Raw genomic sequence first — 69732 nt, 5'->3', positions numbered from 1 at the left:
CAAATCTAAAAACTTTAAAAATTTATTAAAAAAAAAAACTATAAGGTATAGAGCAAAAAAATTTTACAAGTGCTTTCAGGATGATAAAAGAAGTAATTGTACCAAGTTTCATCAAAATCTGACATGGTTGGTGTCAAGGCCTGGGTGACTTGACATGGAATGACCCAACAGCATACAGCCAAAACAGAAATAAACCCCAGGACAGAGAGTGCAGCTGTTTATACAAACATCCAATATTCCAGAACACGTATTAACACAAACATCAAGTATTCCAGAATACACGAACATTACAAACATAAGATATTTCGAAAACCTTCCAGAATTGTTAAATAATAAGTAACACATAATTGTTGATGGTCAGGTTTAAATTAGTGAATCTAACGACTACATTACATGGCATGCACCACAGCTTGTGGCGTTTGGTGCAGATGTCTGGTATCAGTCCCAATCCTAAGATTATAAAGCAGTCACACACAAAGGTGCTGACTGCCTTCAAGGAATCCGTTAGTGGAACACAACAATGTGGATGAAATCTCCGTTATTGCTGCATTACATAAGATCCAGCACTGCCGGAAACCATAGAAGCCTTTAAGAAGGGGGAACTGACAAAAGGAGGATTCCAATTAATTAATGGATCACTGTGTAAGAGGAACTGTGATCCAGTATGCTGGTAATGGTGGTTCATTATATCAGATCATCTACGGCCAGCTATCCTGAGTTGGAGGAATCTTCTTAAAGAGGGCTGCTGAAGTGTGGGAAGAAGAGACAACGCACCAGCAGTGGAAAGAAGGAATATTATGCCCCATATACAAGAGGAGAGATCACTTAGAATGTGATAAATGTAGGGGGACCACATTACTGCCTGGGATATAAAGTATTTTCCAATACACTAGTTGACCATCTCTTCCCAATAATTCAGAGAGAGGTGGCAGCATATCAGTGTGGATTTATTCCAGGAAATTCAGCTGTAAATCAGATATATAGTCCAAAGCAAATCCTTGAAAATATGATCAAATTCAGGATTGGCACACATCATCTCTTTATAAACATTAAAGCTGCACATGATAATATAGATAGAGAGCTAATATATCATACCGTGGCTGAATCGGAAATCCCTGAAAGGACTAGTGAGGGTGGCAATGGGTGAGACACCAAACAGTGACATCGACCTCAGAGTGCTTTTATAAGACGTTGGCTGATGTGCTATTGATATACATTAATGTTGAACAGAGATATTGGGATACAGCATTGCCTGTCATGACATTTGTATACAACACAGTGAAGCAAAATACTTTGGGCTTCACACGTTCTTTGTACTCTACTGCTACGAGACCAAAACAACAATGGATACTCTGTTTCCTTTTCAACTGAATGATAATCAGGATGACTAAGTGAAACACCTCATCACCATGTTTGAGGAACAAAGGCAGCTGGTTTGCTTAAGGGCCCTAGACACCCAGGAGAAAGTCTGAGATCACTCTTAAAACCAAGCAGCAGCCAGTGAGGCATGACCCAGGAGATTAGGTATGGATTTTTACACTGGTGCTGAAAGTAGGACTATCAGAAAAATCACTAAAGTGCTACTTTGGGCCACATTGTATCCTTCATCACTTTTCACACATCACATATCAAGTCAGATATTATGGACCTTCACCAAGAAGACAAAAGTGCAGAGATAGCATCTATGTCCTCTGTACAAAGCCCGCAAGGAAACTGAAAACCCACTCAATGATCACAAAACTTCTATGCAAGGGGCTGCCTTTGATGCTCATTATAGTGAAGTAGATGTAACAACACAACCACAATTGGAGGATCTGCCAGTGCCACCATATAGAAGACCACTGAGTTTAGATTTAGTGTGCTATAGTCAGCTCCAACGTGAAGTTCTTCCCTGGAAAGGGAGAAATACAGCGAGCTGTGGTGAATGCAGTGTAGTGTAGTCTAGTGTAGTGCTTAACTCACTGGCGGGCATGCTGCGAGTCATCAGTTCAAACCTGACTACCAGCAATTATTTGTTATTTAGTATTTATTAATTCTGGGACTTTCTTAAAATTCTTGTTTGTATATCCTGGAATATTTGATGTTTGTATAAATAGCTGCACTCTCCATCCAAGAGATCAGATCTTTGTGACAGTATATCACTCTCAGAAATAAATGTGCCAAGTGTTGTACATTGACAAATAGATGACCCTGCCTTCACATTAGGACATACTGTGGTTTCGACGTGACATTGTTGAGGACACTGCTTAAATCAAAACAACACATTACCATGGCTCCAGAGGTGTTGATAAAGACCTTATGAAATGGCTGAAAATAATTTCGCTGGGTCTCCAAATACAACAACTGGAATAGTGTGATGTGAATCTTGCTACCTATACTGGGATGCTGACTTGAGGACAGTACACAAAGCAGGTGCTGCAACTCGTGGTAAAACTGTGATCACTATCCAACCTTGGAGGCATGCTGTCCATCTTTTTGTAATTTTGACTGTTAAGAGCCGATACTCTAACAAAGGATATTACTGTATACCGCTACTGCAGAATAATACTGCAGCAATAAAACATAAATGAGATAAAAAACGAAAATAAAACTTAAATAGCAAAGGAAATGTGCCATATACAGCAACAAAACACAGTGCTCATACAAGCGTCTGCCAACAGCAAAATGTACCAAAGGCTTTAGGAAGACCATGCAATGTTCCATAACAAGAAATTGCCTGCTGCCAGATTCTTGCATGCTAAGCAGGCCCAGATCTAGGAGGGGTTGGGGGGCAAATTCATACTCTTGACGGAAAAAAACCTTGTTTCACAAAGCGACTAGCATCCAGCGCACGTTAGCCTAACGATTATTCATATGGCTTTGAAACGCATCCCTGTCGGTTTTTGAACATTTTTGAACACATTCTAAGTTATACAGGCCCCAGCTAGCAGCCGCTTTGTGTTCTATTCTGGAAGAAGGGCGGAAAAATGTCTGTCAGTTAACAGGGAAAAAGTATGTTTTCACTTGGGAGAAAGTGTATTTTTAACAGAGAAATCCGGGAATTTTTTTACTTGTCCACGTATACAACCTGCAAAACACATTTTAGAATAAGATCCACTTCCCTGTAGTCTAGCTTCCTTCTTAATTTGAAAAAGAAAATTCTGAGAATATATATTGGAACTCGGCATTGTATGGTATTGAATCATGGATAGTGGGAAAACCAGGACAGGAGAGAATCGAAGTGTTTGAGATGTTGCGCTTCTGAAGAATGTAAAAATTGGATGGAATGATTCAATAAGAAATGAGAACCTTCTTCGCAGAATCGGCAAAGAAAGGAACAGATACTCACAAAAAGAAGGAGCAGGATGATCGGACATGTGTTAAGACATAATCTCCCTGGTACTGGAGGGAACTGTAGGGGAAGACAGAGATTGGATTAAATCCAGCAAAAAATGAGGATGTAGTGTGCAAGTGCTACTCAGAAATGAAACAATTGGCACAGGAAAGGAATTCGTGGTGGGGCGCATCTAACTAGTCAAAAGACTGATCACTCAAAAAAAGAGCTGCAATCTTACTTCTTTGGTGACTTTAGCAGTAGCTCCCACAGTGGAGACAATGATCCTTAATTAATGCCTTAATGAAAGCATAATAATAATCAAAGTTTTGAAAATAAGTGCACATATGCATTCCATCACTTACACTTTTTTTTTTAGATAAAAGTTAAGCTAAGAACTTGCACAGTTAAGCAAAAACATTATGACCACTGCCCACCATGATGTTGGATGTCGCCTGGTGGCATTGCGGGCATGTGATGCAGTCACAAAAGTTTCTAATCAGAGCAGGCACAGATGGAGGGTCACACCAGCAAAGATAAGGGCTGCAAATGGGCAAATCCATTGAAATAAGCAACTTTGACAAAGGGCAAATTATTGTTATGTAGAGCCCATGAACGAGTATCTCAGAAACAGTGAAGCTTGTCAAATGTTCACGTGCTGCTGTTGTGAGCATCTGTGGAAAGAGATGGGACAGTGAAACCGCCACTTGACGCAAAATGGTTGGACGTCCATGACTTCTCAGACTGTGGTGTTTGTAGGCTATTCTGCTCTGTAAAGTAGGATAGATGGTGACCTGTGCCGAAAGAGCACAATGCTGGTGCATGCACAAGTGTTTCAGAGTACACCATTCATCGTACATTATTGAACAGTAACTCTACAGCAGACAATCCCTACATGTTTACATGTTGAGCAATGACATTGTCAGTTATGATTGCTGTGGGCACAGGATCATCAGGATTCAACAGTCAGTCAATGGAAACTTGTCATCTTTTCAGGTGAATCACATTTTTGCTACACTAGGTCAGTTTTTGTCTCCACAAACGCTGTCATCATGGTGAATGTAGACTCGAAATGTGCAGCGCACCTCGGTCGCAGGCTGGTGGAAGCATTATTATGCTGTGGGAAGCATTCTCCTGTGCTTGCATGGGACCTGTGGTAGTAAGTAATTGAAGACACACTGACAGCTGTGAACCACCTGTGTCCCTTCATGCTTGATGTCTTCCCTGACAGTGATAATTTTCCATGTCTCAGAGCCAGAACCATGCTACAGTGGTTTGAGGTGCATTGTAGTGAACTCACATTGATGTCTCAGCAACTAAATTTGCTTGATGTAAATCCTATGGAACCCATCTGGGTCACTATCAGGTGCCGTAACTGTGTATGCTTATCAGCAGGCCATTATTTATGTGAATTACGTGACCTGTGCATGGACACTTGGTGCTGCAAGCATTAAGCAGGTGGTCATAATGTTTTGTTTCAACAGTGTGTGTGTAAGCACATCAGACAAAATATTAGTCATCCCCTTAATAGAGCACACTAGTGGCTTGGCAACACTTTAGATGGTGAATAACTACTACCAGACTGTCCTGTGACACTCCACTTCTGACATACATTATGGCACCAGAGTGGTGTGAATGTGCCTGTTGGTTGTAGGGAATCAGCACAATAAAATGGATTGATGTGGCAGAATAATGTGAGGGAGCTGTAGTGTTTGGACATACCTATGACCACTCCATGAGTGAAGTTGCCTGATTTTCTGGTGTAACAATACAGATCGTCATGTAGCACAATGTAAAACAGTGATGTAGGTTGAGGCAATGAATTAAAATTTGTGCCAGCTCTCGGATTTGAACCTGGGTCACATGCTTACCACGCACTATCGGTTGTGCTACACTAGTACTACTGCTACCATAGCTGTATGGTGTATCTTAGTATGTCTGCTCCATGAACTGGAATCTTTATTGGGGAGGGAGATGTACACAGCTGTATGGACTATCCTAGTACATCTTGCTCCTTGAAATGTAATCTTTATCAGGGAGGGAGATTTACTGGGATAGTCCATACAGCTGTGGTAGCTGTATTGTCAGTGTGGCACAATGGTAATGCATCTTCCCAGTGAGCAAGAGAACTGGGTTTGAATCCCAGTACGGGTACAAAATTTAATTCATTGCCTCAGCCTTCATCATTGTCGTGGATAAATGTGTGACCCAATATGTCTCAGGAACATCAACTGTGTATTATTAATATATCACCTACGTCTTAGGTACAGGCAGGATTAAAGCCATTTCGGTCATTGCTAAGGTGCTATTCCAATATCAGAGAGCCTCAGAAATACTGAGGTGAGTTTAGATGGGAAACAGCAATGGGCTGAGACATGTATTGGAATATGCCTCATGAAGGGAGGCTTATGTGGCTGTTGGAATGGCACATGAGATAGAGAATCTGCCTAGTAAGTGTGAGACCCAGGTTTGAGTCCTGGCATTGGTACAAATTTTAATTCATTGCTTCAGCCTACATCATTAAAATAGAGGAAGGTGAGACTCATTGTGTCTCAGGAACATCAATCGTATATGTTAAAAACAGTTCTTGTGATTCTGAAAGATAAAGACCAGAAATGAGTGACATCCCATGTCAGTGACAGTTTCAACCTTGACAGGAATTGCTGCACCATTTCAACCAGTCTCCAGGTGAACTGCACACAGTAGACGTTTTGAGTCTGATACTTTGCTAGAGGTCAGTACTGACAGTAGCACAGAATGTCGTGTTTCTTCAGTGGGACATTAGCTTATTGGAGGCATTTATTGTACTCCAGTGTGTCAAGAGTTTTGTCTCTTTTCAAGTTTCCAAATGCATAAAGTTCAACAGCAGCTTAATTAAGTGGTTAATGGGCAGTGTGTGAAAGATATAGTTCAGATCAGAGCTGATTATGTGATGTTCAGGGATGCTCATCATACCATAACCTAAGTTCCCTCATACAGATTACTGTGAACATGATGTAGGATGCTTGTTTCATCATTCATGGTTTCTAAGTATTGCTGTTTCTTCAAGCATTGCCTTTCTTCACCTTTGATGATGAGTATGCTGTGGATACTCTTGTTGTCCAAGATAACAGCAGGCTTGTGTGTGGCTTTCTTGGTTTGACAAACACTCGGGCACCTTATCACATTGCAACTGATCCACTATATTTCCCAATGTTATTCCGATATAAAGTATCTAGAACTAAATGTAACAGTAGGTAAAACATGTCAATCAATAACCCCACAATACGGTAGGTGTATACGATATAATCAACAGTGATTGACTGTAGCTAGATATGACACACCGGAGGAAACTAAGATGCTCTCTTCTTCAACAAATTCAACCCATTATTAAGACCAGATAACTTCGTGCTACACAATATTATGGGTAATTTTGTTCACTGAATAAGTTCTATCGTGCGAACATAGGTGTAAAATAGTCACCATATTCATTTGTAATGATTGAGACAAGTACTTCCCTTCTTCTTTTTCTTCTTGTTTCTTTTTTATAATAAGTATCATCATCATCATCATCTCTTCATCACAGCATAGAGGCAACAAACGATTTGGTTTAAAAACTGCTCAAAGATGTTATCCCAAGTGCAGAAAAGGCTGATTGATGCTGAAAAATTTTCAGTGCTGTTGCAAGTAACTTCCTTTGTAAAGTCTTTGAATTTACAAGGCTTCATTCAGAGACAGTTCAGGTGACGAACTGGCAGTGCAGTACAGTGTGATGCCAAAAGTTCTGTTCTGTGTGTGTGTGTGTGTGTGTGTGTGTGTGTGTGTGTGTGTGTGTGTGTGTTGTGTTGTGTTAAAGAGAGAGAGTTACAACAATTTAGCATACACATTATTTGGCCATGGTCTCACTTCTCATTTTGTTCATAATCAGGAGTTTTAGAACTGAGTTCATAATTAATTAAGATTCCAGGATCTGTACCCAATTAATGACCTCAGCTGAAGTTAGAGACCTTGTATATTCACCAAAACTTCAGATTTGGAGCCTAGGAGAATGATACCAACAAACAGTGACTTCTTCAGAGCATAGTTAATGGACACTGGTAGTATCTTTAGATGAAAAGGACTATAATTTAGCAAAGAATGGTGATTGGTCACATCATAACTAGTAGTTCCTTCTGTCAGTGATAGTGTTGTTTTTCATGACTTCAAGAAACTATAGTACGAACATTTTTAGAGTGCAGGTAATTAATAGTGAAGATCTACATCAATACTTGCAGTCCACCTTATGGCATGTGGCGTAGGTACTCTGTACCACTACTATTCTTTTCCTTTCCTGTTCCATTTGCAAATAGAACAATGAAAAAACATCTGTTTATATGCCTCTGTATGAGCCCTAATTTCTCATATAGTACCTTTGTGGTCCATACATGCAATGTATGTCGAAGGTGACAGAATCATTCTGCAGTCAGCTTCAAATAGTGGTTCTCTAAATTTTCTCAATATTGTTCCTTGGAAAGAATGTCACCTTCTCTTAAGTATTCCCATTTGAGTTCATGTGTTCACTCCATTTGATGTCATGAAAGAGATTATGGAAACTATATAAATAGGCAGTGAACTGGCTCTCCTGGAAAAGGACTGAAACACTGTAACCCTTGTTTTGGACTTAGCATTTGTGGAAGAAATTGAAATGATCTGTGGAAGGGATTGAAATGAGGGAAATGGTGACCCAGCAATGAACCCATAAAATCAACTAGAAACTGAGAATGTATGAAGGACCAAATTGTTTGATGGGAAATAATGGTGGCTCTCTTACACACAAAGGGTGAAGTACAGTTAAAGTATCATTTGAAAGGAAGATAGATTGGCTGGCAGAGAAACCAAGAAAGGATGTAAATCAGGAGGTGAAACCCTTGCTGCAGAAATAATATTAGATCCAAAAGAAAATCTTTTAAGAACTGAAGGAATTACTGAATACTTAAGACAAAATTGCTGGGAAAATGTATAAATTAAAATGACAATCAGAAACAAAAACCAAGTTCCCACTAGATAGTGAGTGACTTTTTCGCTGAAAGTGGACAGCGTGCTGCATAAGTACTGTGCCTTGAAAGAGAAATTGGGGAACACACAGAAACCCACTAGTGCATACGGACAAATTAGACAGGCCCTTTAGAAATTAAACTGATGGAACAATTTCCTTAGTATGACGTATGACAGAGTAGTGTAGACAGAATATGCTGTTAGAATTGCAAGATGTTTGGAAAGATTTGCTAACAAAATTGTAAGGTGTCATTGATAAATAAAAGGAAATTATAACACCACCTGTCACTGTGTGACATTCATTAACAATTCAATTTCATATTGTCTTCCCACATTCTTGAGTGAAAAAAATTAAGACAGACTTAATACCTGTAGAAAGAAGTGAACATGTGGGCATCAAAACTGCAGAAGATTGTAATAACTGCAGTGAATTAGTTTACATTTTCTTGTGTCACTGCCGTTTACAAACAAAACAATGGGTTGTGAAATCAGTGTTATTAAATCGAGTAAAATATTCATGTAGCAAATGTGTAAGATGAAATTAAACTGAAAGTGAATGTGTGGATTACCTAGTGGAGGGCATAGAGTTAGTAGAGATGTTTATTTCATGATTGCCTTTAAAAGTAAATGAAAAACTAGGAGTTCTTCTATGTGGAGATTTTGAAAATATCTTTGTACTGCCCCTGATAGAACTGAATCAGTTGATCATGAGAGAAGGAACTTTTGAGTAAAAAGAATGAGGATGAAGAAGAAGACATTTGGAGCCATAGACTAGAGAAAGGTAGAGTGTCATTTCTAGCATGATCCACTTCTGGGACAGAATATGGGTGATGGCAGAATAACCAGTGAGGAAAAAGGAGATGGATGCCATCGTCATAAATTGAATCGGTATTAAGATTTGAGCTTGAGAGACCGACAGGCCTGTCCATTAGATCATCAAATTTGGAATGTGAGGGGGAGCATATGAAAGGCATAGAAGTATATTTAAAATAATGGACGTTTAGAATAAGACCTGACTTAGTAGGGGCTGTAAAGAAGGGTCAAACTGGACTGGATGATTTTTAAACGAATGTAGTCTCAACAAAATATTAGATCTTTTCTACAAATAAGAGGTAGTGACTTAGGAGCTACTGATGCCTCTCATGGAACATGGAGTGGTGAGAATGAAGATTGGTGACAGCAGCAATGTGTCTCAATTCATAGCATCCACTTGCTAACTGAAATAGCTGTCTATAGTAAAAATAAGTCAATAAAGAAACAAATATTGGATTTTCATTCCAGCAAGGGCATGTGGACAAAGTTTCTTTGTGGTTGTCTTTATGTGAATTTTCTGTGGGCTTGAGAGAGAAGGCTTTGTTCTTCTACGTAAGTGGTATTAATGTGAACTAATGGGGATCATGAACCCTTGTGCATCATACAATATCTTCTGCAAGTACTTAGTTTTCCATTGGTGTTGGCAGAACATAATAATGGTATTAGAAAGGAAAAACCCTGATGTTCTGCAAAATTGTATTTATTTGGTCACAAACTGGTTTTTGACTTCTCAGGCCATCTTCGGGAGACAACTGCATGTCACAAACACAGATAATTATGATGTGCGACTTACACAAATGTGACGAAGTGTTTACATAGGCTACATAAGAAAAATATTACATTAATTAGAGTAACTAAAAAGGGGAAACAAAGTTTTTATGAGGAGATACATATAACAAATGATGAGAAATAAAATGAATTTACTATATGTAATGAAAACTTAATTTCAGAAGGGAGAAAATGGAAACTGAGTCTTATCATGTACTACTAGTCTGGCATTTTGTGTCGTGTGTTTGTTGACTTCCATTATTTCCAGTAGGGTCATATTTCTACTGTTTTTGATAGAATGTAAAGGTTCACGTTCTACAGCATATGGATGGTAGTCTGCTAAAAGATGATCATCAAAGGTTGAATCTTTCTTCTTTAATCGCCAGCTTCACTCATGTTCACGTAGCCAAATTGCCACAGCTCTGCCTGACTGGCCAATATACAATTTTTTACACTGCCTGCAAATAATTTGATGTGTACCACTTTGTGACAAGGGTTGCATTTTGTCTTTACTATTCATTAAAAATTTTGATGTGTTATGGATCTCATTTCAGGGCATGATTTTAGGAAGACTTACGCTGAAATGGATCGATTCTCTCTGAGATTTTGCCCACCACACCCAGAATAGCTTTCCATTGCCTTCCCGATCTCTGCAATATCGTTGTCAGATCCTAAGCTCCTTCCGCACCCGTGTCCCTTCCCTATTACTCCTACCACTTGACCATCTCCACTGCAGGACTTGACGTGTGTATTCTTCTACCGCCACATTTACCAGCCCTTTAACTGACAATATATATACCAACACACATCATATACCCACATCTTTTATATAAACATTGTTCAGCCTTTTACATCGCCCTGGCTACCACCAAGTTACCAGTGAGGATGAATGCGCATAGACAGAGAGTGTATACCACAGCCCACAATATCCTGTTGCAGAGCATGCTCTACAACATGACAATCCTGACCTTGATGCGTGTTTCACCACACATCCCATCTGGATTCTTTCTCCAGGTACTACAAGGTGTACAACTTTGCTTCCGCTGTTTTTTCCCCAACACTTGAGGCTTTAATGAAACAAACTGTTACACGTGTATCATTCAAAGTATTTTCCATTGCTGGCCACTAATTTCTCCCATCTTTTGGGTAGTGTATGAATACCGCACTGAAAAGAATTACTTGTCTTTTGAAGCGATCCACAAATCGATCCAATTTGTGACTTCTTCATGAGATCGGAAGTGTTGGTCAGCCAGGCCATGCGCCATTGATGTAAACAGGTGATCGTCAGAGGGAGCAATGTCTGGAGAATACGGCAGGTAGGGGAGGTCTCCCCATTTTAAAATTTCCAAGTATATTTTGACCTCTTTTGCAACGTTTGGTTGAGCATTGTGCTGCAAAATCACTTTACCGTGCCTCTCACTGTATTTTAGCCGTTTGTCTTTTGATGCTCTGCTCAAATGCATTAATTGCATTCCATAATGAGTGCCTGTGATTATTTCACTTGGTTTTAACACCTCATAGTACATGACGTCGCACTGGTCCTACCAAATGCAGAGCATTAATTCGGAGCCGTGAATATTTGATTTGGTCATCAACATGGAAGCATGGCCGGGGTATCCCCATGATTTTCTGCATTTAGGATTATCATAATGAACCCATTTTTCATCCCTGGTCATAATGCGATGCAGAAATCCCTTCCGCTTTTGCCTCTGAAGCAACTGTTCACAAACACACATACGCTGTTCAACGTCTCTTGGTTTCAGCTCACACAGGATCCAAGTTCCTTCTTTCTGAATCATGCCCATAGCCTTGAGACATTTTGAAATGGCTTGCTGTGTCACTCCCACTAACCGTGCCAATTCTTCTTGAGTCTGACGTAAGTCTTCACTCAGTGATGTCTCCAATTCTGCATCTTGGAAAACATCTCTCTTCCACCACTATGCTGGTCTACAATGTTAAAACCATCGTTCTTCAAGTGTTGAAACCATTCATGACATGTTCTTTCACTAGTAGCTCCTTACCATACATACTTGAGATCATTCTATGAGACTCAGCCGCTGTTTTCTTCATATTGAAACTAAACTGTAACACCTCCCGCAAATGATGAGAATTAGGCTCATAAACTGACATTTTCTATCAAGAACAACTTTATGATGCAGACACAAATTGACCAATGTTTGAATGAGGTTATGTTGTCTAGGGTCCAGGTTATGTTGTCTAGGGTCCAATCTAACTGCCTGATGTCTGTGATCTGTTTCTTTCGACCGCTACTTACCGTTGTCGCCACCTATTGGCAAAGTTGTACACCTTGTAGTTTTTCAGAACTCTGAAAATGGGGACTAGCGCCACAATATATCCTTATTTCTCACCACCCACCTCACCTTAATTTATGTTAATTTCTTCTGTTTCAACATTTCTTCACAGCAACTACTCATTTCTTCACTCTTTTTTAGTTTTCTACATCTTTCATTTTCTGACCTGTCTATTTTTTGCCGACCCTTCCCACCTCTGTTATGTACAATGTACTTAGCTTTTCACTGTTATTAACTCATGCACGATGAATTAGCAGTAATCTATTTCTTGCAAATTACCCTGTCTTCTTGCATATTACCCTGTCTTCCACCTTTAAGCTCTTAGGTTTTCAAATCTTGTCCAGTGCAGTCCCCAACAATCAGTCTTTCCTTCCCATCCCATCCAGTAAGTCTCCCCTGACCCAGGGTTCTGGTGGCTTTTCCAAACTCTGCCCCTTTTCCTAAACCTCTCTAGTTGATTTCCCTTCACCCCTCTTCCTTCCCCTTCAACTATATTGCCAGAAGGAGGAGCCACTGGCTTCAGAAGCTTGCATAAGTAAAGCCTATTTTTATATATATATCTCTGTGTCTGTGTGTGTGTGTTTTCTCCTACTGCCACTTGGTGACTATGGTAAAGGTTTTTGAAAATGGGCAAATGACGTTTCTAGATGAATGTCTAAAGAATTTAAGTTAAAATTGGTGTCATTTGCTGTGGTTAGTTATTTAGGTAATTGTGATCTAAGGTGTAAAAACAGCTAAAATGCCCCCCCCCCCCCCCTCCCGCATAAATGTGGTAGCTTTGAGCCCTTGAATCTTGGTAACAGAAAATGATATTAAAAAAAAAAAAATCGAAATGCCCCAATAATATCATCTTAAGAACATACGGAAAAAAATTTTGATGATGTGCCATGAACAGAAATTATAGAAGTGGCTGTCCCAACAACAGGTACATTTCATACCCAAAATGCATTGGTTTTCTCAAGAACTGCCAATGAACAAATTGTGCTTTTGTAAGTCACATAAGAGCCACCTTAGACTACATTTAATGGTAAAGAACTAACTCATTGATCAATTTCCTTGGGCTGGAGGAAGATTTTAGTGTTCAAATTTTGATCATGTACCGTAGTATAGCTGCAGTGTTCCTGTTCTTCAGATGGGTATACAAATGGTCACTGCACCAAGGGATCTAAAATACTGAACCCCTTATCTCTGTGATCAGTAGAACCTGAGATATGAGCCCCTAAAAAATTGCATTTTTGCACGTGGCTTTTTTGGAACATTGATACCATGCACAAACTTATATGTTTCAGCATTTTATCTCTTGTAGTTGGTAATTTTTTTACTGTAATGGATTGAGCTTCAAAAAGTACATAAGAAACAAACTGGAGTGGAGAGCAGTATTTTGACACCCAGATATCATTTTATTTCTGTTGATCTGCTAGGTACCAGAATAGTGGACTACAGATGCAGTTTCCTTCTTTGGTACAGTCATCTGCTTACAGAGAAGATGCAGGTGTAAATGCAAGAACTTTGCTGTTTGAAGATCCAGCAGCCTACCAGTATGGACGACATCAATTAAGGTAATGCAAATAAAATGCTTGGGTATGTGAATTAAGTATTCTAATGTATTTATATTTTGCTTCTTTTTTCCTAGATTACATTTCACATATTCTTAACATTTTTAGTGCCAAATACAATGCTATTCTGACAATTTTCAGAAAAGAACATCATACTCAAATTATGATACCATACTCACTTTGTCACTCTCCTGCCACAATATAAAGTCAGTGGTTGATGTGTCTTTGTGTTGAGAACATGAAGGAAGGATCGATAATCATCCTTGTGTGCTTCTTTCTGAAAAAAAAAAAAAAAATCAGCTGTTATAACTTACAGACATCCCCATTGTCTTGTCTCTGAACCTCGACGTATTCACATTCATCAGAAAATAACACTCTTGAACGAGACTTGTGATTTAGAAATTGTGGCAACAAAACAGAGCATGCTGCAGCTCACTCCTCCACATCATTGTCAGACATTTGGTTCACGAACATGGGTCTAAATGCTATCATTTTTAAGTTTATTTTATAATATGGTCATGGTTTGTTGACTATGATACTTGAAGTCCAGCTGCTTTCTTGCAAATAGATTTCATTGGATAGTGCTCAATTGATTGACCTAGGACAGCACACATTTCCTTCTATCCACTACGTGGTGTGTCCTTGACACTGTTGGAAACAGTGGGCAATCTTAATCATTGGTTGCCCTATCCATAAGAGTTTGTGTAGCCCAACACACTCCACTAATCACTGCTGATATTTTAGCATTCATCACTATTCATCAGGGAGTATTCACCCAACTTACAGTGATGATTCAAAATGGGCGAGAGATGTGTAGGGGCAAACTGTCCTGACGACAGAATAATCGGCAGTGATCAACGCCATAAGGAAGTAGAAAAAACCACTGTGGAAGAATTTAACTCCAGAGGTTTAAATTGTCAGTAGTATTAATATCAGGTTTATCTGTAAAAAGTCTCAAAAGAAAAGAAGTACTGAATTATCCCTGATTATTGTGATAGAGACCTTGGAACACAATCGTTTTTTGGGATGAAGTTGAAATTGTCACTAGCACACCTCATCCGACAACTGAAATGACAAAATACATAACCAAAACAATATCGCACTGATAAAAATGATTTTTGTCAGCTTTAAAACAGGGGTTTCAATAAAACAACTATTTCTCAGATACCCTTTACTGGCAGCTATAATGCTTGTATGACAATTGAACTGGTAGTGAATTTTTAAAGATGTAGAGCATGAAAAAATGCTTTTAGAACTGTGAACTTGCAAACAACTGAATGTGTGAACTTGCAAAAAAGGAGTAGTGTAACTCTTGAACTTTGTTATCAACTCAAAAATTGTAGACATTTGAGTCTCTTATTTGATGTTCTGCCATTAGATATTGAAATATGTTTGTGGACATTTTAGAGCAAGTAGTACTGGTAGTAGAAGGTTAACCATGTGGAGGAACAGATATAAAGTTTTGTACCCTGTACTTTCATACATTGTGTGGTGTTTAGATTTTAAACAAATGAAGAACTATTTAATATCAACTTGCGTGTGTTCTGAGTGTTGTCTCATGATGAAAATGAATGATCTTAAATGCAACAAAATTTTTGTTGGTGGTGGTGTTGACATTTTTACGTTGGTAAGACTTCTTATAAATACATAGAGCTGGAGGAAAGTGGTGAGAAAAATAGTGAAAACCTATATCTCTGTAACATCATGTTCAATAACATACAAACTGATGGTAGTAATGATTTTTAAGTTGTGAGAAAGAGCAACTGACCCTCCACTGTTTTCATTTGATTGAACTTTAGTTAGGAACAGTGCAAGGCAAGAGAAAAAAGAAGAGAGAAAATCTCAGAGGTAAAGATTTAATTATCCATCTATGTTTGTATGCTGTTGGTTCACATTTCCTGCTTTCTATATAACTGTTGTCAAGGAGGTGTTTTGTAAGGCAGCAGTTGAAGTATATTTGCATTGTCGTCATGAAAGGGTTAGGCTTTATGCTGTTAACAGCCAAGAAGCTGCAAAGTTGGATGTTGCAGTAGAATACCTACATCTACATCCATTCTCTGCAAACCACCCTGAGGTGCATGGCAGAGGGTACATATGAAGTCACTGTAGCAGTTATTATGGTTTCTTCCAGTTCCTTTCACATATGGAGTGCAGGAAGAATGATTGTTTGAATGCCTCTGTCCGTGAGTAATTATCCTAATCTTATCGTCACAAATTGTTGTATATTCCTAGAATCATCATTTAAAGCCAGTTCTTGAAACTTTGTTTATAGACTTTCTGGCAATAGTTTATGTCAATCTTCAAGAATCTCCCAGTTCAGTTCCTTCAGTATCTCTGTGACACTTTCCCATGGATCAAATAACCTGTGACCACTCATGCTACCCTTCTCCGTATATGTTCAATATCCGCTGTGAGTCCTATTTGGTATGGATCCCACACACTTGAGCAATATTCTAGAACAGGTCACACCAGTGACTTGTATGCAGACTGATTGCACTTCCTCAGTAATCTACCACTAAACCAAAGTCTGCCCCCTGCTTTATGCACAACTGAGCCTATGTGATCAGTCTATTTGACATCGCTACAAAGTGTTCCGCTCAGGTATTTGTATGAGTTGGTTGATTCCAACAGTGACTCATTGATATTGTAGTGCACAATTTCACATCTGTGAACATTTAAACCAAGTTGCCAATCTTTGCACCAGTTTGAAATCTTATTGAGATTTGACTCAGTATTAATGCAGCTTCTTTCAGATAGTACTTCATTATAGATAATTGGGTCATCTTGTCTGCAAGGCCATTAATATGCAACACGAACAGCAAGGATCCCACCATACTTCCCTGGGGCACATCTGAAGTTACTTTGATATCTGACTCTCCATCCAAGATAACATGTTGCATCCTCCTGGCCAGTAAGTCAATGGAGTCAAAAATTTCCTTGGTGGCAATAAGCATATGTGAGGTACTGAGTCAAATGCTTTTTGGAAATAAAAAAATACTGCCTTGATCCAAAGCTTTCAGTATGTGATGAGAAAAGTGTGAGTTGAGTTTCACATGTTCAATGTTTTGGGACACCATGCTGATTGACATTGAGAAGGTCATTCTGTTTGAGATACCTCATTATGTTTGAGCTCAGAATATGTTCTAAGATTTTACAACAAATCGATGTCAAGGATATTGGACAGTAGTTTAGTGGACCACTTCCTACTACCCTTCTTGTAGATGGGTGTGACCTGTCCTTTTTTCCAATAACTGGGCACGGTTTTTTGTTTGAGAATCTGTGATAGATTATACTTAGACAAGGGGCTAACTCTGCCACAAATTCAGTATAGAATCTGACAGGGATTCCATTGTGCCTTGGAGCTTTGTTCAATTTTAACATTTTCAGCTGTATTTCAAGACCATTGACACTAATACTGATTTCATTCATTTTTTCAATGGTTCAAGGATTAAATTGGAGCAATTCTTCTGGTTTTCCTTTCTAAAGAAACATTTGAAAATGGAGTTTAGCATTTCAGCTTTTGCTTTTCCAACCTCAGTTTCAGTCCCTGCCTCATTCGCTAGGGACTGGACACTAACTTTGATGCACTGACAGCCTTTACATTTGACCAGAATTTCTTTGGGTTTTGTGCAATATCATTTGACAGTATTCTGCTGTGGTAGTCATTGAAGGCATAAGGGCTGAGGACAGAAAGTGAGAATGTCATGACAAAAAAATTGATGTATTTCCTGTGTTAGTATAACAACTGCTGTAAGGAATCTTTTTTTCGGAATAGGTGAGGCAAATATGTCAAATTGCTTCTACAACAAAGAAAAACAGTTAAGAGTCTCTACTAACGAAGGTAAAAATTCTGAATGGCTGCATGGACTCTTGTTTTCAACAGAGAAAAGAAAGAAAAAGCTTTAGTTTTGGTGTTAGTAAAGACTACAAAGCATTATTGAGCAATTTTACTGGTTCAGCTTGTGTAAAATTCTAACAACAATATATCTTCCAAGATTATGTTGGGCATTTCTCTCTCTCTCTCTCTCTCTCTCTCTCTCTCTCTCTCTCTCTCTCTCTCTCTCTCTCTCTCTCTCTCTTTTCTCTCTCTTATAATTGGCATTTTCCCACCTTGCCCAGTAACAGATTCAGCAGTTTCATCCCCACCTGCACCTAATTAGTCAAATATAAACAAAATATTGTGGTTTCAGAATATATGATATGATAATTTAACATGTGAGAAGTACCGACTAATTTGGATTTCAGTTAAGTTGTCATTCTAAAGAATGCCTTAATCACTCTTCTACTGTACATTTTTAGTTTCAGTTTTTACATTTTCTGTTAATGATTGGATAACAGTGAACCTTTTTTCTGGTAAATTTACCTTACAGCTCTGATGAAGACCCTGTGTCTGAAGCTCATTTCCAAACACAAATGCCTTTAATGGGACAGCATAGCCTTTATGGAAGACTACCATCATATGGACAACATACATTACGTAACCCATACAGGTAAAGTGAAATTTATGTTTCAGCTGCATAGAATAAGGAATGTGATCTTCCTATTGCAAAATAATGTATGATAAAAGATATATTGACAATGGCTTTGTTGCACACTCACTTTGTACTAAGTAGTAATCTAAGATTGAAAGGCAGTACTGTCCTTGCAATAAATTTAAGGAAGGAAGATCAGTATACTGAAGGAAAAAGGTGAAAGTAAAAACAAAGTTTCAGCCTTTTGCTGTTGAAATGCAACTAAGTACAGAATACCGTATTTACTCGAATCTAAGCCGCATCTGAAAAATGAGACTAAATCAAGGGAAAAAAAATTTCCCGAATCTAAGCCGCACCTGAAATTTGAGACTCGAAATGCAAGGTGAGCTTTAGGCCACACCTCCAAACCGAAACTAAAGTTAGTCCATTATAATATGAGACATAATTTAGGTCGAATGAATGACAGTACAGCTACAGTAGTTTGGTTCGAGTCGTAAGCTTAGCAGTTACGCTTTACCAGGTAGCCATTGCTATGCGCCTGGTGCTCCATCCGTATTTATACGGGTACCCTTCCTTTTTCACGTGCTTATTTTTCTTTGATCTGATAAGTGCCATTCTCTTTCTTATAGGTGTTTACGTCACCCTAAGCTGAAAATGCATTACTGTATTGTGCCATGCATTGTTTGTCACTTTCTGATAATTAGTATTTACAGCCTGTCGCCGCTTGCCGCATGGCTTGCTTTTATGCGCTCTACTCCTGCTTCCAGATGATCAGCAAGAACCAAATAATAGACTGCGTATGATAAAAGATGTTCTGAACCAGAGTTTAGCGAAAAAATTTTATCCGTTTGAAAATCTTTGCAGACGACTCTTTTAGTAAATTACACTCTGCACAGAAAATAGAGTCATCTTAGATTTAAAAATCTAGTCAATTGCCGTGCTTCATTTCTGACTGTATCACTATTAGGCATAAGAATAATACGAATATAAACATGACATGATATGTGTATTCTTCCGCGTTTGCTGTTGTCTCACTCGAGTTTCGTAGTTTATTAGGCAGACAGGATTTAAATGAGATAGCTGCAAACACGAAAGAATACATGACAAAATGTTTATATTCGTATTATTCTTATGGTGAAGAGAATACTGCATGTGATTCACGATTCATACAAGTTCCTATTAGCAACCATCTCCTCTCAGAGGTAGGAAAAAATTCAGAAAAGTGTTTCCCATATTGACCAACATCCCAAAGAGTCTTGCCAGTCAGATTTTCATAGTACATTGAAATGCTGCTACATTCGAAGATGAATAATATGAAATTCGTATTTCCTTCATTGGATAATGTACGAATATGCAGTGGTCGAAACTCAGGGCGGAGAAAAAAGCTCGTCTTCCCCTTTTTTGTTTTTACTGATGCAGAGGTTTTGCCGCCAGTATTTATCTTTGTGCCTGCAAAGCGTGCCTGTGTAGCGCTACATATATTCGACGGCAGAAGTTAGTTGTGGCGGCACCTTCCAACAGTTTTCAGAACTTCCGCTTACTTTGCACTCGATTCTAAGCTGCAGGCGGTTTTGTGGATTACAAAAACCGGAAAAAAAAGTGCGGCTTAGATTCGAGTAAATACGGTACTAGATAACTCTGCGAGTGTATATTTCATATGCCTGTGTTCCAGGCCAGTGAATCCCAGACAGATATGTTTGTGTAAATTCATAGTCATCATGACTTTATACAGAGAATGGAGAGAGTAATACTACAGTAAACAACTAATTGGTTACATTCTTGGAATGTTTGTCTCCCAGTAAGATAGTCTCTGTAGGCTGCTTCTGCAAAGTACTAACAACAAATTACGATTAGTGCTGATCTACTTACAGTTGGGAATTAGTTCTAGATTATTTTATATGTGCATATGTATACTGCCTGACAGGAAAAGTGATGCACCCAGCAGACATGGTTGGTTGTCAAGGTAACTTTCTACACATAGACACCACTGGTGGGTATGCAGTCTATGCTTCCCAACTACTACAGCTGCACTCCAAATGTAACCACGTGTGTTGTGCTGTCAACAATAGCATATACATGGAATGGTAATGAGCAGCATTAGGTGTTGTGTGATCACTGTGAAGGATGCAGAGATGCCACGTACTTGTGTGAGACAGTGTTGTCACCACCTGACACAGTTTTTAACGGGCTTCACTGTGGGTCACCATTTGGCCAGCTGGTGAAACGTACTGCAGTGCCCAGATTTGTGGACATTTAGATGTGACATTTGCCTGATTTTGGACTGCATGCATGGGCAGATGAGTGCAGACATACTCGTTGTCTAGGTTCTAGTTGACCACTATGACTGACTGCTACAAGGAAGGATCACTGTATTATGGAACAAGCACATCATAAACCCCTTGCATCTATGCCGGCTATTCAAGTGCAAGTAATAGACTGCCTGTAACATTCTATGTCAACCCACACCATTGGTTAGAGACTAGCAGCAGCTGGAGTAGGGAATCACCATTCCATGTATATGCCACTGTTGACACCACAACACAAATGGTTGCATTTGGAGTGCTGCCATAGATGGGAAGCATAGACTGCTGATAAATGTCATCGCATTGGAGAGACACAGCAGTGTTACTCCTGGCAACAGATGCCACTTGTGACACATCAGGAGAGTATCAAGTTACATAGTTAGCTTTTTCTATGTGCTTTTACAGTTTAATTTGCAAATCAGTAGTGGTAGGATGTACAGGGTGTATACAGACACAGGTTCACCAGTTATCAGGAGTACCAGTGTTTGGCATGTAATGGAGCCTCTTAGGAAAATAGCGTCCAGGGCTGGAAATAAATCCAATTTGTGCTCGTTACGTCTGCCAGGGTACCTCATCCAAGATGTGAAGGAGGCCCTGCCTGCAACTGTCAAGAGTGTAGTCGTTTGCAGGCTGTGGTTCGTGTTGGTGCAAATGACACCCATCACTTTGTTTCAGACTTCCTCAGTTCATAACGCTGGCTGGTGAAAGTGAAGTGTGCAAGCCTCAGTGCAGGATGCAATTGAAGCTCATGATTGTACCCATTATAGATCAGAGTCGTTTGGTTTGGAGTCAAGTGGACTCTCAACCAGAGGGTGTGACGTTTCTGTAACAGTTGTGGCTGCAGATTTCTAGATGTGCATCATTGGTTGGGGAATTGTAGGATTCCCCTCGGCAGGTCAAGGGTGCACTACACACAGGAAGCAGCTTATCGCGTGTCAGAGAGCATGTGGAGTGTACAAGGAATTTTTTTTTTTAGGTGATAATTTGAGGTTCTTTAATGAACACCCATCGGTCAGTACGCACAGAGAAAATCAGATCATGTGTAAAGTACAAGATCTTTGGCTGTCAAAGTTTTAACAGTAAATTGGTGGTGCATTCATAATTCTGTATACACTAGCCTGCAGGAAATAAATGTTCATTGCAGCTGACAAAAATATTGTCTCTAATGAGGTTGAAATTCAGTTAACTGAGAAGTTACCTCAACACAAATACTGGCCAATGTGAACTCAAATTAATCTTTGGATGTTTTTACTGGTCATCTGATTCTGCTGCAACAGTTGTAGAACCATTCAAACAAAGTTTCAGCTCAGTAGCACAGAAATACTCCATTATGTAACATTAGTTCGAGATGACTTTAACGTACTCAGTATAGACTGGGATATATGGATTCATTTCAGGTGGTATGGACACGTAATCTTGTGAAGTAATTTTGAACACATTTTCCAAACTGCCTTTAGCAGCTGTTTCAACAACCCACACACAGTGGAAATATTTTAGACCTTGTACATGTAAACAGGCACTGACCTTATCATCAGTGTCTGTGACCAGTGACTAGTGATCAGGTCGTCATAGTGACAATGGTTGCTAAAGTCAATAAATTCATCAAGAAGGTTAGGATAGTATTTATGCTGGGAAGAGCAGACAAGCAGTTGTTAGCATCCTATTAGACCACCTACAGCATTCGCCTCCCACATAGCTTGTACTTATTACCCACCACGAAGTCCAAAGTGACTGAAAAAAAAGTGCAGGCAATTCCTGTATATAAGAGGGGCAAAAGGATGGATCTGTAACATTACAGATCTGTATCCTAAACATTGGTATGCTGCAGAATACTTGAAAATATTCTATGTTCGAATGTAATAATTTTCATGAGACAGGAAACCTTCTGTCAACAAACCAGTGCAGATGTAGAAAGCGTTGCTTGTGCGAAACTCAGCTTGCACTTTTCCACACTACATACTAAGAACCATGGATGAAGGGCAACAGACGAGATTCCATATTACTAGATTTCCAGAAAGCATTTGGCACAGTAGCCACTGCAGACTGTTAATGACGGTCCAAGCATACAGAGTATGCTGCCCAGATATGTGAGTGGCTCCAAGACTTCATAACTAACAGAACCCAGCATGTTGTCCTCAATGGCGAATGTTCATTGAAGACAAGGGTATCATCAGGAGTGATCCTTGGAAGCGTAGTACGAATGCTGGTTCTCTGTATACAGAACTTCATTTCAGTGTAATGAATGGCAGCTTGCTCTATATGCAGAAAAATTTAAGTTAATGCAGGTGAGTAGAAAAAACAATACTTTACTGTTCAAATACAGTATTAGTGGTGTGTTGCTTGCTTGACACAGTCACTTTGTTTTAATATCTGGGTGTAATATTGCAAAGTAATATGAAATTGACCAATCGTGTAAGAATGGTAGTAGAGAAAATTAATGACTGACTTTGTTGTATTGGGAGAGTTTTAGAGAAATGTAGCTTATCTTCAATGGAGACTGCATGTATAACACTTGTATGACCCATTCTTGAGTGGTGCTCCATATGAGTGTTATGGAGATAGTTCATGAATTCAAATGGAAATCCCTGGAGGAAAGGCAATGTTCTTTTCGTGAAACAATGTTGAGAAATTTTAAAGGAAAGGCATTTGCAGCTGACTGCAGAACAGTTCTTCTGCCATCAGTGAACATTTCATGTAATGACCTTGAAGACAGGTTAAGAGAAATTAAGGCTTATACATAGGCATATAGACAGTTGTTTTTGACATGACTAGTAGTGGTGTATGATATATTTTGCTGTACACCATATGGTGGCTTGCGAAGCATGTATACAGATATATGTGTCAAGCTTTCACTGTACTCCATATGGTAGCTTGTGGAGTACGTATGTAGAAGTGTGTGTCACGGTGTGGGGAGCCTTCGGCTATGACTTGAGATCACAGCTGGTAGTGATTGAGGAGTGATGGAACAACAATACATGGATACTGCGTCCGAATGTGCTACCCCTTATGCAACAGTATCGTGGTGTCATGATCATTCACACAAGGCACTGTCTATATGAATTGTCTGCATATGATGTGGTACCCCTATGGCCAGCAAGACCGCCCAATCTGTCTGTAATGTAACATGCATGGAACCAGCTTGGACATCACTCTTGTGCCAGTATCCAGGATATCAAGGACCAGTTACAACAGTTGTGGGCCAGCTTGGCTCAAGAGAAGATAGAACAGCTTTATTATACCCATCCAACAGAACAGCTTTATTATACCCATCCAACCGATTTGTGCACGCATCCAGACCAAAGGGGTGCATTGTCAAACTAATAAGTTAGCTCATCTTGCCAAATTTGTAAATATGTCCCAATTTTGTAATCTCTTAAGTAACATCTCATACCCTCTCAACCTGTAAAGTTTCGTGTTGTTTTCTTCTCCAATAGTTCAAATAAAAGCATTGTCCTGTAACTGTACTTCGATTGTCAAAATAAGAGCCTTTAATGCTGACAGTGCTGTTACCACCTTCCAACTGTGAAGTGCTGATGGCTGCTGTTGGTACTAGAGCTGTGTGACTGATAATAATAGTCATCTCTAGAGCTACAGTATCTTTTAAATGTTGTCACAGAGAAATATACAAAATAACGTCTTGTGACTGGTTGTAGTAGACTTGCGAAACAACTGCAACAAGTCCTCTTTAACTTTGAGGACTGTTTGTTTCACCATATGGATAATAGTATAAAGTTCTTTTAAAATATGTACACTACACTTAGGCCTCCTATTTGTAAATAATTTGATTGCTGGATTCCTTACTTCTGAGCTGGCAGTAATTTGAAGACTTCAAGCTGCCAGTGGTTTGTATCTGATGACTGAAGTGAATAACGAAGGTATTTCTGGTCTGTTGGAGCAACTGCCTGCAACTCAGAGAAGACATTATGATCAGATTTTTAAATATAAGTGATATGTATGTCTCAAAATTGCTGTCATAGATGTGTGGTACTAAGTACAAAGTATGTGCATAGTGGATGGACTGTGTGAGGAGTATCTATATACATCCGTTTCTTGAACTGTAGCCCCACAACATTGTGTCATGCCTTAATGATAGTATTTGAAAAACGAATGTAGTTATTGGTAACGTAAGCAAACAGTATTTCAGTCTTAGGAAATAGTGATGATTGCAATGATGTTTTAAGAATAATTTCATGACTGAAACACAATTGAAGCCTTTTATTTTTGCCTCTCATAAAATTGTATTTTACCCCTCAGGAGGTAATTACCTCCAAGCAGGGGACCAGCGATTATAAGGCTGCGCCCAATGCATAGTCCCATCTCCAGTTCTTTACAAAGGTAGTAACAGTTTTCCAGTAGTGAAAAAGAGATATATGGCAGAGTTTCAATTAGAGATGGTAATGTCACAAGTCATTTGTCTCATAGGCAGGCTGTATGTTAAGAACATTATTATTTGAAATATGCTACAGAATAACCCTTTGCCAAGAAGAACTGATGTATCGATTTTTTTAAGGGAGACTCTATTTGTAGAAGAACATTTGACAGTTATGCAATTGTTCTTTCTCTTCATCTTCGTCTTCTCACAGCCTGTTCTGACTTCACTGAAACCATTTGTTTGTCATCTTTGCTACATTTCTCTTTCTTATTTGTTGGTAATTGACTGCTTGTTTAACTAATCGACTGCTTGTTTAATTAACCCGTCTTCCCCCATTCAGTTGATATGTTGTTTCCATGTTATGCATCCTTGCTCTATTACCAATTATTCTGTAGTCACTGACTGAGAGAGGCATTGTACTCGCAGCCGAGAGTCATGACACAGAAGGGGCGTGATAATAGCTTGCAGTGGTCTCTTATCCATTTCAATAGTGACGATGCCTGTGCCATCTGAGAGGAGCATCTGTATGGAGCTGGTGGTTGGCAGGCTCAATTGATGTGGAGGTATTGGTGGAAGTGTGCATAATGTCTGGTGCCAACATTAGGACTATGAATCGACATGCCCAGTGTGATGTCTGTGATGAATGACTCCACACTAAAGAAAGTGGAAAGTTTCAAGTACTGGGGAGTGTAATAGAATATAGTGGGAGGAATGATAAGGAGATTGATGAAAAGGGAAAACAAAGACATGAACTACTGCAGAGTATAAGAGCCTGGTTTCGATTAATTGTGTACCACCAAAAAGCAAACAAATGTTACACGAAGTATATTCTGTTCCAGCAATCTCACAAGCATCAGAATGTGGGTAAAGGATATAAGGTAGATGAGCAGGATACAGCCCAGCAAGCTGAAATTTCAAAGAAGCATACAGTATAGGAATACTTTAGAATGGATAGAGTAAGGTAAGAGATAGCGAGAGAAATGATGAAGGGGAAGCTTATGCAAGAAATCATAGATAAAACCCCATTTATTTGGTATGGACATGTTGAAAGAACAAGAGTTGGTAGGCTACCGAGACGGGCTAATGAAATGACAGTAGAAGGTAAAAGATGTAGAGAAAAAACGAGAGGTGGATAGGTCATTGAAGTGAAGGGATGTGTGAAGAAGAGAGGAGAAAACTGGCAAGGTGCTGGGAGATATGTGTTGGCAGGAAATTAAAAGAAGAGCACTATTCACAGCAGACCAAGTCAGTGGCTGGAAAGAGTAGAAGAAGATGACGATAACAGTTATGTAAGGAATGTTACTGAACACCAGCACAATTAATGAAATCACTTAAAGAGAGGAAATGGCAAGCTTAAAATGTATGAGATAATAATCACTTAAAAATACATATTAAGTTTAACATGAAAAATTGGTTAACAAGGCAATGTTTATCCACGCCCCCCCCCCCCCCCCCCTGCCCCCCAAAAAAATTGAACATTAAAAGTGAATGTTGTATATCTAAAAACAAAGATGATGTGACTTACCACACGAAAGCACTAGCAGGTTGATAGACACACAAACAAACACAATCATACACACAAAATTCTAGCTTTCGCTACCAACGGTTGCTTCATCAGGAAAGAGCTTGTGTCTGTATATGTGTGGATGGATATGTGTTTGTGTGCGAGTGTATACCCGTCCTTTTTTCCCCCTAAGGTAAGTCTTTCCGCTCCCGGGATTGGAATGACTCCTTACCCTCTCACCTAAAACCCACTTCCTTTCGTCTTTCCCTCTCCTTCCCTCTTTCCTGATGAGGCAACAGTTTGTTGCGAAAGCTTGAATTTTGTGTGTATGTTTGTGTTTGTTTGTGTGTCTGTCGACCTGCCAGCACTTTCATTTGGTAAGTCACATCATCTTTGTTTTTAGATATATATTTCCTACGTGGAATGTTTCCCTCTATTTTTTTATATATATATATATATATATATATATATATATATATATATATATATATATATATATATATATATATATATATATATATATATAAAATGGAAGGAAACATTCCACGTGGGAAAAATTATATATATAAAGATGTATTAAAAACAAAGATTCCATGACTTAACAAACGGGAAAGCACTGGTAGATAGGCACAATAAACAAACACTCAAACACACACACAAAATTTCAAGCTTTCGCAACCCACGGTTGCTTCGTCAGGAAAGAGGGAAGGAGAGGGAAATATGAAAGGAACTGGGTTATTAGGGAGGGGGTAAGGAGTCATTCCAATCCTGGGAGCGGAAAGACTTACCTTAAGGGGGAAAAAAGGTCAGGTATACACTCGCACACGCACACATATCCATCCACACATATACAGACACAAGCAGACATATTTAAAGGCCCACTTCCTTTCATCTTTCCCTCTCCTTCCCTCTTTCCTGACGAAGCAACCGTGGGTTGCGAAAGCTTGAAATTTTGTGTGTGTGTGTGTCTGAGTGTTTGTTTATTGTGCCTATCTACCAGCGCTTTCCCGTTAGGTGAGTCATGGAATCTTTGTTTTTTAATATATTTTTCCCATGTGGAATGTTTCTTTCTATTTTATTTATATATAAAGATGCTGTGACTTAACAAACGAGAAAGCGCTGGTAGATAGACACAACAAAAAACACACAAACACTCACACAATTTTCAAGCTTTCACAACCCAAGGTTGCTTCGTCAGGAAAGAGGGAAGGAGAGGGAAAGATGAAAGGATGTGGGTTTTAAGGGAGAGGGTAAGGAGTCATTCCAATCCCGGGACCAGAAAGACTTACCTTAGGGTAAGTCTTTCTGGTGTATGTGCAGATGGATATGAGGGTGTGTGCGAGTGTATACCTGTCCTTTTTTCCCCCTAAGGTAAGTCTTTCCGCTCCCGGGATTGGAATGACTCCTTACCCTCTCCCTTAAAATCCACATCCTTTCGTCTTTCCCTCTCCTTCCCTCTTTCCTGATGAGGCAAAAGTTTGTTGCGAAAGCTTGAATTTTCTGAGACCTGAGTTTCTCCTGGCGTATACAACTTTCAAATAACTTCCGGGAATTCAGCCAGGTAACACTTTCAGCGACCGCCGATATTTCGGCGGGAGAACACCCCGCCATTTTCAAGGCAAACTGCAACGGACAGGCGACGTACATGCAAATTTAATACCTCGGTTCTCGGACCCAAGCAGGAAAGATAACACACACACACTGAACACTAGTGCCACCAAAGATGGCCAAAGTCAGAGCTATCCATAGTGAGACTATGAATTCGCAGGTGAGGTAGCATTGAGTCTGTCCCTCTGTTTCTTGACAAGGGAGAGAGCCGGATTCCAAACAGAGTTTAAACAGAAACCTCCATCCCTGTTAACAAGGTTGCTCGCTAATTTAATCTCAACTGCCTCCCGAATCACACTGTCCCAATAGCTGGACGTGCATGCCAATATCTCGGTGTTATTATATAACATGGAGTGACCAGTATCCAAGCAATGTTCGGCAATAGCAGATCTATTTGGCTGCTGTAATCGTGTGTGCCGTTTATGCTCAGTACATCTGTCCTCCACGGTCCTGATAGTTTGACCAATATATGCCATGCCGCAGCTACAAGGGACACGATATACACCCGCCTTACGCAGTCCAAGATCATCCTTAACGGAACTCAAAAGTGCTCTAATTTTAGATGGAGGTCGGAAAACACATTTCACATCGTATTTCCGTAAAATACGACCGATCTTATTGGACGTGTTTCCTACGTAAGGCAAGAAGGCAGTAGACTTAGGTGTTGACTCAGAATTATCATCAATCACCTGATGTACAGTTGGTCGATAGCGCAACGCACGTTCAATCTGTCTATCACTGTAACCATTTTGACGAAATGTAACTTCAAGATGGGACAGCTCAGCTGGCAAAGTCTCAGCGTCAGAAACGATATGTGCCCTGTGTACCAAGGTACAAAGTACCCCTTCACGCTGAGCCGAATGGTGACAACTATTAGCTTGTAAGTACAAGTCGGTGTGAGTACGTTTCCTGTAGACTGCATGTCCCAATGATCCATCATCCTTCCTCCTAACCAACACGTCGAGAAAGGGAAGGCAACCATCCTTTTCCACCTCCATCGTAAAACGAATGTTCGGGTGGATCGAGTTCAGATGTTCTAGAAAGACATTCAAATTCTCCCTACCGTGAGGCCAAACAACGAAGGTATCGTCAACGTATCTATAGAAACAGGCGGGTTTTAAAGGCGCCGACTCCAATGCACGTTCCTCGAAGTCTTCCATAAACAAATTTGCGATCACAGGAGACAACGGACTACCCATCGCAACTCCATCTGTCTGCTCGTAATACTGGTCATTAAATAAAAAGTAAGTGGATGTCAACACATGCCTAAAGAGATTAGTTAAATCAGCACCAAACCTGGCTTCAATTAACCGCAACGAATCAGACAGAGGAACACGAGTGAAGAGAGAGACCACATCGAAACTCACTAAAATATCAGAGTCATTCAGCCTCAGTCCCTCCAAACGACGTAAAAAATCAGCTGAGTTCCTGATATGATGTTCACACCGTCCTACTTGTGGACTCAACAGAGATGCAAGATGCTTGGAAACACGATATGTCGGGGCGCCGATGTTACTCACTATAGGACGGAAAGGAACCCCTTCCTTATGAACCTTTGGAAGGCCATATAACCTAGGGGGAACCGCACTATAGGTGTTAAGCCTCTTGATTGTGTCCTGCGACAAACCACTTTTCTTCAGGAGGCTGTTGGTCTTTCTCTCAACACTTTTCGTGGGGTCAGCATCGATTCTGCGATACGTTGAATCAGATAGTAAACGTTGCATCTTTTGTACATAATCATGTTTATTTAAAACAACGGTGGCATTGCCCTTGTCAGCAGGTAAAATAACAATACTGGGATCAACCTTGAGAGAGCGTAAAGCAGCCCTCTCTGCTGCTGTTGCATTACTCTTGGGTGGACGAGCCCTAGTCAAAACACGGCATGCCTCCCTCCTAACTTCCTCTGCAGCGTCAGGAGGTAGTTTGCAAACTGCCTGTTCAATTGAACTAATAAAATCAACTACCGGCAAATTCTTCGGAGTGGGTGCAAAATTTAATCCTTTCCCTAGCACGGATAAGGTTGCGTCGTCACAAGATTTCTCTGTGAGATTTATCACAGAACGTCGAGATATAACATCCGACTCCGCGCGATGAAAACGTTCAAACTTTGCCAAATGCCGGGCAGTAACGGAGTTGTACTCCCAGTCAGCTTGGGTCCATGAGGCACCGTCCAACCAATCCCAAGTGAAAACAGACACTTCAGATGCAACCATTAAATGAAAACGATACAATTCTTTGGAAACAGAATCCAAACGTCGACGAGTAAAACGAATCCTTTCGCGAACAAGAGCCAAGCCAGCACGTTGCTTAATTCAGTTGGCGGCAGGAGAATTAATATGGTGCACAACCTTAGCAAATGTTGGGACATGATTTTCATCACGACACCTCAATAAAAACGACAAAGCACATTGCAGTCTAACTCGACAGCTACGAAGTTTATCCAACTTACGTAAACACCGATACATTTCCTCCCCGTAGAGGTAAACAATGTGAGACCTGAGTTTCTCCTGGCGTATACAACTTTCAAATAACTTCCGGGAATTCAGCCAGGTAACACTTTCAGCGACCGCCGATATTTCGGCGGGGTGTACTGAGCATAAACGGCACACACGATTACAGCAGCCAAATAGATCTGCTATTGCCGAACATTGCTTGGATACTGGTCACTCCATGTTATATAATAACACCGAGATATTGGCATGCACGTCCAGCTATTGGGACAGTGTGATTCGGGAGGCAGTTGAGATTAAATTAGCGAGCAACCTTGTTAACAGGGATGGAGGTTTCTGTTTAAACTCTGTTTGGAATCCAGCTCTCTCCCTTGTCAAGAAACAGAGGGACAGACTCAATGCTACCTCACCTGCGAATTCATAGTCTCACTATCGATAGCTCTGACTTTGGCCATCTTTGGTGGCACTAGTGTTCAGTGTGTGTGTGTTATCTTTCCTGCTTGGGTCCGAGAACCGAGGTATTAAATTTGCATGTACGTCGCCTGTCCGTTGCAGTTTGCCTTGAAAATGGCGGGGTGTTCTCCCGCCGAAATATCGGCGGTCGCTGAAAGTGTTACCTGGCTGAATTCCCGGAAGTTATTTGAAAGTTGTATACGCCAGGAGAAACTCAGGTCTCACATTGTTTACCTCTACGGGGAGGAAATGTATCGGTGTTTACGTAAGTTGGATAAACTTCGTAGCTGTCGAGTTAGACTGCAATGTGCTTTGTCGTTTTTATTGAGGTGTCGTGATGAAAATCATGTCCCAACATTTGCTAAGGTTGTGCACCATATTAATTCTCCTGCCGCCAACCGAATTAAGCAACGTGCTGGCTTGGCTCTTGTTCGCGAAAGGATTCGTTTTACTCGTCGACGTTTGGATTCTGTTTCCAAAGAATTGTATCGTTTTCATTTAATGGTTGCATCTGAAGTGTCTGTTTTCACTTGGGATTGGTTGGACGGTGCCTCATGGACCCAAGCTGACTGGGAGTGCAACTCCGTTACTGCCCGGCATTTGGCAAAGTTTGAACGTTTTCATCGCGCGGAGTCGGATGTTATATCTCGACGTTCTGTGATAAATCTCACAGAGAAATCTTTTGACGACGCAACCTTATCCGTGCTAGGGAAAGGATTAAATTTTGCACCCACTCCGAAGAATTTGCCGGTAGTTGATTTTATTAGTTCAATTGAACAGGCAGTTTGCAAACTACCTCCTGACGCTGCAGAGGAAGTTAAGAGGGAGGCATGCCGTGTTTTGACTAGGGCTCGTCCACCCAAGAGTAATGCAACAGCAGCAGAGAGGGCTGCTTTACGCTCTCTCAAGGTTGATCCCAGTATTGTTATTTTACCTGCTGACAAGGGCAATGCCACCGTTGTTTTAAATAAACATGATTATGTACAAAAGATGCAACGTTTACTATCTGATTCAACGTATCGCAGAATCGATGCTGACCCCACGAAAAGTGTTGAGAGAAAGACCAACAGCCTCCTGAAGAAAAGTGGTTTGTCGCAGGACACAATCAAGAGGCTTAACACCTATAGTGCGGTTCCCCCTAGGTTATATGGCCTTCCAAAGGTTCATAAGGAAGGGGTTCCTTTCCGTCCTATAGTGAGTAACATCGGCGCCCCGACATATCGTGTTTCCAAGCATCTTGCATCTCTGTTGAGTCCACAAGTAGGACGGTGTGAACATCATATCAGGAACTCAGCTGATTTTTTACGTCGTTTGGAGGGACTGAGGCTGAATGACTCTGATATTTTAGTGAGTTTCGATGTGGTCTCTCTCTTCACTCGTGTTCCTCTGTCTGATTCGTTGCGGTTAATTGAAGCCAGGTTTGGTGCTGATTTAACTAATCTCTTTAGGCATGTGTTGACATCCACTTACTTTTTATTTAATGACCAGTATTACGAGCAGACAGATGGAGTTGCGATGGGTAGTCCGTTGTCTCCTGTGATCGCAAATTTGTTTATGGAAGACTTCGAGGAACGTGCATTGGAGTCGGCGCCTTTAAAACCCGCCTGTTTCTATAGATACGTTGACGATACCTTCGTTGTTTGGCCTCACGGTAGGGAGAATTTGAATGTCTTTCTAGAACATCTGAACTCGATCCACCCGAACATTTGTTTTACGATGGAGGTGGAAAAGGATGGTTGCCTTCCCTTTCTCGACGTGTTGGTTAGGAGGAAGGATGATGGATCATTGGGACATGCAGTCTACAGGAAACGTACTCACACCGACTTGTACTTACAAGCTAATAGTTGTCACCATTCGGCTCAGCGTGAAGGGGTACTTTGTACCTTGGTACACAGGGCACATATCGTTTCTGACGCTGAGACTTTGCCAGCTGAGCTGTCCCATCTTGAAGTTACATTTCGTCAAAATGGTTACAGTGATAGACAGATTGAACGTGCGTTGCGCTATCGACCAACTGTACATCAGGTGATTGATGATAATTCTGAGTCAACACCTAAGTCTACTGCCTTCTTGCCTTACGTAGGAAACACGTCCAATAAGATCGGTCGTATTTTACGGAAATACGATGTGAAATGTGTTTTCCGACCTCCATCTAAAATTAGAGCACTTTTGAGTTCCGTTAAGGATGATCTTGGACTGCGTAAGGCGGGTGTATATCGTGTCCCTTGTAGCTGCGGCATGGCATATATTGGTCAAACTATCAGGACCGTGGAGGACAGATGTACTGAGCATAAACGGCACACACGATTACAGCAGCCAAATAGATCTGCTATTGCCGAACATTGCTTGGATACTGGTCACTCCATGTTATATAATAACACCGAGATATTGGCATGCACGTCCAGCTATTGGGACAGTGTGATTCGGGAGGCAGTTGAGATTAAATTAGCGAGCAACCTTGTTAACAGGGATGGAGGTTTCTGTTTAAACTCTGTTTGGAATCCGGCTCTCTCCCTTGTCAAGAAACAGAGGGACAGACTCAATGCTACCTCACCTGCGAATTCATAGTCTCACTATCGATAGCTCTGACTTTGGCCATCTTTGGTGGCACTAGTGTTCAGTGTGTGTGTGTTATCTTTCCTGCTTGGGTCCGAGAACCGAGGTATTAAATTTGCATGTACGTCGCCTGTCCGTTGCAGTTTGCCTTGGAAATGGCGGGGTGTTCTCCCGCCGAAATATCGGCGGTCGCTGAAAGTGTTACCTGGCTGAATTCCCGGAAGTTATTTGAAAGTTGAATTTTCTGTGTATGTTTGTGTTTGTGTGTCTATCGATGTGCCAGCACTTTCGTTTATTAAGTCACATCATCTTTGTTTTTAGGTATATTTTTCCCATGTGGAATGTTTCCCTCTCTCTCTCTCTCTCTCTCTCTCTCTCTCTCTATATATATATATATATATATATATATATATATATATATATATATATATATATATATATAAAAAAAACAAAGATGAGGTGACTTACCGAACGAAAGTGCTGCCAGGTCGATAGACACACAAACAAACACACAAAATTCAAGCTTTCGCAACAAACTGTGGCCTCATCAGGAAAGAGGGAAGGAGAGGGGAAGACGAAAGGAAGTGGGTTTTAAGGGAGAGGGTAAGGAGTCATTCCAATCCCGGGAGCGGAATGACTTACCTTAGGGGGAAAAAAGGACAGGTATACACTTGCACACACGCACATATCCATCCACACATATACACTTGCACATACGTACATATCCATCCACACATACAGACACAAGCAGACATATGTCTGCTTGTGTCTATATGTGTGAATGGATATGTGCGTGTGTGCAAGTGTATACCTGTCCTTTTTTCCCCCTAAGGTAAGTCTTTCCGCTCCCGGGATTGGAATGACTCCTTACCCTCTCCCTTAAAACCCACTTCCTTTCGTCTTCTCCTCTCCTTCCCTCTTTCCTGATGAGGCAACAGTTTGTTGCGAAAGCTTGAATTTTGTGTGTATGTTTGTGTTTGTTTGTGTGTCTATCGACCTGCCAGCGCTTTCGTTCGGTAAGTCACCTCATCTTTGTTTTTATATATAATTTTTCCCACGTGGAATGTTTCCCTCTATTATATATATATATAAAAAACAAAGATGTGACTTACCATACAAAAGCGCTGGCAGATCGATAGAAACACAAACAGACACACACACAAAACTCAAGCCCTCGCAACAAACCGCCGCCCCACCAGGAAAGAGGGAAGGAGAGGGAAAGACGAAAGGAAGTGGGCCCCAAGGGAGAGGGCAAGGAGCCACCCCAATCCCGGGAGCGGAAAGACCCACCCTAGGGGGAAAAAAGGACGGGCACACACCCGCACACACGCACACATCCATCCACACATATACAGACACAAGCAGACATATTTAAAGACAAAGAGTTTGGGCAGAGATGTCAGTCGAGGCGGAAGTGCAGAGGCAAAGATGATGTTGAATGACAGGTGAGGTATGAGTGGCGGCAACTTGAAATTGGCGGAGATTGAGGCCTGGTGGGTAACGGGAAGAGAGGATATATTGAAGAGCAAGTTCCCATCTCCGGAGTTCGGATAGGTTGGTGTTGGTGGGAAGTATCCAGATAACCCGCACAGTGTAACACTGTGCCAAGATGTGCTGGCCGTGCACCAAGGCATGTTTAGCCACAGGGTGATCCTTATTACCAACAAACACTGTCTGCCTGTGTCCATTCATGCGAATGGACTGTTTGTTGCTGGTCATTCCCACATAGAAGGCTTCACAGTGTAGGCAGGTCAGTTGGTAAATCGCGTGGGTGCTTTCACACGAGGCTCACCTTCCGGGTTACAGGCGGTGGTGGGAGGGTACATGGGACAGGTTTTGCACCGGGGGCAGTTACAAGGGTAGGAGCCAGAGGGTAGGGAAGGTGGTTTGGGGGTTTCATGAGGATGAACCAAGAGGTTACGAAGGTTACGTGGACAGTGGAAAGACACTCTTGGTGGAGTGGGGAGGATTTCATGAAGGATGGTTCTCATTTCAGGGCAGGATTTGAGGAAGTCGTATCCCTGCTGGAGATCCACATTCAGAGTCTGATCCAGTCCTGGAAAGTATCCTGTCACAAGTGGGGCACTTTTGGGGTTCTTCTGTGGGAGGTTCTGGGTTTGAGGAGATGAGGAAGTAGCTCTGGTTATTTGCTTCTGTACCAGGTCGGGAGGGTAGTTGCGGGATGCGAAAGCTGTTTTCAGGTTATTGGTGTAATGGTTCAGGGATTCACGACTGGAGCAGATTCGTTTGCCACGAAGACCTAAGCTGTAGGGAAGGGACCATTTGATATGGAATGGGTGGCAGCTGTCATAATGGAGGCACTGTTGCTCGTTGGTGGGCTTGATGTGGACGGATGTGTGAAGCTGGCCATTGGACAGATGGAGGTCAACGTCGAGGAAAGTGGCATGGGATTTGGAGTAGGACCAGGTGAATCTGATGGAACCAAAGGAGTTGAGGTTGGAGAGGAAATTATGGAGTTCTTCTTCACTGTGAGTCCAGATCATGAAGGTGTCATCAACAAATCTGTACCGAACTTTGGGTTGGCTGGCCTGGGTAACCAAGAAGGCTTGCTCTAAGCGACCTATAAATAGGTTGGTGTACGAGGGGGCCATCCGGGTACCCATGGCTGTTCCCTTTAATTGTTGGTAGCTCATCTCATTCTAGAGTACTGCTGGGGATCCTCACCTGGTCAGACCAAAGGAAGAAATCGAAGAAATTTATAGGCAAGCTTCTAGATTTGATAACGTTAGCTTCAATAAACATACAAGTGTTACAGAGATTCTTCATGAATTTAAATGAAAGTCCCTGGAAGGAAGGTCACATCATTTTGACGACACTGTGATGAGAATCGTATACAACCATTATTAGGGACTACAGTACAGCATCGATTATCCGAACGTCAGTCAACCGAATGACCGCTTAACCGAACTGTGTACTCGCTCGCACCTGTTACTCTCCCACCCTACCGTCCGTCGTCCCCCTCTCTCCCAAACCAAGTTTCCCACAGTAGTCACTGCACTGGGCCACCGCTGGCGGAACATTGCTTCTAATGGGGCCTTCACAAGGCGCTGCTGACCGGCCAAGCCGCTAGTCGCTGTGTTTCAACAATTTGCACACTTCTGTCGGCTTGGCTCTGTCAGTAGAAGTAGCGGCAGTATCAAAGCTGTTCACAGCAACAGCTGCGCCAGCTTTAAGTTGAGGCGTGCTGCTCCGCGCAGTTTGAGGGATTGCACGCCTCCAAGAAGAGCTTGTCACGGTGCAAACAGTCACCTTCTGTTCTCTGTTACGACCACTTGTGTGCTGCTGCGTGAAAAAGTGAACTTGCGATACAGAATGCTTAAACTTAAACGTGTTGTCCTTTCTATGAGGGACAAGTACGAAATTATTAAAAGGATAGAAGAAGGTGAATCTGCAACCACTTTATCCAATGATTACAAGGTGGGGAAGTCGACAATTACGGATATAAAAAAACAAAAGACACGGCATTTGTGAGCTTACAATACAGGAGAAAAACTGTCGGCTGAATCTTCAGCAGCTGATTCTTTCAAAGGCAAACGAAGGGACGTATTAAGGGAAGAAGATTATGCTCTCGAAAAAGTTTACAATGCTGACGAAACTGGACTTAACTGGAATGCTTTATCGAGGAAAATCTCTTGTTTCACGTCATGAATTAGCAGCACCTGGTCCTAAAACAAGCAAGGACCGTATTACAGCTTTGGCTTGTGCTAATGCTACTGGAAGTCACCGACTGCCTATGTTCGTCATTGGTAAAAGTAAAAAACCGCGTTGTTTCAAGCACGTTAATACGTCAGCCTTGCTTGTTGTGTACACTTCACAGAAGAGTGCCTGGATGGATAGTACGATTTTTATGAAGTGGTTTCTGGACGTTTTCATACCCTCTGTAAAAGCTCATCAGCTAAAGAATGGGAAGAGGGAGAAAACACTACTTCTCGTTGACAATGCACCAACTCATCCGTCATGTGATATTTTAAACGAAAAGGACGAGTTCATGAAGGTAATATTTCTTCCACCTAATGTAACCTCCTTATTACAGCCCATGGATCAAGGCGTTATTGAGACTTTCAAACGATATTACAGGAAAGAATTGTTGTGTAAGTTATTGTTAGAAAGAGAGGAGGATGGAGAAGAAAATCTCTTAAGAAATCATAACAATATTGACTTGAAAGACATGTCCTACATGATCAGCCCAGCATGGAATACTGTAAAGGAAGAGAATTTGAAGAAAGCCTGGAATAAAATTTTGGACACAGAAGAAAATTCGCAAGGTATGATTGAAAATTTTTAGCAAATAAACATGTACAGTTCAATTAACCGAACAAACCAGCTTTCCGAACACCCATGTCCCCCAATTACTTCGGATAATCGACGCCCTACTGTAATTGCAGCACACCTCAATCTTTCCTCTCCCACATCCACACCGGCTGTTCAGAGCATCCTCCTACAGGCCAACCGCAAATTAGAACAGCATGCCACCCTCCACCTCAAAAACTATCCAATCTCCTGGTTTCCCACCGCCGAAAAGGCATCTCACTCACCCTCCACAACCTTTCCAACAAACCTCAACCTCCTCTCATTGCACACAGACCCAGTCTCTCCCATCTACTCAATCTCCCACTTCCAGCCCCACTCCCCCCAAAACTTCAAAATTCTAGTCAACGCAATCTGGAACTACAACACCCCAATTCAGTAGTTAACCTTTTCTCCAAACCTCTCTCTCAATCCGAAATCTCTGTCCTATCCAAAGGCCTCACCTTCAGCCCTACTCCCAGATTCAACCAAACAGCCCTCGTCAAAGATTTACTGTCCTACACTCGTAGTCTCTGCTGGAAATATCACTTTGCCATGAAGAAAAATAATCCTAATCCTACTCCTAATGATCCAACTCCCCAAGACACTATCCAAATTGAACCCTGCCTGGAACAGTTCCGTCCTGCATCACAATGGGACCCATCTCCTCTTCCTCAAAATCACCCTCTCCAAACCTTCCAGGAATTTCTCACTTCCAGCTTTGCCTCTCAATATTTCTTGAAAACCTTAATCCTAGTACCAGCATCACCACAGCTGAAGTCCAGGCTATCCGTGATCTGAAGGCTGACCGATCCAGCGTCATTCTTCTGGCTGACAAGGGTTCCACGACCGTGGTCCTTAATCGTCGGGAGTATGTGGCTGAGGGACTGCGTCAGCTTTCAGACAACACTACATACAAAGTTTGCCAAGGTAATCCCATTCCTGATGTCCAGGTGGAGCTTCAAGGAATCCTCAGAACCTTAGGCCCCCTACAAAACCTTTCACCTGACTCCATCAACCTCCTGACCCCACCGACACCCCGCACCCCTACCTTCTACCTACTTCCTAAAATTCACAAACCCAAACATCCCAGCTGCCCCATTGTAGCTGGTTACCAAGCCTCCACAGAACGTATCTTTGCATCAACACCTTCAAGCCATTACATGCAGTCTCCCATCCTTCATCAAAGACACCAACCACTTTCTCGAACGCCTTGAATCCTTACCCAATCTGTTACCCCCGGAGACCATCCTTCTAACCATTGATGCCACTTCCTTATACACAAATATCCCACACGTCCAGGGCCCCGCAGCAATGGAGAACTTCCTTTCTCGCCGATCACCTGCCACTCTACCAAAAACCTCTTTCCTCATTACCTTAGCCAGCTTCATCCTAACTCACAACTTCTTTATTTTTGAAGGCCAGACATTAAAGGGAATAGCCATGGGTACCAGGATGGCCCCCTCGTACGCCAACCTATTTATGGGTCGCTTAGAGCAAGCCTTCTTGGTTACCCAGGCCTGCCAACCCAAAGTTTGGTACAGATTTATTGATGACATCTTCATGATCAGGACTTACGGTGAAGAAGAACTCCAGAATTTCCTCTCCAACCTGAACTCCTTTGGTTACATCAGATTCACCTGGTCCTACTCCAAATCCCATGCCACTTTCCTCGACGTTGACCTCCATCTGTCCAATGGCCAGCTTCACACATCCGTCCGCATCAAACCCACCAACAAGCAACAGTACCTCCATTATGACAGCTGCCACCCATTCCATATCAAACGGTCCCTTCCCTACATCTTAGGTCTTCGTGGCAAATGAATCTGCTCCAGTCGTGAATCCCTGAACCATTACACCAATAACCTGAAAACAGCTTTCGCATCCCGCAACTACCCTCCCGACCTGGTACAGAAGCAAATAACCAGAGCTACTTCCTCATCCCCTCAAACCCAGAACCTCCCACAGAAGAACCCCAAAAGTGCCCCACTTGTGACAGGATACTTTCCGGGACTGGATCATACTCTGAATGTGGCTCTCCAGCAGGGATACGACTTCCTCAAATCCTGTCCTGAAATGAGATCCATCCTTCATGAAATCCTCACCACTCCACCGAGAGTGTCCTTCCGCCGTGGGTCTTAAGTTTCCTGTAAATCTAAATTGTTGGAACGTTTCAATAAAACGAATACCATGGTGTTAACATAAAGTGATTGTTGTGAAGGTGACCAAGTTTTAATGACTGTGTTTACAGATGGGATAAAGACTTGGTTGCTTTCGACCTTTTATTCCTCTTCTTTCTGGTCTTATCCCATATTGTACAGCGTCAACATGTTAAACTGGGTTTGACAATGTTAGTGGTGGAGGGTGGCCAGATGCCCTTCGTGACACCACTCCTGCCTCCCCTGATGTTGAGCATGTTTTCAAAGTGTTAGCGAATCACGTAACAGATGTGGGTGCCAGCCTAGTATTCACAGAGGCAGATATGGGAAACCATCTAAAATCAACATTATGACTGACCCATACACCGACTCTCATTATTAATGCACCAGGCGGATTCAATCTGGATCTGGCATGCCTCCTCAAATCCCAGAAGCAGATTACTAATGCACATGGCTATCCAGGCACGATGTTGCTTCTCATACTTGAAAAATATAATGTGAAAGATGTCTTTGATGACAAATCCAATTTATTTCACCAGTCATTACCCAATAAAACTTCATCATTTAAGGAAACAATTGTGGTCAGATTAGGGAAATATTTAAGTAAAGAGTTCAATGTTAGTAGGAACAATTCAGGTGAATCTGAAGAATTACTTTTATTTGCAATTTTTGGAAAGTTTAAAACTGCAGGGTGTTAAAAATGTAAGAGCATTACTGGTTGAATACAGCAAAAAGTAGATTGGGGATGATCACCAGGATGTTCACCCATTAGATTCACAATTTGAATTAACAATAACAGATATTTTTGTAGTATGGTTCAAATGGCTCTGAGCACTATGGGACTCAACTGCTGAGGTCATTAGTCCCCTAGAACTTAGAACTAGTTAAACCTAACTAACCTAAGGACATCACAAACATCCATGCCCGAGGCAGGATTCGAACCTGCGACCGTAGCGGTCCTGCGGTTCCAGACTGCAGCGCCTTTAACCGCACGGCCACTTCGGCCGGCTTTTGTAGTATGTACTGTATTTATATACAAGTACAAATTGGTAAAGAGTACTTTATTTGCTTTGCTGTGGTTCTGTCTTATACCTTTACGTATGAAATATCATACGAGGAGTGGGGGGGGGGGGGGGGGGCAGTAAGGGGTCATTTTCTTGCAGTTGGTACGATTTATTTCAGATATAAACTGGAAAAGGAGAGGTCTAAATGTCATGTTCTTGACAGAAGAAAATAATGAAACTTTGTCTGACATATTTGATACATGTCAGGAGCTTGAATTTGTACTTGTTCCGCCAAATGATGGTGAGGACACTGATAAAGATGATGCAGGTGGTGATGCGGAAGATCAACCCACCACTGTCGCTGGTTTAGAGAAGAATGTTCTGGGACAAACTGCAGAGATAAGATCAGTAAATACTGATGGCCTTGTTGAAAATGTTACACCTTTATCCGCTCAAGAGAAAAATCACTGCTGTTCCAAATCACAATCGCAGTCTCGACTTATGAAAACAAGACACTGAATAGAAGAAAGACTAGACTCTATAGACTCTTCACAAAAATTTGAGGTATCTTGTGATCATACAACTGATATAATAGAACATCTCTGCACATCAAACTCGTCTCTAATAGATCCCTCTCTCTCTCTCTCTCTCTCTCTCTCTCTCTCTCTCTCTCTTATGCTGATTTGGTTGAGATTCTGATGAGAGAGACAGTCATCAAATGTGCTGCTCAAAAGGGACATAGCATACAAATAAGTCATGCATAAATGTATGTACTGGGAGACCAGACCTGACACAAACAATGTCCTTGTTTCATATTCTATCTCCAGAAATACTTTTGACAAAATTTATAGATTCTTCCATGTCAATGATAATGACAGTATTGAAAAAGAAGGTAAAGTTTATAAGGTTTGGCCATTAGTTTCACATCTAAATAAGAAATTTCCAGACATAGAGCCTTATTATGGCCACCACTTTGTGAAATGGTTTATAAGAGGCAAGCCAATTCGCTATGGTTTCAATTGGTGGTGTTTACTACATCTAATGGATATCTCATCAAATTTGAGCAATATGTTGGAGCAAGTCAAAGAGATCCCCATAAGCCATGGGACATTCTGTAGTTGAAAAGCTCTGTGTGGGCTACATCCCTCAGAACAGCACAGTGGACATTGATAATTAATTTAACTCTTTTTCTGCTACATGAAATCTCTTACTTCAGATGGAATCAAATGCATAGGAAACCTGAGAAATGATCGCTTGGAGAAGGCACCCATGTTAGATATAAAGAAGGCACCATGAGGTACTACTCATGTTTTACATGATACAGAGAGTTCTATGACACTTGTAAGATGGAACGACAATAGTCAAGTGACTCTGGGGACAAATGTATTGGATGAAGGTGTATTAGCTGAAAGTACATGCTTGAGGTGAATATATTTACTATGCTGAGAAAGCTCAAAATCCACTGATGACTTACAACATTGGCTTTTGAAATTTGTAGTATTTGTTCCATGCACTTATAGCCACATTGTGTTAGTAGGAGGTGAACTTGCATGGAGTGTCATAAATGTTTTGTAAAGAACAATTTTGAACTTTGTTTATATGTTTCTGCAGGTCTGAGTACTAATTAATGATGAACTTCTTTTTCTTTTCTCTTTTAGAGATGAATTCAGTGACATAGCACGTGAGCCTGCATATCATGTACATAGAGAGCCCATTGGAGTTCTTCGTTGTCGAAGGTTTGGGTCAAAGTATATATCTAACGATAAAAAATTAATATTTTTTATTATATGGAGTATCAGTACAGTTAAATTTTTATGGTGGTTCAATTGTAATGTTCTCACCATTGTAAGCAAACAAATATTATACCTTATTTTAGTATTAGATCCAGTAATCCCATAGTAAGAGCAGTGGGATCATTGTGGCTTCTTGTAGTGTTGAACAAGGCAGATTCATCAACTTTACAGTATTTCTTTCGTGCACAATTAGTCGTATGGTCTATGTTGTATTTGACACATTGTAGGGTAGCAGTTAATAAAATAAATTTATTTATTTAATGACCTTGTAAATCTAGTATTGTACTACGTACAGCAAGTCACCCCTTAAGTACTACAAACATTTCTTATGGAAAACACAATGTTTTAGTTAGTGATATTATATTTTACAATTATAGCATCAAAGAGTGGTAGGATGGCTCACGAAAAACCAGCCCCAAGTACTAGAAGCACCCGTCAATTGTCATCAGCTCAGTAAATATTGATCTTTGTATTAGCTTATTTGTTATTTCCTTATTATCTGATTATTATAATAGAGGGAAACATTCCACGTGGGAAAAATATATCTAAAAACAAAGATGATGAGACTTACCAAACAAAAGCGCTGGCAGGTCGATAGACACACAAACATACACACAAAATTCAAGCTTTCGCAACAAACGGTTGCTTCATCAGGAAAGAGGGAAGGAGAGGGAAAGATGAAAGGATGTGGGTTTTAAGGGAGAGGGTAAGGAGTCATTCCAATCCCGGGAGGGGAAAGACTTACCTTAGGGGAAAAAAGGACAGGTATACACTCGCAAACACACACATATCCATCCGCACATACACAGACACAAGCAGACATTTGTAAAGGCCTTTTTAGATATATTTATCTGATTATTACATTTTTATCTATTTCTTTTTGTATCTGCTTGTGTCGGGGACCAACTCGTATGTAATTAGCGAGTGGTCTGCTCGGGGGCCAGTTTATTATGTGCCAACGTGTACAATTTTGCTTTTTCTAGATACTCCTTCACAGAATAGAAGCACTGCCCAATCCATTCATCTTTTACTTATTATTTGAATGTATGCTGGCCCTTACTACAGTGGTTGGTCCAGTGAAAAATGTTAAATATGTATTATTTGCAGTCTCCTGAGTGAGCAGAGCATGCCAAGTTTCCATCACTTCCAATAGATAGCATAGCTGCAGGACAGTTTCAAAATAGCGTCTGTAGGTGAGCAACGTGCCGTCATTGAATTTCTCACTGCAAAGAAAGAAACAGTGGGGGATATTCACAAAGGCTTGTGCATAGTCTTAGGAGCATCTGCTCTTGACAGAAATACAGTTAGTCGCTAGGCATGGAGGGTGAGGTCATCAGAAGGTGGTTTGGCGGAGCTCCACAATTTTCAGTGGTCAAGGAGACCATCCACGGCTGTCACACCTGATATATTGTAGTGAGCTGATGTTGTCATCCACAAGGACAGGCACATTACAACTCAGCAGTTGGCACTACATCTGTCAATCAGCAAAGGAAGTGTGGATGTGATTAGCCACACTCTGGGATACCACAAGTGTGTGCAAGATGGGTCCCACAGTGTCTGATGGTGGATCACAAATCGCACAGAAAAAACATTTGTCTTGATTTGTTGCAAGCTGAGGGAGAGGCCTTCTTGTCATGGATTGAGCCCAAAACAAAACAACAGTCTATGGAATGGCGCCATTCCCATTCCCAACAGAAGAAAAAATTCAAAGCAACTGCTTCGCCAGTAAGGTCATGATTAACATGTTCTGGTACTGTGAAGGTGTGATTCTCATTGATGTGATGCCATGAGACGGTGCCGTTGATTCAGAAGCATATGTCAACACATTAACAAAACTCTAGACACGCTTCTGGCGACTTTGAGGCCACAGCAACCCAGGAGATGTTTTGATGCAATTCGATAACATTTGGCCCCACACAAGTCAGAGGACTGCTGAACACCTCGCTAAATAGCATTGGACAGTGTTACCCCATCCACCCTACAGCCCTAACCTAGCCTCCCTTGGACTTCCTCTTTGTTTCGGCCAGTAAAGGCTGCCGTTCATGGAAGACATTTTGAGGACCATGAGGAAGTGATTCACACAGTGAAGCACTGGTTCCTCTACCAGGACAAGGAATGGTACCAACAGGGTATACACACCCTTATTTCACAGTGGAGGAAGGACATTGAACAGGATGGAGATTACATGGAAAAACACAGTGTATAGATAAAACCCCATTCTTTCATGTGTGTAATTTTCATTATGTTCAATAAAAAATTGTTGAAGAAAAAAAATTTGGTGCATTACTTTCTGGGCAACCTTCTTATTTTTATGTACCTCAGTAATGCATTATGCAGTTTACTGTTAGAATGGAGTATACATTTCTGGAATGCAGCTGTATTTGTATGTTGAATATGTACATCATTTGCTTGGCTTGTAAAATAGCTGTGTATGGATTCATTATGAGAGATACATTGATCGTTAATGTTTAATTTTCCTCATACAATTATTACCTTTTCTAATATGAACAGTCAGGAAAGTGGTACAATTTTCTCTTCTGTAAAGAGCTACTTGCATGATGTTCTTTGGCCTACATCTCATACTAATCTAATTATCTTTTTCTGGTGCCAAAGATACGCCTGGCTTGCTCAACAGTTCCCCCTGGAATACTACACCATATTTCAGTAATGAGCAATCATATGCGAAATAAGCAGCATGGGATTATTGTATAAGATTCAGTTCCTTAGAGTCCTTAACTTTCTGTCCCCTGAACTGTTGTTTATTTAATTGAAGCATATCTACGAACTGCACTAGATAGATTACCATTGTTCCCAAAATTGTGACACTGTAGTGAGATAGATTACCACCACTCCTCAAGTTGTGACACTGGAATGAACATGGGATTTTTTTGGTAATAAATAGATCAAATGCATTACTGTATGCCGAGAAGTAATCTTTTGCTAAGTCTGAAAGATCAGATTTTAGACATGCGGTTTGGCAAAATACTGAAACTGCATGTAGTTTTTTCCCAGAAAATTCTAGACTGGCTTAGAGATAAAATTTGATGCTGTTTTTAAGACTGCAGGAACTGAGGAACAAAGAAAATTCTTAATGATTGAGTTGCTTTGCAGAATAAAATGAAATTTTGTTGCCTGTTGTAGATAGTCATTGTCAGTCTGCAAGTTAAGAGCACAGTTCATTGTAGGTATCACATCTGCACATAACTATATACAATGAAGACCATCTCAGCTACTGTGTTCTTCTCTATTTTCCTATGTTCATACCCACAAATATTTAATTTTGGTTAGCATTTTCATTATCAAGCATTTTCTTGTAAGTAAATTAAGACAGTGAAGGGTTAATTTACAGCATTCATTTGCATGCAGTAAAGTAACAAAATTTACAGTTCACAGACTGGTCAACTTTGTTATAATATAGTTGCAAATCCTCTGAAAAATCAGTCTGAAAGTTAATTTGAGCATCCTCTTGCTTTACTAGGCACGTTCCATTTGAACATGGTATGCTCTTGCCTTCCTCTGAATGATACCCTCCTAATACATCCCGATGCATCTTAAAACATATGACACTGTAAGCCCATAACACATTTTTGGTTCTAAGAGAAAGAGATTTTCACTTTGACACAAGGAATTTGCAAAACTTTTTGTTGTATTCTTTAAGATCGATATATTAAATTAAAAAATGTGAGGAATCTTTAATCTGGCAGCCGATTTCAGGATATCTAGAGCCTATAATAGCTCGACATTTTATTCTAGTATTCAGAAGTCTAAATATGAATTAGAAGAAAGGAATCTCTGGACTAAAAACTTGCTGAATCAATAAGACCAATTCCCTATAACTGAACAGGTATGGTCTTCGTCATTGTGTCTGTAAGAAGAAGTTACTATAATTACTCATGACTCTTGTGGGTTGGCTCTGTATTTGGGCAACATCTTCAGATCATGCTGATTATCTATGGAACATGGAATTAACAATATTTTGAGAAGGAAAATTGCTACTCACCATATTGTGGAGATGCTGAGTCACAGATAGGCACAACAAAAAGATTTTCACACTTAAAGCTTTCGGCCATGGCCTGTGTCAACAATAGACACACATTCATACACACACACACACAAACACAACTCACATACATAATTGCTGTGTCAGGCTACTGAAACCACACTGCAAGCAGCAGCACAAGTGTATGATGGGAGTGGCGACTGGGTGGGGGAAAGGAGGAGGCTGAGGCGGGGATAGTATGGTGGAGACGGTGGACAGTGTAGTGCTGCAGGTTGGGTGGCAAGCAGGATAGAGGGAGGGGGAGAAGTGCCGGATTTGTTTGTAGGTAATGCCTTCAAAGAAGAAGTAATTGTGGATGAGGATATAGTTGGTCATGGCAACTAGGAAGGAGATTGTTGGTTTGGAATCCGTCGGGCATTGGGAAAGGTAGCTTTCAATAGCTGGAAGGCCATGGGCATTAGGAATGTTAGTGTACAGTGACGAGCAGGGCAGCGTGTGGTAAAGGGACAGAAACTGTGGCGAGTTGGTGGAGGAAATGGTTGGTATCTTTTATATAATAGGGTATGTTCCAGGTAATAGGTTGAAGGTGTTGGTCTACGAGAGCAGAGATTCTGTCAGAGGGGGGAACAGTAACTGGCCACCCCTACCACTCCTCGCACTCCTACCTTCTACATGCTTCCTAAAGTCCATAAACCTAACCACGCAGGATGCCCCATTGTGGCCAGTTACTGTGCCCCCACTTCCAGTCACTAACATCACCTATCCCATCAAAGGTAGGGTTGCCTGTCAAACCAGTCATGTGGCCTACAAGTTAAGCTGCAACCACTGTGCTGCATTCTATGTAGGCATGACAACGAACTACCTGTCTATCCGCATGAATGGCCACCGACAAACTGTGGCCAAGAAACAAGTGGACCACCCTGTTGCTGAACAAGCTGCCAAACATGATATCCTTCATTTCAATGACTGCGTCACAGCTTGCACCATATGGATCCTTCCTACCAACACCAGTTTTTCTGAACTGCGCAGATGGGAACCTTCTTTGCAATACATCCTATGTTCCCATAATCCTCCTGGCCTCAACCTTCGTTAGTCGCTGTCCTCACCCATCCAGCCCCTTCCCTCCTCCCATTCCAGCACTACACAGCTGTCATTCCACCACCACCCCAATTTTTTTATTTTATTTTATTTTTTATTTATTTCCCTCTATTTCTTTCCTTTTCTGCTACTCCCCGCCCCCCCCCCCCCCACTCCACAGCTCTCTCTTGCCTGCCACCCAACCTGCAGCACCACACTGTACACCATCCCCACCATACTATCCCCCCCTCCCTGCCCCAGCCTCCTCCTTTCCCCCACACAGTCGCCACTCCCATCATGCACTGGTGCTGCTGCTCGCAGTGTGGTTTCAGTTGCCTGAGACAGCAGTTGCGTGTGTGAGTTGCGTTTGCATGTGTGTGTGTGTGTGTGTGTGTAAGTATGTGTGTCTATTGTTGACACAGGCTATGGCCAAAAGCTTTAAGTGTGCAAATCTTTTTGTTGTGCCTATCTGCGACTCAGCATCTCTACTATATGGAAAGTAACAACTTTCCTTCTCAGCATATTGTTACGTTTCATCCTGAATTTCCATTGTTTGAACATGGAATTGACTAACTTACACCTTCATAGTGGAAATAATCTTTTGTCATTGTTCATCTGAGCAGTGGAAAGTTTATAATAGTTTCTTTAAATTTTCACCCAGTCGCCACTCCCATCATACACTGGTGCTGCTGCTCGCAGTGTGGTTTCAGTTGCCTGAGACAGCAATCGTGTATGTGAGTTGCGTTTGTGTGATTGTGTGTGTATGTGTGTGTGTACGTATGTGTGTCTATTGTTGACACAGACCATGGCCGAAAGCTTTAAGTGTAAAAATCTTTTTGTTGTGCCTATCTGCGACTCAGCATCTCCACAATATGGTGAGTAGCAACTTTCCTTCTCAGAATATTGTTAATTCCATGTTCCACAGATAATCAGCATGATCTGAAGATCTATCTGTGTAGGAATGCAGTTAATAGTACTAACATTTCAACTTACAACTTATATTTATTATAACTTAGATTCATTACTCCACTGTGTATTTTCCATTATTTGATTTTAATTTCTAAAAGTTAGACACAAACAATTGCATCAGAAAGGAATTAAATTTCAGGCAATTCATTTGATTTATCATATTTTTGATATATTGTGTGATTTAAATAAATTCATTCATATTGTAAATAGTTTAAGTTACCAATATTGCATTTTTCCCAAAAAAAAATATAATACTTTTCTTATGTATATATACATTTTTAGTTACAGTGGGCAGTATGCCTATCCTCTTCCTCAGCGAAATCCTGAGAGAGCTCATAGAAGATCTTTCCTAGATATGAGGTAAGACTATATTATTTAAAGTTCTAGCATAAGTCAAGCAGTGTACACTTCACTGAGTGTACAACATGAGCTCATAAATGAAACTTCCTGGCAGTTTAAAACTGTATGCAGCCCTGAGACTCGATCTCAGAACCTTCACCTTTCGCAGGCAAATGTCCCAAGTTTGAATCTCGGCCCAGCTTAACAGTTTTAATCCGACAGAAACAGCACACTCTCCACTGCAGATTGAAAATATGATTCTGAATGAGTTCATAAGTATTTAACTTGAAAGTTCTCTCATTTGTGGAGAAAGAAAAAATAGTGTTCTTTTGAATGCAACAGTAAGAGAAATCTTTCAGGTATGGAGCTCATAGATTTGTGAGTGAAGCACACACTATCTGTTCTTATGTTGCACAGTTTTTATTATTTAATGTAATCTTAATAGTTTTGCGTATGTGACTAATTGAGTGAGTGTCTTGTTTCTTATATTTTTAAGTTCGATGCAGGTGACTATACTATACTAAGGGAACGTAGCTACCAGAATATCCAACAAAAACCCACACAATTAAATGTAGTGGAGGCTGAAGTAGCCCTTTAGGAGGAGAAAAGAACCAGCATATGTAAAACATACCACTCAGAATGCATTTCAAATAGGTGCCCACAGGGTACACGGCAGAAAGAAGTTGGGAGTTAAGAGCAGCATTTTAGAGGTTTAGATGTTGATAGGAACCATGGACCATGGACCTTGCCATTGGAGGGGAAGCTTGCATGCCTCAATGAAACAGATAGCCGTATCGTAGGTGCAACCACAACAGAGGGGTATCTGTTGAGAGGCCAGACAAACATGTGGTTCCTGAAGAGGGGCACGTGTGGTTCCTGGAGAAGGGCAGCAGCATTTTCAGTAGTTGCAGGGGCAACAGTCTGGATGATTGATTGATCTGGCCTTGTAACACTAACCAAAACGGCCTTACTGTGGTGGTACTGTGAACGGCTGAAAGCAAGGAGAAACTACAGCCGTAATTTTTCCCGAGGGCATGCAGCTTTACTGTATGGTTAAATGATGATGGTGTCCTCTTGGGTAAAATATTCTGGAGGTAAAATAGCCCCTCATTTGGATCTCCAGGCAAGGACTACTCAGGAGGACGTTGTTTTCAGGAGAAAGAAAACTGGTGTTCTACAGATTGGAGGGTGGAATTTCAGATCCCTTAATCGAGCAGGTAGGTTAGAAAATTTAAAAAGGGAAATGGATAGGTTAAAGTTAGATGTAGTGGGAATTAGTGAAGTTCAGTGGCTGGAGGAACGAGACTTCTGGCCAGGTGAATACAGGATTATAAAATAGGGGTAATGCAGGAGTAGGTTTAATTATGGATTTAAAAAAAATAGGAATTCGGGTAAGCTACTACAAACAGCATAGTGAACACATTATTGTGGCCTAGATAGACACGAAGCCCACGCCTACCACAGTAGTACAAGTTTATATGCTGACTAGCTCCATAGACAACGAAGAGATTGATGAAATGTATGATGGGATAAAAGAAATTATTCAGATAGTGAAGGGAGATGAAAATTTAATAGTCATGGGTGACTGGAATTCGATGGTAGGAAAAGGAAGAGAAGGAAACGTAGTAGGTGAATATGGAATGGGGGTGAGGAATGAAAGAGGAAGCCACCTGGTAGAATTTTGCACAGAGCATAACTTAATCATTGCTAACACTTGGTTCAAGAATCATAATAGAAGGTTGTATACATGGAAGAAGCCTGGAGATACTGACAGGTTTCAGATAGATTATATAATCGTAAGACAGAGATTTAGGAACCAGGTTTTAAATTGTAATACATTTCCAGGGGCAGATGTGGACTCTGACCACAATCGATTGGTTATGAACTGTAGATTAAAACTGAAGAAACTGCAAAAAGTTGGGAATTTAAGGAGATGGGACCTGGATAAACTGACAGAACCAGAGGTTGTACAGAGTTTCAGGGAAAGCATTAGGGAACAATTGACAAGAATGGGGGAAAGAAATACAGTAGAAGAAGAATGGGTTGCTTTGAGAGATAAAAATAGTGAAGGCAGCAGAGGATCAAGTAAGTAAAAAGACAAGAGCTAATAGAAATCCTTGGGTAACAGAAGAGACATTGAATTTAATTGTTGAAAGGAGAAAATACAAAAATGGAGTAAATGAAGCAGGCAAAAAGGAATACAAACGTCTCAAAAATGAGATCGACGGGAAGTGCAAAATGGCTAAGCAGGGGTGCCTAGAGGACAAATGCAAGGATGTAGAGGCGTATATCACTAGGGGTAAGATAGATACTGCTTACAGGAAAATTAAAGAGACCTTTGGAGAAAGAGAACCACTTGCATGAATATCAAGAGCTCAGATGGAAACCCAGTTCTAAGCAAAGAAGGGAAAACAGAAAGGTGGATGGAGTATATAGAGGCACTATACAAGGGCGATGTTCTTGAGGACAGTATTATGGAAATGGAAGAGGATGTAGATGAAGATGAAATTGTAGATATGATACTGCATGAAGAGTTTGACAGAGCGCTGAAAGACCTAAGTTGGGGTAGGTGTGATACTACGTGAAGAGTTTGACAGAGCACTGAAAGACCTAAGTCGAAACAAGGCCCATGGAGTAGACAGCATTCCATTAGAAGTACTGATAGCCTTGGGAGAGCCAGCCCTGACAAAACTCTACCATCTGGTGAGCAAGATGTATGAGACAAACGAAATGCCCTCTGACTTCAAGAAGAATATAATAATGCCAATCCCAAAGAAAGCAGGTGTTGACAGATGTGAAAATTACCAAACTGTCAGGTTAGTAAGCCATGGCTGCAAAATACAAATTCTTTACAGACGAATGGAAAAACTGGTAGAAGCCAACCTCAGGGGAGATCAGTTTGGGTTCCGTAGAAATGTTGGAACACGTGCGGCAATGCTGACCCTACGACTTACCTTAGAAAATAGATTAAGGAAAGGCAAACCTAAGTTTCTAGCATTTGTGGATTAAGAGAAAGCTTTTGACAATGTTGACTGGAATACTCTCTTTCAAATTACGAAGGTGGCAGGGGTAAAATACAGGGAGTGAAAGGCTGTTTACAATTTGTACAGAAACCAGATTGCAGTTATAAGAGTTGAGGGGCACGAAAGGGAAGCAGTGGTTGGGAAGGGAGTGAGACAGCCTATCCCCGATGTTATTTAATCTGTATACTGAGCGAACAGCAAAGGAAACAAAAGAAAAATTTTGGAGTAGTAATTAAAATCCATGGAGAAGAAATTAAAACTTCGAGGTTTGTCAATGACATTGTAATTCTGTCAGAGACAGCAAGGACCAGGAAGAGTAGCTCAGCAGAATGGACAGTGTCTTGAAAGGACAATATAAGATGAACATCAACAAAAGCAAAATGAGGATAATGAAATGTAGTTGAATTAAATCGGGTGATGCTGAGGGTATTAGATTAGGAAATGAGTTTTGCTATTTGGGGAGCAAAATAACTCATGATGGTTGAAGTAAAGAGGATATAAAATGTAGACTGGCAATGGTAAGGAAAGCGTTTCTGAAGAAAAGAAATTTGTTAACATCGAGTATAGATTTAAGTGTCAGGAAGTCTTTTCTGAAAGTATTTGTATGGAGTGTAGTCATGTATGGAAGTGAAATGTGGACGATAACTGGTTTAGACAAGAAGAGAAAGAAGCTTTTGAAATGTAGTGCTACAGAAGAATGCTGGAATTAGGTGGATAGATCACATAACTAATGAGGAGGTACTCAATAGAATTGGGGAGAAGAGAAATTTGTGGCACAACTTGACTAGAAGAAGGGATCGGTTAGTAGGATATATTCTGAGACATCAAGGGATCACCAGTTTAGTATTGGAGGGCAGCGTGGAGGGTAAAAATCGTAGAGGGAGACCAAGAGATGAATACACTAAGCAGATTCAGAAGGATGTAGGTTGCAGTAGGTACTGGGAGATGAAGAAGCTTGCACAGGATAGAGTAGCATGGAGAGCTGCATGAAACCAGTCTCTGGACTGAAGACCACAACAACAACAACAACAACATGAAGGGCATACATGAACATCCACATCTGTTGTCTCTTCTAAAAAATCTGGATGCTAGCATTACATTTTTTAATATGTTACAAAAAATTTAAGGTGTTCTCAGTAAACTGGTGCATAATTAGACAAATACTCTTTAATTTTTGCACATTTTGTCAGATTTACATCAAGTTAATCAGTTTTAGAACTTTGGTTGTTAGAAGCATCAGCTTATATTTAAACTGTTTATATTTCAATGTATAATTTAATCCTACTCCCAACATCACCACTGCTGAAGCCCAGGCTATCCGTGATCTGAAGGCTGACCGATCCATCGTCATTCTTCCGGCGGACAAGGGTTCCACGACCGTGGTACTTGATCGTCGGGAGTATGTGGCTGAGGGAATGCGTCAGCTTTCAGACAACACTACATACAAAGTTTGTCAAGGTAATCCCATTCCTGATGTCCAGGCAGAGCTTCAAGGAATGCTCAGAACCTTAGGGCCCCTACAAAACTTTTCACCTGATTCCATCAACCTCCTGACCCCACCAACACCCCACATCCCTACCTTCTACCTTCTTCCTAAAAATCACAAACCCAATCATCCCGGCCGTCCCATTGTTGCTGGTTACCAAGCCCCCACAGAACGTATCTCTGCCTACGTAGATCAACACCTTCAACCCATTACATGCAGTCTCCCATCCTTCATCAAAGACACCAGCCACTTTCTCGAACGCCTGGAATCCTTACCCAGTCTGTTACCCCCGGAAACCATCCTGGTAACCATTGATGCCACTTCCTTATACAAATATTCCGCATGTCCAGGGCCTCGCTGTGATGGAGCACTTCCTTTCACGCCGATCACCTGCCACCCTACCTAAAACCTCTTTCCTCATTACCTTAGCCAGCTTCATCCTGACCCACAACTTCTTCACTTTCGAAGGCCAGACATACCAACAATTAAAGCAAACAGCCATGGGTTCCAGGATGGCCCCCTTGTACGCCAACCTATTCATGGGTCGCTTAGAGGAAGCCTTCTTGGTTACCCAGGCCTGCCAACCCAAAGTTTGGTACAGATTTATTGATGACATCTTCATGATCTGGACTCACAGTGAAGAAGAACTCCAGAATTTCCTCTCCAACCTCAACTTCTTTGGTTACATCAGATTCACCTGGTCCTACTCCTAATCCCATGCCACTTTCCTTGACGTTGACCTCCACCTGTCCAATGGCCAGCTTCACACGTCCATCCACATCAGACCCACCAACAAGCAACAGTACCTCCATTATGACAGCTGCCACCCATTCCACATCAAACGGTCCCTTCCCTAAAGCCTAGGTCTTCGTGGCAAACGAATCTGCTCCAGTCCGGAATCCCTGAACCATTACACCAACAACCTAAAAACAGCTGTCGCATCCCGCAACTACCCTCGCGACCTGGTACAGAAGCAAATAACCAGAGCCACTTCCTCATCTCCTCAAACCCAGAACCTCCCACAGAAAACCCCAAAAGTGCCCCACTTGTGACAGGATACTTTCCGGGACTGGATCAGACTCTGAATGTGCCTCTCCAGCAGGGATACGACTTCCTCAAATCCTGCCCTGAAATGAGATCCATCCTTCATGAAATCCTCCCCATTCCACCAAGAGTGTCTTTCCGCCATCCACCTAACCTTCGTAACCTCTTAGTTCATCCCTATGAAATCCCCAAATCACCTTCCCTACCCTCTGGCTCCTACCCTTGTAACCGCCCCCGGTGTAAAACCTGTCCCATGCACCCTCCCACCACCACCATCTACTCCAGTCCTGTAAACCGGAAGGTGTACACGATCAAAGGCAGAGCCACGTGTGAAAGCACCCACGTGATTTACCAACTGACCTGCCTACACTGTGAAGCTTTCTATGTGGGAATGACCAGCAACAAACTGTCCATTCGCGTGAATAGACACAGGCAGACAGTGTTTGTTGGTAATGAGGATTACCCTGTGGCTAAACATGCCTCGGTGCTCTGCCAGCACATCTTGGCACAGTGTTACACCGTCCGGGTTATCTGCATACTTCCCACTAACACCAACCTGTCAGAACTCCGGAGATGGGAACTTGCCCTTCAGTATATCCTCTCTTCTCGTTATCCGCCAGGCCTCAATCTCCACTAATTTCAATTTGCCGCTGCTCATACCTCACCTGTCTTTCAACAACATCTTTGCCTCTGTACTTCTGCCTCGACTGACATCTCTGCCCAAACTCTTTGCCTTTACAAATGTCTGCTTGTATCTGTGTATGTGCGGATGGATATGTGTGTGTGTGTGTGAGTGTATACCTGTCCTTTTTTCCCCCTAAGGTAAGTCTTTCCGCTCCTGGGATTGGAATGACTCCTTACCTTCTCCCTTAAAACCCACATCCTTTCGTCTTTCCCTCTCCTTCCCCCTTTCCTGATGAAGCAACCGTTTGTTGCGAAAGCTTGAATTTTGTGTGTATGTTTGTGTTTGTTTGTGTGTCTATGGACCTGCCAGCACTTCCGTTTGGTAAGTCACATCATCTTTGTTTTTAGATATATTTTTCCCACGTGGAATGTTTCCCTCTATTATACTCATATAATTTATTATGGATAGATAAAAAATCTGCTCATTATCTGGTTGTAGGAGAAAACACATATGAAAGATAATGGAAATGCACAAGCTTTCAGAGCCAGTGGCTCCTTGTGGCAGAAGAGTTGAAATCCTGGGTCAGGAGAGGTTTACTGGATGTCATACCATCCAGTAAGTCTACCCTGATCCAGGGTTATGGGCGACTTTTTCTATAACTCAATTTCTGTGGTGTGCGTACTGTAAGACCTTCGGTACACACACCGTCAGATTATTTGACTTGTCGCTCTAACGAAGTAGGCGAGTGTCGGCAATATGTCTCGTGGTCTTATCGTGGCGTGTTTATCTTCTGCCGTTAGGTCAGACGATAGAAATACAACTTGCACGCTTAGAGTAGCAGATTGACGGTGACCAACTTTAAACAGAACTTGATTAATTTTCACACACATTTATTAAATTAGTAACAATCATAAACCTTACTTAACTTGATTCTGGATGCTATTTACAATTGACAATCTGAAATTCCTTTGGTCTTGGTACGTTAATCTTATTCTCACATATCTCTGATACTTGACAACATGTCTATACATTTATCTTCATGGCCATGTACAGGAATATGATAATCTTGTTAGGTGCAGACTGAAACTTGACTACAAACTAAAGCAGACTGGTACAGACTGATGCAGAATGACTAATCGGAGGTCTGTACACTCGTTATAATACCTCGAGCGTTCAGGTATCACTGCGCGAGTGTGATCCGCAAGGAGAAACGGTTCTACTTTAGCAGCAATCTCATTGGCTGCGTTACATATTAATAAGCGGATCGGCGGAAGCAGAATTTGGTCCGTCTCTAAGACTGCGCCATCTCATAGTGCGGAGACGGACGAGCGCTGTGCCTGCGCTTTTGTGCTTAGCGGGGCGCGCTCTATTGGGAAAGTTGTGTATGCGCTGACTACGCGAAACTATGTACACAACAATTTCCTAAACCTTTCCAGTCCTTTTCCTAGATCACTCTTCCTTTCCTTTGAACCCTTTTCCCAGAACAAGGTGCCACTGGCTCTGAAAGCTGTGCATTTCCATATCTTTTGCACATTTTCTCATGCCACTGCGTGACTGAGTAGATTTTTTATCCATCTGTATTATATTTTCAAACATGAATTATTTTGAAACTTTCTGGCAGATTATAACTGTGTGCCGGGCCGAGACTCGAACTCAGGATCTTTGCCTTTCACAGGCAAGTGCTTTACCAACTGAGCTACCCAAGCATGACTCACGCTCTGTCCTCACAGCTTTAATTCCTCCAGTTCCTCGTTTTGTACCTTCCAAACTTTACAGAAGCTCTCCTGCAAACCTTGCAGAACTAGCTCTCCTGAAAGAAAGGATATTGCGGAGGCATGGCTTAGCCACAGCCTGGGGGTTGTTTCTAGAATCTTGGGTAGCTCAGTTGGTAGAGCACTTGCCCGCAAAAGGCAAAGGTCCTGAGTTCAAGTCTCAGTCCGGCACACAGTTTTAATCTGCCAGGAAGTTTCATATCAGCGCACACTCCGCTGTAGAGTGAAAATTTCATTCTATGAATTATTTTCTTTAATGCATAATGTATGTACTCTTAACTTCTCTGTAAGGGTTTCCGGGTAATGGTTTGGCCTAGCCTTTTTTATTGCTTTATCACCCGCATTACTACTTTTTGATCCTTCTTAATATTGAGAAGTTGGCAAAGAGCTTACCAGTTGTTTTTAGTCTAATTGTCTTTGGCCAAACACTTTGCACATCAAATGTTGTTGCGATCTATGAATACCACTATTAGTTTGTTGTATTGTTCTTTAATACTGCATTTAATTCCTTGTATACCTATCTCCTCCATATAATATCATGGATTATTAGACTAGAAGTCATGTAGAGGCTTCCGGCCTTTCAAATTACATTTCATGTTTGATTAGCGATTCCCTCTTCACTGCTGCCTCAAAGTGAATTTTTTCCAACCTGATGAAAGCATCTTTGAAATGCATATTACATATGTACGTTGTACTTACACTTGAATTTAGAATGTTATTGAAATGTTTATGTAATTGGTGGGTGCTGATTCCAGGCTGAACATCAGTTTTTGATCTCATTAAAATGCAACATTTCAGTTATGTTCTTCAAGGTGTGTAATAAATTAACTGGGGGATGGGGGTGCACAGTGTATTGCATTTCTAGTGGTATCATAACACTTCTGCATGCAAAATTTTTACGTTGTTTTCGCCCTAAAATACCTCTGACAGGTGTTGGGAAAAAGGGAGGGAATATGTGGCAGACTTTTTGTGGAGTACACTGTTTGCTGGAAATGGGTAACCCACTGTGAACCAGCAACAAGCTAGTGCGGGCCATGTTTTCATGCTGTAGTTGTGGAAATTGAACACCCATTCTCCATGTGCTGCTCTTTTAGCCTGTCATGGCAGTTCCTGATTGGCAGCTGCCCTCTAATCATACTGTGCTTCTCATACTAGGATTGGTGGCAATCAGGAGCTCTGGGATCCTGTGCTGTATTCTCTGTTGACATTATTAGGCTGCTTCAGGATATCAATTGCCTCTTTGTTTTGCATGTGCACACCCATGACTATCTTGTAAGTTCTCAGGCTTCCTGAGACTTTGCAGACTGCCCATAATCAAGATGGTACTCTGCAAGTGTTGATCCGTTTTTCTGCCCCAGTAGAACATTACACTCACACTATGCTGGTACCAACAGGCTTTCCATATTCCTCAATGTAAGAAGCACCATACTCACAAAGTATCTCACACATGCCTGAGGTGCCTAGGGTTTTCACTGCATCCTCAGTAAATCATACAAAATTCTGTCTGCTGCAGGCACTGTTTTGTTGCCTGCTCAGCAGAACATCTTGCCTCCTCAGTCGATGGCATCTTTGACATAAAGTAAGTCCATCACTGGGGACTGTTCTTTTATTGCACTTACTATGTCTAGAGGCATTGGGCGGAATTTCGTATGGTGGTGATGTACTACTAGCCTAAGGTGACAGGCTACAGCTAGACTCAAAGATGATAGTTCTGATGAATGTTACAGCACCTCTAATCTGGAAGCTATGTCTCAGTTGCTGGTTGTAACAGCCTAGCTGTACACTTGAGAACTGCAGTTGAAGACTTACAGCATCAGGGACATCTCACAGGATTTGTAGACCACACCTGACATCAAAAGATGATGTCCTTCTCACTACAGAAAGCATCATTTATGGAGCGGTTGTGCAACAGTTGTGACTGTAGAAAAATGAGGATCTGCTTTTCAGTAAAGAAAACTTCAATTTAATGGCTGCCATGTTTTATTCAGAGCTGTAATGATTTCCGCAGCACTGTTACTACGCTGAATGATTAAACAACCTGTCACTCATGTAAATCCCTACCACACAACTCCAATATTGCTTGACAGCACTGTAGCATAATCAATTTAGGCACATTACATCTCATACTAATAACACTTCCAATGAAAATAACCTAGCATATGTGACCGCCGTTGACTACGCCTGTCAAATACATGGCCATTCACTTTGATTGTCACCATCCAACTTCAATAATGCACCCTCGTAATGCAGTTAACATTTTCTATGAATGTCTAAACAGTGACTTTACTCATGCAACTGCATTTGGCAATGGCCACCAGACAGCTTGTACAGGGATGACAATGGAGTTGCTCTACGAAAAGTAGATATTAGTTGGTTAAGATTGGAATGTTTATAGGTGCATAAGACCATAGTTGGTATTTTTCTTTTATACCTAGCAGCTCTTTTCTGAAATGCAAATATTCTATTCAAGTAGTCACCTTGTACACTTTGGATCAGGAAGGTCTGTGAGCTTATATTTTACCCATTGTAATTATGTACTTTTGGTCTCCCCTCATATCAAATAGTTATCAATATTCTTAACAATTTTGTACTGCTTATTTCCTGGACTGCGTCACTTTATTATAACATATAGATTATAAGTTTCACTCTGTTGGATTGGAAATAGCACATACATTGTTTTACACTGATTTATGAAAGTATTGTTTTGTAGTACGTAAATACTTGCGTTTTTAATTTTAATATTCAAGGCTGCTTTATTTTCAAGTTCCTCCCTTTTTCTGAGTTGTACAGATAATTGCCATGCCATCAATATACGTCTTAAGTTTCTAGTTGCAGCCCCCCCCCCAGGAAATCTAGGATTTTTACATCTCTTGATAGTGAATGTAAAACTGATATGAGATTCATAGAAAAAAGAATATGATTTGATGAACAGTCGGTATAAAGATCAGCTTACAGTGCAGAGGAGTTTGAGTATGTGGTTATGCCATTTGACAGCACTTTCTTTATTAAATAAACATTAATATTTTCGAACCTAAGTTCAGTGAAAAACGGGACATTGCAGAAGCAAAGAAGAGATACCAACAAACCATGGGCAAGAAAATAAGTGACATTACCAAACCAGCAAAGTTAGGAATAAAGTATCCCACATAAATGACTGTATCATCTCACAAATGTAATTCAACTCTAAAAATGTGTTATGACCATAATAAAGCTGTAAAACTATTGTGTGACCTGTACTACCTGATTTATCCCAAGATGGCATTCATTCTTGAATGTGAGACAGAAAAAGCTACCTCTCTTAGGAGAAAGTAAAGTGGTTAAACAAATAGCTACTAATAATGGATATGTGCCATTCAAAACTGGCCGTATCCATCAAAACGTAAAAAGAAGAGACAGTGAAAGTTAAGGTGGCTAGAAACTATTATCTTCAAGATTGGCATCATAGGTGACAAGATAGAGGATAGGTGTGTATTCTGCAGTGTGTATTCAGTTTGCAGTCAGATTGAGAACTGAAACCAGTAGAGCCAAGACTGAAGGAGGGAAGAGAAACTTTACCAATAACTCAGACAGATTTTGGTAGAAAAAGAAATCATATTTAATGCATGTTTAAATTGGACATATTTTGAAATACTGCTTGTACATCTGAAATACTGCTTGTACATCTGGAGGGAAAATCAGCACATAGCACATTGACACAACACATCATAAGGTCTTTGAACCTGGCTATGTGTGTATGGAATGTGATAAATATTTGGTCTCTCAGAAGAGGCAAAGAAACACTTCAGACATTTATTTGTTTCCAAGACAGAATGAAAGCAGTGAAGCAGGTCATCAGAAAGTTTTCCGTCTTGAAAATGAAAACAAAAAACTTTCTTTCAATTAAAGCTATGGATGCCATAGCAAAGGATTAAATTACTAAAGAGATAGAAGGAAACAGAATACAGTGGAGGAATACCAGGTGGTTCTGAATCAGCAAAGAAAATACTCTTACAGTGTAGTTCAGGTATTCACTAAGCAGTTCAAGTATTCACTAAACTATGATCTCGAGTTTAAGAAAAGTATATTTTATGAGACCCAATGTTGATCTCCCATCAATACCTCTTCTGCAGCCTTATCATCAATAAGAGTCTGAAAATAAAACTTGAAACACGCAAAAATTTTCAGGCGATAATGAACTACATGCCTGTACATTTATCATGAGTTCTATAACAATTTATCACATTCCCAGACAGCTGCAATTACTATGGGTGTAAGAAGAGCAAGGGGAGAAAGAAGAGGATGTTGTCGAAAAAGGGGACGAGGAAGACTTTAAAATGCAGAATACAATGGTACAGGACCACAGGAAGAATGTTCTTCAAGGGATACCACAGAAGGAAATGATTATGACTCTATAGATACTGACTTAAAGGGAATTGTAGAAAGTGACTATGAATAATCTCTCATATTTGTTGGAACCACACCAGTATATTTTAACTTAATTTGCTATTAACCTATTATTTTTCAGTTTCTTATATTAATTTATCTTTAATTATTCACATATTCTTATTTTATAATGAACAAGTACTATATATATCATGTCATGCACCAAAAACCCTTAAAAATGTAGTACAGTAAATAAAATGTTTTGCACTTGTAACTGTTTTACTGTAAAAAGTTATATTATAAAAAATAATGTAGGCCTCTAAAATCTCTAAACATAACTACAACTACACACAGATGAACTGACCATTAGGAGAAAGTAACTGATGTTTCAGTGGCAAACTGCACAATTTCTAAGTAGCCATTTAATATTGGCAGTCATTTACTCAGTTTATTTCAACAAGCACTCGTACTCTCTGCTCCTTGTTGGTCCTTTACTGCCAAGTTATTACATCTGTCAGTACCTGAAAATGCTTTTAATTCCGAAACACTTTGGAATGGCTTAGAAGGTAAAATATAGTGACACAAGTTATTTTATACATCCCATCAGTCCAAAAATCTGCAAAGCTGGATTATTAAAAAATAGAGAAAAGTTAAGAGGGTTTGTACAACCAAATGAAATTGTCAAAAATTTCTTTCTCTGTTGCAACATTCAATTGACATGAATACCAGTTATGTTGTCAAGCCATTGACACATCATTTGAATTCGTATATTGTCATTATGTGGTAGATTCATATTGATAACACCAATGATTTTATTCCTGTTAATTCACGGCAACTGTTCACACATTGTTAATTTTGTTTGAGAATCGAGGTGCGTGGGACAAACTTTGCACACACTTTTCTCTTCAGATTTTGCTTCATTGTGATTTGTGACACAACAGTGTTGTCACACTACAGCCACACATCCACCACTTAACACTATAATAACTGCACTGATCTCACTTACATGAGAGGAATAAAATCAGTCTCTAAACTTTTTGGACAAATGGTGTGTGTGTGTGTGTGTGTGAAAAATCACTTGTCACATAGTTCTTACCTTCATTTTGTTGCAGACCACACATTTATCGTCGAACAGCATATCCAGAACAACCTTTTTATGGCTATGTTGATGGTGGAAATATGTTTTTCATGAATAGATACTAAAATAATTTTCCACTCAGGAACATCATCTACAGTAAGCAATGTGAGAAATATCTTTCCCTTTTGTGAATGAAAAGTAAAAATGCGACTGGTGCTGCTGCTGTTATCTTGTTACTTTGTTGGTTTTAATGTGTGTTAATTATTTTTGTTAGTAAAATAAAAATCTACATATTGTAAATGTTGGTAAGTTGGCATTTCTGTCTTCTCAGGTAACCCATCTGTGTCAGTTACCTACATTATATTAATTTCAACTGAATGCCAGTGCTCAACTTCTTAAATATTTTAATTATTTAATTTATCCACACTTTAAGTCTAGTTGATAATTTTGTTTAATGTGACCATTGTTATTCTGGCGTATAAATTATTCCATGGAGAAATCTGAAATATTGCCCTCAACTGTAGCTCTGAAGCACTTTAGTTCCTAAATTATTTAATATTAATTTCATTTCAATCAATAGATCCTAAATGAATTTGAATGCATAGTTTGTCTATAATTTGTTCTAATTGAATGTTTACATATTTAATGGAAATGATTCAAAGAATTTTATTGTATTTACTTTTTAAAAAACTGATATATTAGTAGAAAGAACGTCTTCCAGCAAACAGTTGTGTTTTAATTTGACTTCATATGTACTTTCCTCTTGACTCTTACAATCATCCATTTAATTGATATAACATGTAAATGAAAATTTGCAGATACACTATTGTCTGTGCCAGGACTGTATGTAGAATTATTCACAGCTACATTAGTATTTTAATACAATTTATTGTTTCACATATTTTGGAAGCTTTGCTACATGTAGCTCCATTGTCACAAGAGTGAATCCTTTTTATGTTTGTTCATCATAAGTTTTGTAACGCAATTAGATATTTAACTTTCACAACTTGATTTTTATCTAAGCTTTATATTCCACATATACAGTCTCATTTCTACAGAAATTCATATAATATTTTGTGAAATTGATGTTGTGACTTTATTGCTAAGATATTCTTAATAAGCACTTGCATTTTTATTAGTGTACAGGTTTTGCAATTATTGTTTTATATATGTTCTCAATAAAGGTAAAACATGAAGAGAAGAAAGTAATGTTTTATTTCTATATTTGAAACATGTTCTACATCTACATGTACATGGATACTCTGCAAATCATGTTTAAGTGCCTGGCAGAGGGTTCATTGAACCACATTCGCAATTCTCTATTATTCCAATCTCGTATAGCAAGCGGAAAGAATAAACACCTATATCCTGCCGTAAGAGCTCTGATTTCCCTTATTTCATCGTGGTGATCGTTCCGCCCTATGTAGGTCTGTGTCAAAAAAATATATTCGCATTCGGAGGAGAAAGTTGGTGATTGGAATTTTGTGAAAAGGTTCCATCGCAACGAAAAACGCCTTTCTTTTAATGATTTCCAGCCCAAATCCTGTATCATTTCTGTGACACTCTCTCCCATATTTCGCGATAATACAAAACGTGCTGCCTTTCTTTGAACTTTTTCGATGTTCTCTGTCAGTCCTATCCGGTAAGGATCACACACCGCGCAGCAGTAGAATAAGAGGACGGACAAGCATAGAGTAAGCAGTCTCCTTAGTAGGTCTGTTACATTTTCTAAGCGTCCCGTCAATAAAACACAGCCTTTGATTAGCCTTCCCCACAACATTTTCTATGTGTTCTTTCCAATTTAAGTTGTTCGTAATTGTAATACCTAGGTAGTTAGTTGAATTTACGGCTTTTAGATTAGACTGATTTATCGTGTAACTGAAGTTTAACGAGATGACCTCACACTTTTCGTTATTTAAGGTCAACTGCCACTTTTCGCACCATTCCGATATTTCTTCTAAATCGTTTTGCAATTTGTTTTGAACTTCTGATGACTTTATTAGTCGATAAACGACAGCGTCATCTGCAAACAACTGAAGACAGCTGCTCAGATTGTCTCCCAAATCATTTATATAGACAAGGAACAGCAAAGGACCTATAACACTACCTTGGGGAACACCTGAAATCACTTCTGTTTTACTCGATGCCTTTCTGTTAATTACTGCGAACTGTGACCTCTCTGACAGGAAATCGCAAATCCAGTCACATAACTGAGACGATTTTCCATAAGCACACAATTTCATTACGAGCCGCTTGTGAGGTACAGTGTCAAAAGACTTCCGGAAATCTAGGAATACGAAATCGATTTGAAATCCCTTGTCAATAGACACAGCACTTCATGTGAATAAAGAGCTAGTTGTGTTTCACAGGAACAATGTTTTCTAAACCCATGTTGACTGTATGTCAATAGACCATTTCCTTCGAGGTAATTCATAATGTTCGAAGACAATATATGTTCCAAAATCCTGCTGCATATCGACATTAACGATATGGGCCTATAATTTAGTGGATTACTTCTACTACCCTTCTTGAATATGGGTGTGACCTGTGCAACTTTCCAGTCTTTGGGTACGGATCTTTCGTCGAGTGAACGGTTGTATATGATTGTTAGGTATGGAGCTATTGCATCACCATACTCCGAAAGGAACCTAATTGGTATACAGTCTGGACCAGAAGACTTGCTTTTATTAAGTGATTTGAGTTGCTTCACAATTCCAAGGATATTTACTTCTACTTTACTCATGTTGGCAGCTGTTCTCGATTCGATTTCTGGAATATTTACTTCGTCTTCTTTTGTGAATGCATTTCAGAAGGCTTAGTTTAGTAAATCTGCTTTGGCAGCACTGTCTTCAATAGTATCTCCATTGTTATCGTGCTGAGAAGGCATTGATTGTTTCTTGCTGCTAGCATACTTCACATACGACCAGAATCTCTTTGGATTTTCTGCCAGGTTTCAAGACAAAGTTTCATTGTGGAAACTGTTATAGGCATCTCGCATTGAACTTCACGCTAAATTCAAGCTTCTGTAAAGGATAGCCAATCTTGGGGATTTTGCATCTGTTTAAATTTGACATGTTTGTTTCGTTGTGTCTGCAACAGTGTTCTAACCTATTTTGTGTACCAAGGAGGATCAGCTCCGTCGTTTGTTAGTTTATTTGGTATAAACCTCTCAATTGCTGGCGATACTTTTTCTTTGAATTCAAGCCACATCTGGTCTACACTTATATTATTAATTCAGATGAGACATAATGCATTATGTGAAGACGAAATTTAATTTTCTCTGCTGTCATACATGTGATTATACATTTTCAGGCACAGAATGATATACTGAAGACTGTTCTTTTCTATTTAGATCACAACATAAATGATCTGACAGATAGCATGGGCAGCAATCTGCGACTGGTTGCTGATGATACTGTAATGTACAGGAGAGTGTCGTCTCTAAGTGACTATGGGAGGATACAGGATGACTTGGATAGAATTTCTATTTTGTATAATACAAGGCGGTTTGCCCTAAATGTGAAAAAAGAAATTTAATGCATATGAGTAGTAAAAACATTGTATATACTCAAATACTGTATTAATGGTGTGCTGCTTGACACAGGCGTGTCAATTACATGTCTAGGTCCAATATTGCAAAGAAACCTGAAATGGAACAAGAATATCATGTCAGTGATAGAGAAGGCGAATGATTGACTCCAATTTATTGGGAGAATTCTAGGAAACTGTAACTTACTTGTACAGGAGATAATGTACAAAACACTTGTAAGACTACTGCTTGAGTGCTTGGGATCTCCACAAGGTCACTTAAAAGGAAGACATTGAGGTTGTGATTTGCTAATGTGTTATCAGTAGGTTTGATCAAAACACTAAAGCACGCATCATGAAGAAAGCGGCCCAATTTTCAGTCGTTCTGCGCATCCCCCTCTACTTTCCACTGGCAGCCAATAATATTCAGTCTCTTTCAGGGCGGCTAGCACAGAGTTACAGCTAGAGAGCAAGAATTTCGCAAGTCAGGTGATGGCAATATATGTGAATTGCTTCACATGCAGGCGAGGCGGATTATTTACCGCATTTATAACTTTTTCAAATGTGAATTTGAAAGCAGGTCTCCTACTGTTGACATTTGAAAACACATGCAGAACCATGCGGTGTTGGCAAGAAAACTGTAAAAAGAATTGTAAACAAAAGTGCCAGAGCTGTAGGAATCGTAGAAACAGTTGGTTTCGTGTCACCTGGAAAGCATCGAAATCGCAAGAAACCCGAAACACAAATGGATAGTTTTAACAGCGATGTTGTAAATGGAATGATGAATGCCCGACCAGGAAGTAGTTCAGCAGTGTATTACTTTGATGAAACATGGCTCAATTAGAATCATTCAAAGAAAATCTGCTGGAAAATGAGTGATGGTACTGGCAGTTTTAAAGTTCTCATAGGAATAGGTTCTCGGATAATTATTCTGCATGCTGACTCTTCTTTTGGTTTTGTTTCTGAGAATAATCTTATATTTACGTGTAAGAAAAACAGCAGTGATTACCATTTGGAAATGAACGCTGCCATTTTGTGATGTGATTCACAATACTTGCCATACCTTTGCTTCGAAGTCTGTCATTGCCAATTATAATTCAACTGTTACACAGAAAACACCAAGTACAAACACTAGAAAAGCGGATATTTTTCCCCGGGTGAAAAATAAAAATATTAAGCACCGTATAAACCAGACTCTGGCCAATCTCCTGCAGCTCGTTAATTTATACAAGTCACGTGACAGAACGTACAAATTTGACTTCCTTGCACATGAATGGGGTCACATAGTTTTGCATTTACCCCCATGCCACTCTTAGTGTAGTCCCATACAATTAATTTGGACAAATGGTATTAAGGCTGTGTGGGAGAAAAAACAAAACATTCAAGATAACATACAGTAAATCGCTTGTGCATGAGACAATAGATAATGAGGCAATAGACATTTCACCTGTAGTGTGCGACATGCTGAAAAGCTTCAGAAAGAAGAATTTGACAGGGAAGTGATAATGGATATAAACCTTGAACATATCATCATAAATTTACAATCATTATATATAAAAACAAAGATGAGGTGACTTACCGAACAAAAACGCTGGCAGGTCGATAGACACACAAACAAACACAAACATACACACAAAATTCAAGCTTTCGCAACAAATTGTTGCCTCATCAGGAAAGAGGGAAGGAGAGGGGAAGACGAAAGGAAGTGGGTTTTAAAGGAGAGGGTAAGGAGTCATTCCAATCCCGGGAGCGGAAAGACTTACCTTAGGGGGAAAAAAGGACAGGTATACACTCGCACACACGCACATATCCATCCCCACAAGTTTGGTGTTTGTTTGTGTGTCTATCGACCTGCCAGCGTTTTTGTTCGGTAAGTCACCTCATCTTTGTTTTTATATATAATTTTTCCCACGTGGAATGTTTCCTTCCATTATATTGATATCATTAATTTAAATTTACAATCAGATTGTTCACAAACTGACTTAGATAGAAGTGACGATGGTATTATGATATAGACTTTGTAACAAAATAACAATATTTCTTAGTTTTAAAGACTCATGTTTTAAAACGTGTGTGCCAACTGGTTCAAGAATTTTTCACAGAGCATAACTTAATCGTAGCTAACACCTGGTTCAAGAATCATAAAAGAAGGTTGTATACGTGGAAGAATCCTGGAGATACTAGAAGGTATCAGATAGATTATGTAATGGTAAGACAGAGATTTAGGAACCAGGTTTTAAATTGTAAGACATTTCCAGTGGCAGATGTGGACTCTGACCACAATCTACTGGTTATGAACTGTACATTAAAACTGAAGAAACTGCAAAAAGGTGGTAATTTAAGGAAATGGGACCTGGATAAACTGACTAAACCAGAGGTTGTACAGAGTTTCAGGGAGAGCATAAGGGAACAATTGATAGGAATGGGGGGAAGAAATACAGTAGAAGAAGAATGGGTAGCTTTGAGAGATGAAGTAGTGAAGGCAGTAGAGGATCAAGTAGGTAAAAAGACGAGGATTAGTAGAAATCCTTGGGTAACAGAAGAAATATTGAATTTAATTGATGAAAGGAGAAAATATAAAAATGCAGTAAATGAAACAGGCAAAAAGGAGTACAAACATCTCAAAAATGAAATCGACAGGAAGTGCAAAATGGCTAAGCAGGGATGGCTAGAGGACAAATGTAAGGATGTAGAGGCTTATCTCACCAGGGGCAAGATAGATACTGCCTACAGAAAAATTAAAGAGACCTTTGGAGAAAAGAGAGCCACTTGTATGAATATCATGAGCTCAGATGGAAATCCAGTTCTAAGCAAAGAAGGGAAGGCAGAAAGGTGGAAGGAGTATATAGAGGGTCTATACAAGGGCGATGTACTTGAGGACAGGATTATGGAAATGGAAGAGGATGTAGATGAAATGGGAGATACGATACTGCGTGAAGAGTTTGACAGAGCACTGAAAGACCTGAATCGAAACAAGGCCCCAGGAGTAGACAATATTCCATTAGAACTACTGACAGCCTTGGGAGAGCCAGTCCTGACAAAACTCTACCATCTGGTGAGCAAGATGTATGAGACAGGCGAAATACCCTCAGACTTCAAGAAAAATATAATAATTCCAATCCCAAAGAAAGCAGGTGTTGACAGATGTGAAAATTACCAAACTATCAGTTTAATAAGTCACAGCTGCAAAATACTAACGCGAATTCTTTACAGACGAATGGAAAAACTGGTAGAAGCCAACCTTGGGGAAGATCAGTTTGGATTCCGTAGGAATGTCGGAACACGCAAGGCAATACTGACCTTACGACTTATCTTAGAAGAAAGATTAAGGAAAGGCAAACCTATGTTTCTAGCATTTGTAGACTAATGCTGGAATTAGATGGATAGATCACATAACTAATGGGGAGGTACTGAATAGAATTGGGGGGGGGGGGGGGGGGGGAATTTGTGGCAAAACTTGACTAGAAGAAGGGATCAGTTGGTAGGACATGTTCTGAGGCATCAAGGGATCATCAATTTAGTATTGGAGGGCAGCGTGGAGGGAGACCAAGAGATGAATACGCTAAGGAGATTCAGAAGGGTGTTGGTTGCAGTAGGTACTGGGAGATGAAGAAGCTTGCACAGGATAGAGTAGCCTGGAGAGCTGTATCAAACCAGTCTCTGCACTGAAGA

The 69732-nt window shown here is 40.5% G+C and overlaps 1 protein-coding gene across 1 annotated transcript; it reads left to right on the top strand.

Annotated features, from left to right (window-relative positions):
• The first annotated feature begins 9459 nt into the window (after positions 1-9459).
• On the top strand, positions 9460-62702 carry LOC126455776 (uncharacterized). The gene is made up of 8 exons (XM_050091541.1): positions 9460-9513; positions 9608-9691; positions 13509-13528; positions 13641-13778; positions 18146-18265; positions 42623-42700; positions 49086-49163; positions 62567-62702. The coding sequence occupies exons 1-8, from the start codon at positions 9460-9462 to the stop codon at positions 62655-62657; spliced, it is 663 nt and encodes a 220-aa protein (XP_049947498.1). The 3' UTR covers positions 62658-62702.
• The last annotated feature ends 7030 nt before the right edge of the window (positions 62703-69732 follow it).

Source organism: Schistocerca serialis, chromosome 2, assembly GCF_023864345.2.
Source record: "Schistocerca serialis cubense isolate TAMUIC-IGC-003099 chromosome 2, iqSchSeri2.2, whole genome shotgun sequence".
Lineage (NCBI taxonomy): Eukaryota > Metazoa > Arthropoda > Insecta > Orthoptera > Acrididae > Schistocerca > Schistocerca serialis.
This window is presented reverse-complemented; position numbering and strand designations above follow the sequence as displayed.

What these genes read in the sequence shown, in the direction of transcription:
- LOC126455776 (XM_050091541.1), top strand. Translation starts at nt 9,460, where the DNA reads ATGCCTCTCATGGAACATGGAGTGGTGAGAATGAAGATTGGTGACAGC. An exon ending in TATGGACGACATCAATTAAG is followed by an intron (nt 13,779 to 18,145) that starts GTAATGCAAATA and finishes TTTACCTTACAG; the next exon opens with CTCTGATGAAGACCCTGTGT. An exon ending in ACATTACGTAACCCATACAG is followed by an intron (nt 18,266 to 42,622) that starts GTAAAGTGAAAT and finishes TTTCTCTTTTAG; the next exon opens with AGATGAATTCAGTGACATAG.